The 68960-nt window shown below is 57.1% G+C and overlaps 2 protein-coding genes across 4 annotated transcripts; one reads left to right on the forward strand and one right to left on the reverse strand.

Moving 5' to 3' along the window:
* Positions 1 to 1746: 1746 nt before the first annotated feature.
* Positions 1747 to 40855, forward strand: CSPG4 (chondroitin sulfate proteoglycan 4). Of its 2 annotated transcripts, none has more exons than XM_047795429.1 (10): positions 1747 to 1918; positions 22609 to 22772; positions 24250 to 27777; positions 28932 to 29414; positions 29722 to 29898; positions 32602 to 32800; positions 32880 to 33014; positions 33114 to 33280; positions 37611 to 37794; positions 38101 to 40855. In XM_047795429.1, exons 1-10 carry the CDS (start codon positions 1831 to 1833, stop codon positions 39933 to 39935), a joined length of 6960 nt encoding a protein of 2319 aa, XP_047651385.1. In that variant the 5' UTR covers positions 1747 to 1830; the 3' UTR covers positions 39936 to 40855. The 2 variants fall into 2 exon arrangements, with proteins under 2 accessions (XP_047651385.1, XP_047651384.1); XM_047795428.1 differs by lacking the exon at positions 1747 to 1918 and adding an exon at positions 11419 to 11530.
* A 16182-nt stretch (positions 40856 to 57037) lies between these two features.
* Positions 57038 to 68129, reverse strand: SNX33 (sorting nexin 33). Of its 2 annotated transcripts, none has more exons than XM_047796185.1 (3): positions 67852 to 68129; positions 65400 to 67262; positions 57038 to 57788 (listed from the first exon to the last, which is right to left on the reverse strand). In XM_047796185.1, exons 2-3 carry the CDS (start codon positions 66868 to 66870, stop codon positions 57535 to 57537), a joined length of 1725 nt encoding a protein of 574 aa, XP_047652141.1. In that variant the 5' UTR covers positions 66871 to 67262; positions 67852 to 68129; the 3' UTR covers positions 57038 to 57534. The 2 variants fall into 2 exon arrangements, with proteins under 2 accessions (XP_047652141.1, XP_047652140.1); XM_047796184.1 differs by having other exon boundaries at positions 67837 to 68129.
* Positions 68130 to 68960: the final 831 nt, after the last annotated feature.

Consider the following 68960-nt stretch of genomic DNA (forward strand, 5'->3'; position numbering starts at 1 on the left):
GGACAAGTGTGGAGTCAATGGCTTTATTGCCACCAAGACCAGTTGAGCACAGCCCCGCCCAAGGCCTTCTAGGGTAAACCAGATGCGAGTCAGGTTTGCCAAAATCCCCACAGAGCTGCAGCGAATGGCTTCTTAATCAAACACAACATGCATTTATTGAGCACTTACTGTGTGCAGCTGCCTCTGGAAGCTATAAGCAAAATGTGAGACACAGGGAGGAGGTGCAGCAGGACTACAGGGCAAGGAGCGGAAAGGACAAGCATTTGTTGAGTACCTTCTGTATACCCAGAGCTAGGCACCTGAGGTATTTTAAAGCATTTAATCCTTACTAACCCAATTTTACAAATGAGAAAACTGAACTATAGAGAAGTGAAGTGACTTGCTCAAGGTTGGACAGCTAAGCAGGAGAGCTGAGACTGGAATCCAGAGCCTGGGTTACCACTGTGCTATGGTGGTAAGAGCTCTGAGCTTGGGTTCAAAGACCTGACTCCACCTCCTGGCAGCTACATAGACTTGTTCAAGTCCCTTAATCTCCCTCAGCCTCAGTTTCTTCATCTGCAAAATGGGGCTCGATTTCGTTGTAAACTCTGAAGAGCCGTGTACATGGTAGGACCATCACTGGACAGGGGAGGTGCTGGGGAGTGTGTGGTGGGATGGGGTTGGGGTTGGGCTGAAGCAGGCAGATGTGACAGAGATTCTGATGGAAGAAGGGAGGGGAAAACGCTCCAGGGGTCCTTTTCCACCCATTCCCTGGACAGAGAAACCAAGGCCAGGCAGCGATGATGCTGAGGCTAAGCAGAGAGCAAGCAGAGCCTCTAGGCGCCACTGGAAGCTCTGCGGTATTGCCTTTTCTCCTGTTTGGGACAAGGCTGATGTTGTTGCCTGGGAGTGAGCCAAGAGGAGCAGGGCCTCAGCCTGAAGCTGTTAGGTAGGAGCTAAATCCAGGGCCAGACTTCCAGAAGGCAGCCTCAGAAAGTTGAAACACCCAGATTCAGGAGTCAGGAGGCCTGGGGTTCTGGTCCCATATGGCCAGGGCCCTACTCTCCATCTGGGGGCCTTGCAAGAACCACTTCCAGCTCTGAGTCAGTTTTCTTCTCCGTAAAATGGGGCAGGAGGGTGGGGGAATGGTTATCACTCACCTTGCAGGATTAGTTTGAGGCAAATGATACCACAGAGTTGACAATCCCTCCTGCCTCGTGGGAGACTGGAGAACATTTCTCCTTTACCGACTAGGAAACCGAGGCCCTGTGAGGCAGAAAAGGTCAAGGGTGCACAGCCAGTGGGCACCCAGCTATGCAGAACCTCAGGCTAGTGCTTCTCTGCCCAAATGGAGTCCTGAAAAGACCTCCGAGGCAAAGCAGCCCAAAAGCAGCAGGGTGGGAGGTCAACTATCCTTCCTCCTTGGCCTGGGTAGGGACGTCCCCGACCCACACAACCCTTGCAACAGCCGAAAGCAGAGAAGCGAGGGCACGGGCTCAGCTCCCAGAGGAGCTCTCCGAGAGCCCCGGAGTCAGAGCTCAGGACGTCTGGGCTCCTCTGGGTTTTGGTCCCAAATCTCTGAGGTGGAGCCTGGGTCTGACCGAGCCATAAGGGTCCCCTTACCCCGGCACGGGGAGGAGCGGCCAGCACGGGCCCTTTAAGAAGGTGGGGGCGGGAGGGGGCGACGGGAGAGCCCCAGCCTGAAACCGGAGCGCGGGTCGGCGCCTGCCCCGCCCCCAGGGTTAAGTGGGCGGCGGGCCGCCTGGAGTCCCAGCCCGCGCCCGTTCTCTCAGCGCGAGCCTCTGGTGTCCAAGCTCCGCTCCTCCAAGTCCTGCCGCCCTGCCCGCCGCGATGCGCTCGGGCCCGCGGCTCCCGCGTCCGGCCCCCGCCCTGACCCTGGCCTTAACCTTCGCAGTGTTGGCGCGCCCGGCGGCCACAGGTGAGTGACGGGCCTGAAACCCCGACCCTGACAGGAACTGCGGCGGGTTCCTTAGGTAGAGAAGAAGGCCGGGAGGACCCAGGAGTGGCCCCCAGACCGCGAAACTAACGACTGCACTTCTGCCACCCCAGGCTAGGGTCCCTGGCCGTCGGACCTCACCCCCAGCGGATGCGGGACCTCCAGCGATGGCTCTGGATCTGGGGGGTCATGTGGGCTCCGGTTCTCAGAGGTTGGCCCCAGGGTCTCTTGCCTAGGGCGTGGCTCTGTGAGGGCTGCCCCCTGTACCCAGAGGGGTCGCCTCGGGGCTGACTGGGTTCCCTGTGCCCCAGCAGGCTTCCTGTGACTGAGTTGGTGCCTAGAGGACACTTAGTGACAGCAAGAAGCCAGTAGCCTTGCCTCAGACCCCAGGCCAGGAAGGGGGAGTGCTGTGAGGCTCGATGGGGAGGGAGTTCCCCATGCGCCCCAGCCTCCACCTCCTCTGGCCTCCTCCAGCAGCGCCCGGCTCCTGCTCCCCTTTTTCCCCTGAGTGCGTTTCCAGCCCGGCCTCTTCACCACCAGCTTCTCCTGTTCTCCTCCCCTCCTGTCTCCTCTCTCCTCACTGAGAAGGCCTGGTTGGTGACAGATGGGACCACCCACCCTTCAGCCTCCCAGAGACAGGACTGGTGCCCCTCAGATATCCTCTGCCCCTCAGACAGCCCTGGGCAACCTACTGCCACAGCTCGCTGTCCCAGGCTTTGGTGCTTTCCCCAGCACAGAGAGAATGCCATCGGAGAGGGGCTAGGACATATCCCGTCTCTAGTGCAATGCAACCCCCGCCAATGCTGCGTTCTTGCCTTAGTTAAGGCACAATCTAGTTATGCCATAAGAACTGAGGCCTCAGGGCCCATCAGTCATTACTACCCATGTATGTATGAATCAGTGCTTCAGCCTCCATCTTCGGGACCATGCCAAGAACAACGCTGAGCAGAAGGGCCTGTGCCTCCCTTCCAGGGACCCAGGCCACACCCCTCTCTCCATCAGATGGGGAAGCCAGCTCAAATAGACAGTGATCATGAAGTGCCCAAAAGGGAAATGAGTCAGCGGAGGACGCCCCCCCCCCCCAACTGCTACCACCACTGGGTTGGTCAGAGCTGGATCCCCAGGCTCCCTGTTCCTGTCCCCAGGGACCCCGTCCTCCAAGGTCTCAGGGCCTGGATGATGGGCTGGGATTCTAGAGAGATGGAAAGGGAGCATCTGAACTGACTAGAGAGATTCGCTCATTTGGCCCTCAGACTCCCTCTGAGGAAGAGACTCCAGCACCCCCTCCTCCTTGGGCTTCAACTGAGAGCCATTCTCAAATACCTTCTCGGCATCAGTAATGTGCAGACATTGTGCTGGGCAGTCAGGCGTGCACAGAAATGCATAGGCTGAACTTGGACTCATTCAGGAGGCAGAAAAGCAAATTACAACTCAAACAGCAGAGTTCCCTGATGGCCTAATGGTTAAGGATCCAGTGTTGTCACTGCCGTGGCTCAGGTCACTGCTGTGGCACAGATTTGATCCAGGGTGCAGGAAGTTCCACATGCCTTGGGTGCGACAAAAAAAAAAAAAAAAAAAACCTCACTCAGCAATTCCTATCATGTCTGCAAAGATCCAGATGAGGAATATGGTGAGGATAAATTCAGAGGCAAGCTAGGGCAGGGCAGAAGGTGATCCTTGAGCCAAGCCTCAGAGGATGGGAAGGCAGTCAGAATGCCAGGTGAGAGCTCAGTGAGCAAAGGCTCTGAGGTGGGTATGAACAGAGGGAGGGTGAGATAAGAAGGCCGGTTGCCTGACCAGAAGGCATATATATTTTGAGCACAAGCCGGGAAGTACCATTGGACTAGGGCTCAGAAATCTGAAATAGCGAACTGTAGCCTGCAGCCTATGCCCAGTTGGCAGTGGGGAGCCAGAGAAAGTTTTAGAGTGGAAAACAGCATGTTGCCAGTGGAATTTGATAGCAGCAAGGTGACCCCTGTCTTTAGGAGGGATTTGGAAATGGTGAGGGGATGGGAAGCTGGTATCCACTTCCCCCTTCCAGAGAGAGCACCCCTCCCAGCTCTGTCACCATTCCTGGCTTAGCTCCCTGTCCTGGTCTCTGTAGTGGGGCAGCCCTTCCTTGAGAAAGGCATCAGTCATTCTCACCCCTCCTGGACACCTCAAACCCCAGAGGTCCTCCACTCTCATGGACCACAGTGAGGCACACTGCTTTCCCTGCATCATCAGCATTCCAGAACATCCAGGTCATGGGGTCTGAGAGTCAAGCACCCTTGGAATCCATCTGGCCAACTATCCAACTATGCAGACAGGGAAACTGAGGCCCCAGGGAGGAAGCAAAGTGATCCAACCCAGAGAGAAGGCAGCTGCCCAGCAAGAACCCCCAGTTTCACTTTATGGCCTGTGTGGGCAGCGAGGCTTGAACTACTGTGCCAGGGTGGATGATAAGTATGGTGTCCAGCTCCTTCGGAGCCCTGTGGGAGGCCCAGCAGAGCCACAAGCCTTGGGGAGGTTGGGTTTGAGCTGATGTGGTTCCAGTCAGGGAGAACAGCCTGAGCAAAACCAAGAGGTCAGAGTACGCTCAGAGCATGCAGGGCCAGTGGCTCCCACACCTCTTCCCTGCCTGGCCCAGCTGACTTTGAGGACAAGAGGCTGAAATGGGACTCAGGGAGGAGTACCTGGCAGAGAGGGTTCCTGTGTAATCCTGGTGAGGGCTCTGAACTGATGGGGGTATCTTAGAGAGCAGGGCTGGGGTGGAGGCGGGGGAGCGTCAGGTGCAAAGAATTGAACCAGGGTAGATTCTGTTGCGTTTAAGTATGATCTAGGCGGACCGATGGTGCTGGAGACAGCCTCTGAACCGCGTGTGTGTGTGTGTCTGTGTGTGTGTCTGTGTGTGCACGCGCTGCCCCAGCCCTCTAGAGCAGGACAGGGGCCAGGGCCCTTGGTCCAGCCCACCCAAACTCTGAAGAAGCTGTTCCAGAACCAAGTATAACAGAGCCCCCCTCCCATCATTCGCCTGCCCAGCCAGGACAAGAAGAGCCTTTCAGGGCTGCCCGCCTGGGGGGCTCAAGGAGGGGTTTTGCACCAGGTGGGCCTGGAGGCTGTGGGGTGTGTGTGGAGAGCGCTCAGAGGAAGTGTGTGGGGAACTGGGCGTGCTGCCCGGGAGGGGGCGGGCAGAGGAGGGGGAATTGGAAATAGCCTGACTCCACACTCACTAGCGCATACAGATGTGGGCCCGCACACAGAGCACACACAACCCTGCACACAGCCAGCCTTGCTCACAGACCTGGGCTGGGTGGTGCCTTCAGGGAAGCGGGTGAGGACCAGGAGGGGGCAGGGGTGCTGAGCTGCGCTGTGCCTCCTGTTCAGTCCCAAGAGCAAACAAACAAGGGGGGTCTTTGGGTCTGGGACTTGAGCCTGCTCCTTTCCAGGTCCCCCTGCCCCTTTACTGCCTCTTCCCAACTCCTGGCCCCTTCCAGCTCCCCTTTTGCCTCCAACACACCCCTGACCCAGCATGTGTCCAGTTCTGGAGAGCCTTCTAGAGTTAAGACTCCTTTTCCAGGTGCAGGCTTAGGGTGTGTTTCCAAAGTACTGTGTTACCATTATTACTGAATGCGTATGAATAATTTCTTTTGGCCACACTCACAGCATGCGGAAGTTCCCTGGGCCAGGGATCGAACCCCCACCATAGCAGTAACAATGCCAGATCCTTTAACGGCTAGGCCACTGAAGAACTCCTGTATGAGTAATTTCTAAATGAACTGAATTCGTATGAACAATTTTGCCCAAGGATTCTCCCCGGGATCAGGGTTCCTGGCTCTCTCTGCCTCTCAGAGAACAGGGGAGAGGATGGAGCACTCTCATCAGAGCTCCAGGATACCCCATGGAGGCCACTAACCATGGTGTCCCGCAGCCTCACAGCAGCCCTGCAAGTCAAGAAATATTCCCATTTTACAGCTGAGGAAACTGAGTCTCTGAGAACAGCAGGGACTGGCCTCAGGTCACTCTTTGGGCCCACAGACCATGATGTTCTCACTCACCCCAATAACAGCTGCCTTTCCCAGATCAGGGCAGGTGGGCAGCCACCTGCCAGTGGACTCAGGCCCCTCAGCAGGAGGGGGAAAAGAGAGCTCCCTGAGGACCCTGTATCTGTGATCTCCTCAGACTTCTCCAGCAAGGGCCCCCCACCTTTCCAAACCCTCCCCACTTCCTCACAGCATAAGCAGATCCTCTTCAAGAAAGCCTACCATCTCTCCTTGACAGCTGGGGTGGCAGATAAAGCCACATTTGTCTCAGATGTAGGGTAGCGGCTCTGGGGGCAGCCACGAAGGTGGCTTGGTGGTATGGCTCACCCATGTTCTGGACAGTGCCTCTCCAGTTGACCATTTCTTCCGCCAGCCCAGCTCCTGCCCACACCCCTGCCGCTCCCAGCCCACAGAAGGGCCAGCTCTGCCAGCTCTGATGAGCATTAGCCAGGCCTCCCACCACTGCTCATGCTAAACTGTTTCTGTGTGTGTTTCTCTCACAGTTTAAGTGTCCTGGTGGGCCAGTGAGGCTGCCTCCCCTCCCACACCTCAATGCAGAGACTCCCCACCCCCAGGCCAGCCCCCCATGGTTCATGGCTCATGGTTCATCGCAGCTGCTTTCTCAGAGTCACATAGCAAGTCCTTAGCAGGCTGGGGGCTCTGCCTCTCTGCTCTTTGTCCTTGAACCCTGGTTTGGGTGTGGCCTTCCCCATAGGATCAGCAGCTCCCCAAGGGCAGACCTCCCCTCTGCTTTTCTCTGAGGCCCCTACTATCTTGCTGCTCCCAGGACTGGGCCCACAAGGGGCAGGCAGAGAGATCACTGAGCCAACCAGGGGTTTTCCAGCTGTGTCCGAAGTGTTCTGGGGCTTTACATTCCCATATCTGGGAATATGGCATGCTGGCCCCATCCTGACTCATACATAGCAGTCCCATGAACATGTGTTCATAGATTGAGGTTTTGTATAAGATATGGTTTTGATAAAGCATTCTGTGCTTTAAAAAAAAAAAAAAAAAAAAAGACTTGAAAACCAATGAGTTTCTTTGAGTTAAAACATACTGAGAGCAGGGGAAACTCAAGTCAGGTACAAAAAAGGACTGCATGGCTTTCAAAGAATTCAACTCAAGATTGATAACAACAGCCCCTGGAAGATGTCCCTCCGCAGGTGGACCGAAGTCTGGGGGCCTAAAGGCAGGAAGAACACAATCCCAGTTTCCTCCCAGCCAGGCCTGGGGACCTGGCCTCTTCTGCCCCAGCATCCCACTCCCGCACCTCCTGGAACCAAATGGACGTTCCTAAGTATCCAGGTAGACAGCAGCGTCATGGTACCACCTGCCTGCAGGCCCAAAGATACCATGACTGTGGCTGGGCCCTCTCTCCTCCCTGTATATCTGCCTCCACGTTAAAGGTGATGCTGTCTCCCACAGGCAGGCTGATGAACTACACCATCAGAGAATAATCCATAATCCCTGGCACCTTTGCCCAAACTTTTGCCTACAACTGGTCTTCTCTCTTTCTCCCCATCCTTCAAGGTCCAGCTCCAGCATCACCACCCCTGGGAGCCTTTTCCAACCATTGGTTATTGAGGCCTACAGCCTGGTCTGCTCCTCTTCTGAGGCCTTGCCTTCCCTCTCTGTGGGATTACAGGCCTTTCCCTCCTTGCCCTTACCTGGCTCCTACCCATGTCCCATGACCTCCATCAGTGTGACACCCAGTAGGTTGCTCAGCAGCCTGGCTCAAGGCCTAGCAAGAAGAGTGTCCAGCCTCTGAGCCAGCAGCCTGGGGGAAGCCCCCAGCTCCACCTCCAGGCCAGGGCCTCTAGCCTGGCCGGCCTGCTCTCTGGGGAGACAGAGGGGGTGAGGAGAGGAGACCAACTTCCGTTCCCACCTAAGAGCAACCCCTCCCCCACCCACATTTCAGGAGGAGCAGCTATAAATATCCGTGGGCCCAGGATGCTGATTCCCACGACACCGGCCCCTCCCTGCTCCTTCCCTTGTGCACAGCGACTGGGGCCAGCTCAGCTCTCCTACAGCTGGATGCCAGCCAGGCAGGCCTCAGGCCCAGACACACATACAACTTCTCACCAGAGGGAGGGAAGAAACGAATCACCCTTTTTGGGTGTCTTGGAGCGGCTAAGGGTGAGCTCTCCTCCCTCCCCTCAGTCCTGACTCAGGCCCCATGTCTCCCTCCTCTGAGTCCTCAGCTCCTGGAGCTTTCTACAGAGTTGGGGGAGGCAGGAGGCCATGCTCGTGGGAATAAAGAATGGCGTTAGAGAGCTTAAGATTTAATTCCAGGAGTACCTGTTGTGACTCAGTGGTAACAAACCCAACTAGTGTCCATGAGGACTAGGATTCAATCCCTGGCCCCACTCAGTGAGAGTCCAGCATTGCCATGAGCTGTGGTGTAGGTCACAGGTACGGCTTGGATCCTGCATTGCTATGGCTGTGGTGTAGGCTGGCAGCTGTAGCTCCAGTTGGACCCCTAGCCTGGGAACTTCCTTAAGCTGTGAGTATGGCCCTAAAAAGACAAAAGAAAAAAAAAAGAGATTTAATTCCAGCCCTACCTATCACTTGATACATGACCTTAAGCAAGTGATCTGGCCTTTCTGAGCCTCAGTTTTCTCCTCTTTAAAATGGGATCAATAATCCCTACCTTCTGTGTGTGCTGAGGATACTCCTTTGCCTGGAGTAAATGCTCAGTAGGTCCCTGCTCCCAAGGTTGCTGTTATTCTGTTATTACCATCTTCTTCTGAAGTTGGGCAAGCCCAGACCTGAGAGAGGGGGTGCTCCTGCCTAGGAGTCTTTGAGAAAGTTTCTAAGGCAGGGGAATGGATGGGGTGACCCAGGGAAAGGCTCTGTGTGGGTTGAAGTGATGCGAAAGAGGGGTGGTGGGCTCCCAAGGGAGCTGTCAGCCAGCCTCTGCCTGCCAGCCCAGGACCCTTCAGAAAGGGGAGGGGGGTCCTGCATCTGACAGACTCAAGTGGGCTGAGGAAAAGCAGGACACCCCCTCGCAGCCCCACTTCAAAGCCTAATGGCCCCTTGGATGGAGATCGATGAGCAGAGATGCAGCACAATCAGTCTTTTGAACGAATGACCAAATGGAACTCAGACCCTGTCCTGAGAGAAGGAGTGGGCCAGGACCTTTTTATCAGATGGGGAGACTAGATGCCTGTCTTTTCCTTGCTCTCTGCCCACCCTTCAGGGCTCCCTCTGGAGGTAGGGTCAGAAGGCCAGGGCCTGGTGATGTGAGATGGCTCCCATAGAGCTCCCATGGGGCTATTACTGCCACTCATTAAGCAGTAGTGGCTGCATCATGAGGAGCAGACTCCAGACCGAAGGAGCAAGGGCCCCTCTCTGCCCTGCTGCTTGGACCCATCACCAGGTTGGTGATGCCTGAGTCCATGTACATGTGAGACCAGAGTTGGTGGAGGTGAGGGGAAGTGAGTCTCTGGCTATGGCTACAGAGTCGGGGGAGGAGCCTAGGGGTGTGCCAACTGGAAGAACACTCTGGATAAGATGCTGGCATGAGCCTGGGCCCACAAGTCAAAATCCCAGGGTGTGGGCCTCCTCTGCCTCCACCCCCATAAAGGTAACTCTTTGGAACAGACCATTGGGTAGACACTGGCCAGGTCCCCAGATGTGTGCTAATAGAATCCAGCCTCCTGCCCCCTCCTGAGGCTCCATATCTGGGCCTTTGGTGCCCATGTGCTTCCGGATACTCATCTGGAGCCCAGCTAAGCTCCTCTGGAGCAGGTGCTCAGAGGGGGGCCTGTTTTTCCAATTGTTGACAGGCCTGGAGCAGGAGAGATGTTGTAGGGGCTTGAGCCAAATGTGTAATGGACGCCCTTGGGATACCTGGCCCTGCTGTGTGGCCTTGGGCAGAACTTTGTCCCTCTCTGGGCCTCTGGGTAGGACCTTCAGTCTCCAAGGTCAGCTCTAAAATTCTGAGCTCAGACACCTTGGGAACAGGACAGGGGTCTCTGCTTCTATCCAGAGAGAGCTGGCTGCTTATCTGGGTCTACACATAAGGCAGGCTGGGCTCAGGACGGGACTGAGAGGCAGTGCAGCCTGCCAGAGCTCCCTGGCATTGAGAAACTGCTTTCCTAAGTTGGCACAGAGCCTTGGGGCTCTCCTGGGATGAGAGCAGTGGCTCCTCTCCACCCCCGGTTCGCATCTTCCACCCCCTGGCCCCAGCCCCACCCTACCCAGAATAAACCCAGACCACCCCATCCTGTACCAGCCAGATCCACCCAGCCCCTCCAGAGCCAGTTGAGTCACTGCTCAGAGCTGCTCCTTTTTTTAACAGTCTGAGTCACCGGTTGTGGCTATGGCTCCATGACACATGCCCCAGGCTGCAGCTACCCCACGGCCCCTAACAGCACAACCAAAGGAGGGGTCTGAACGGAGGCTGGCAGCAGGTGTGAGCCTAGGCCATAGCCTCCACTTGTCACCCTTCCAGGCCTGGAGATTCAGCCCCTAGCAAGGCAGAGCTTAGACCTGCCCCCAGAGTCCTAGAACTATCCCGCCTCCTCCATCCAGGACAGTCCTTCAGGGATCTTGGCACCAAAGCCCATCTTCATCAGCTCTAACCCCACAGCTTTGCTTTGCCTCCAAAAGGACCTGGGCCTCCCAACATTAGGTTGCCAGGAACAGAGAGTCTCTAGGCCCTGGGCCATGGGGGTGGTGGGAGCAGACAAGGCCTGGCCTTCTGGGGTGTGGGCCACAGAGATGCCTGAAACCTGCCCTTCCTCACCTGGACCCAGCTCAGCCTGACCTCTGACCACTCTGCGCAGAGCGCCATGAAGACATTCTCTGGACAGAACCACCACTTCCGCCCTTCCCTCACTGCTTCTCTCTAAGAGCTCCAGCTCTCTCTCCACACCCCTGCCTCTCCCTGTCTCCTCCTCCAGCCTTTCTCTCCATCTTTCTCCTCCCGCTCCTCTCTCCATCTGCCCCATCTCTCTGGCCCTGCCCCGTTCTCGCTCCTTCACCCAGTCCTGGTGACAGCCGGCACCCTGCCCCCCACAGGTCCTCCTCTGCCTTCTCTGCTTTGTAGACATAACATACCCTCACCTCCACCCCTTCCCACAAAGGACTCTGGCCCTCAGGGACCAATTCAGAGAGAAAATTTCCATCCCCCTCACCCAAGTCCCCTCCTTCCCCTGCCCCAAAGCGCAGGCTACATCCTGTCCCAGGGAATGTCAAGATCCCACAGGCACTTCCTTGGAGGCTGAGAAGGGGGAGCAGGGGGCCTGGGAATGGCTCCACCCCCCCCATGGCTCCACCCTCCCCCCCAGCCCCTGCCTGAGTAGGAGCCTGCACAGCCTCAAACCCCATCCATCTCCTGTCTGTGGCTATGGCCTCCAGCTATAAATAAGGGCTCTGATTCTATTTTCTTTCAAAACAAGCACCAGACTGTCACCACAGGCCCAGAAAAGCACTCCCTGGCTGGGGCAGTGCCCCACTCTGCCCCCGCCCATGTGTCCACCCTCTCCCCTGCCCAGCCCAAGCCGCAGCCCCACGGGCAGGCACTGGGGCCCTGGAGGGCACAGAAGCACTGGAAAGAAGCCTGGAGGTAAGACAAGGGTGGGGCCGGAGCTGGGGACAGCTCCCAGAGAAGCCGGTGCCCCTCCTCCTGCCCTCATGGGCCCCTACCTCCTTCCTTGCCATCTCCCATCACCAGTCTTGTCCCTGAGACTCACAATATTAACAGAGAGGTGACAATAACACAACTCCCCAAGCCATGGCTGAGTTTCTTTGCACCCCAGATGTGGAGAAGGAGCTATGGGCAGGAGGAGGCCTTCGTTCCTGAGGGAGCATGAGGGCGTTTCCCAGGCGAAAAGGAAAGAAGAGTTCACTGGGCAGAAGGCCTGGCCTGAGCAAAGGCCAGAGCGGGGACCTGGTAGGGGTGGATGGAAAAGGGCCCAGGGCCTGGTGTGGCTGGCGCACAGGATGTTTGAAGGAGTGAACAGGAAAGCCTGGCAGGGCAGTGGCTTCTGTGCCAGGGGTTGGGGCGTGATGGCAGGGCAGTGGGGAGCCATTGAAGGTGTCCAAGGAAGGGAGGATGCCAAGCAACTTTCAGTTGACCGTGGCCGTTACTAGCAAAAGGAGGCAGGAAATTGATTACGCCAGGCAAGGGGTGGTGACCATCTGTCTTGTGGGACGATACAGAGGAGCAAGGGGGAAGACAAACTTGAAGGCTAATTTAGGGGCTGAATGGATGGAACATGGGTGGAGGGAGGAGAAGTTCAGCGATTTTCAGATTTCTGCCCAGCAGTGGGTGGGGGGCTTTACTGGGTGATGAGCAGGTTGGAGGAAAGATGATACTGAGTGTGGTTTGGGGGTTCCTATAGGTGTTCCTGGCATAGATATCCAGGGGGCATTGGCAGGAGGGTCCAGCGCCGTGGAGAGTTGATGCTAAAAATGGAGATGAAGGGAGTTCCCGTCGTGGCGCAGGACGAATCCGACTAGGAACCATGAGGTTGCGGGTTCGATCCCTGCCCTTGCTCAATGGGTTAACGATCCGGCGTTGCCGTGAGCTGTGGTGCAGGTTGCAGACGCGGCTCAGATCCCGCGTTGCTGTGGCTCTGGCGTAGGCCAGCAGCAACAGCTCTGATTAGACCCCTAGCCTGGGAATCTCCATATGCCACGGGAGCGGCCTAAGAAATAGCAAAAAGACAAAAATAAATAAAAAAATAAATAAAGATGGAGATGAGGGTACCAGACCAAAGAGGCAGTGCCTGAGGCCAGGGAGGAAGGGGTGGGCTGGAGAGAGTGCAACAGGAGCCAGGCACAGCTCGGTGGGTTGGAGGGCTCTGCAGAGTTAGTTAGCAGGTAGGGGCGGAAGGCAAGGAATTATTCCAAGAAGAGTCAGGCCATGGAGTTCCTGTCGTGGCTCAGTGGTTAAAAAATCCGACTAAGAACCATGAGGTTGTGGGTTCAATCCCTGGCCTCGCTCAGTGGGTTAAGGATCTGGCGTTGCCATGGGCTCGGCTGTAGGTCACAGACGTGGCTCGGATCCTGCGTTGCTGTGGCTGTGGGGTAGGCCAGCAGCTACAGCTCTGATTAGACCCCTAGCCTGGGAACCTCCATATGGCTCAGGCACAGCCCTAGAAAAGGCAAAAAGATGACAAAAAAAAAGAGTCAGTCCTGCCAAGCAGTGGGAGTGGGAATGGGGTCTGAGTCTGAGGATCTCTGGTCAAACGTGGTTAGCACGGAGGCCACCAGCGAGGACACTGAGATTTCCCGGTCTACCCTCCACACTCCTGCTGGCACATTATCAATGCCAGGAACTTGTTTCTCTTCCTGTCTGCTGTCAGACAGCTCTGCTGATAGAAAACCCCTCCTATAGGCCAATACCCCCTCTGTGTGATCCTTGCCTTCCCTCAGGTGCTCATACTTTCTCTGTTGGTATATGTGAATGGCCCTGGATGGCGGGTGTCCCATCCTCAAGAGCCTCCAGTCTAGCCAGGCCAGTGGCCTCTTAGGCCAGAGGTAGCTCTGCTGTACCCACTGTGGTGACCACACCCGTCCACCAGCCACTTCTTGCTGGGCTGGCAAGGGGCCAGGTGTGTTGTGTGGGTGTGTTGGGGGTGATCCCTGACCCAAGCCTCTGCTGCCCCCAGTCTCCTGGATACAGGACTTCTGTCTGTGGGGTCATCACACCCCTCTTTCCTATATTTCAGATGGGGGAACTGAGGCACAGAAGGCAGGGCCTTCTCCAAGACACACAGCCTACTGAGCACGATGTGGGCCAAATGGGTCCAGGCCTCTGTCCAAACCCACAGTCATCGCTTCCACTATCCCCCATCCCAGCTCACACACTCACTGTCTCCAGGCCAGGCTGCCAGGCTGGGGAAAGCCCGGAGACACCTCCCCAGCAGCCCTGCCCTTAGCGGTTTCTCATCTCAGAGTGGAGGGAAGATTTGGAGCTGAGCCACAGGCGTCCCAGCTCTGGCATGTGCCCAAGAGGGGATGGCTTCTCACCCTGGGAAAAGCCCACAGCCCCCACCTCTCCACCCTCTCCTCTGATCTCCAAGACCCCAGTGATCACGGGTGGCACTTATCACTGGTTTCTGGAACGTGCCGTCTTGAGCTGGCCAGCCTTGAAGAAGGTCCCGCCCTGATCCGGCCAGCCCCAAACCAGACCCCATCCAGCCACAATGGGCGAGGCCAGCTGCCAAACCACCACGGAAAGCAGATACTCCCCTCCCTCCCCCCCTCCCTCCCACCTCCACGCCTGACCCTGACGGAGGGAGCCCCCAGGACAGGAAAGGAAGGAAAAAGCAAGTCTTCCCCAGGCAGGGGGCCAGCTCTCACACCCTCCTCCCTCTGGGGCCAGCGGCAGAAGCTCCACTTCCGATTCACAGGCAGCAACCAACCCCCACCACCTCCACCTCAACCACCCCGCTTCTGTGTGCACACATTCCCCCCACCCCCGACACCCACAGCACCCCGCTCTGGAGCCACCCCCGCAGGGCCTTGGATCCTAGCCCTGCCACTGCTCCTCTTGAGGCCCTGACACAGAGGATTGCTATTTTTGAGCCTCGGGGTCCTCACCTGCAGAATGGGAGCTACTGACAATGACCCTGCTGGGCTGCGGGGCTACAGGCCCAATGCCAGGCGAAGGCCCTTCACTTCGTTTCTTCCCTGCAGAACCCCTGCAGATACTTGGGGAGAGGACCCGTAGCTGAAGCCAGTGACCAGGGTCAGGACTCAGCTGATAGCTGAGGAATCTGCTGTTCCGCCCTGGCTTCCTTGGCCTGGGACCCCTGAGCTGAGGATCCCACTTTGCTTCTGGGGCCAAGAAAGCCAGAGGGAAGGAGATGTGGAAAAGAGTGTAGAAATCCACCCATCTCCCCTAAAAGGAGGAAAATTATAAGGCGAGGAAAAGCCTCTCGGAACTGCTCCATGCCACAGCGGCCCCACCCCTGGGGAGCAGCGGAGCCTCCACAAAGACTCTTTTGAGGGCCCCACTTCCTCCCCGCCCCAGCCCTCCAGCCTGGGTGGACTCAGGGCTGCTTCTTCCAGCAGAACCTCATTTTCCCTCCCACTTCCTCTGAGCCCGTGTGGCCCCAAGGTTAGAACACATGGCTGGGAGCCCTGGGCCCCAGCCCTGCCCCGGTCAGTATCTAGGGGCCAAGCTCAGCACCTCCACACACACACCCTGCCCCCAGTCCCCTGCTTCCTCTCTGGGGTACTCACCTTCCAGAGGGGGCCGCCGTATTGGAAGTATTCCCCAGTTTTTTCCCCTCCTGAGTGGCCTCCGGATACTTGGGGAGGGGACCAGTAGCTGAGGCCAGTGACTAGGGTCAGGGCTCAGCTGATAGCTGAGGAATCTGTTGTCCGGCCCTGACTTCCTTGGCCTCACAGGGAACCTGAAAAGCAGCCAAAGAGGTCAAGTACCCCGAGAGTGAGTCTCATGGCTCAAGGGTTCTAGGAGCAAGGAGGGATGGGGCCGTCTTGACCCCAGCGAGGACTTCACAGTGTTGAGAAGGGGAGATAGTCAGGCAGGGCCTGACATTCCTGCACTGTATTGGATAGCTATTGTCTCTCAAGGGGGAAGCCTACTGATTTTTTTTATTCTTTTTCTTTTTTTCTTTTTTAGGGCCACACTCTTAGCATATGGAAGTTCCTGGGCTAGGGGTCAAATTGGAGCTGCAGCTGCCACAGCAACGCCAGATCTGAGCTTCATCTGTGACCTAAACCACAACGCACAGCAACACGGGATCCTTAACCCACTAAGCGAGGCCAGGGATCAAACTCACATCCTCGTGGATCCTAGTTGGGTTTGTTTCCACTGAGCCACGAAGGGAACTCCAGAACCCTGCTTTTTTAAGTCCCACGTGACTCTGAACTAACATGCTGTTTTTCCTATGGCCATGGCTTGCAGGGCATGAGAGGAGCCGGCGGTCGGCGGCCGCTGGGATGGCTGGGGGTTACTCCCCAGTCTGGAGTCGGGTAGGAGAGCCAGGGGAGTGAGCACTCTGGGTCTGCCGGTGTGTGAGCATCTCCTAGGCAGCCAGCCCTGGCAGGTGATGAGCCATCTAGCCTTGGCTGTGTGACCCCTGTGTCACCACGGCAGGTTATGTTGTCCTTTTGATCTGACCCAAAGTCATCCCTGTAACTTTCCCCCTTGTTACCTAAAGTGTAAACAGCCTTGATGGAAGGTCAGATCGCAGTTTGGGAGGGCTGAGCCTTGGGGGTCTGTGGGGCCTGCTGAAGGAGGGGTAGACACCTGAATAGACATGGTGACAGCATCTCCCTTGCCCAAGAGCTCAGGGAGGAAGGCATGGCTTGGAGTCAAGGTCCAGTACCCAGAGCCAAGACTGGCCCTACTGCGCCTGATTCTCGTCTGTCCACACTCACCTCAACCACTGTGAGGCGTGGCATTGACATGCACCCCTGCACACTCAGGCCACCTGCAGCCCACTGAGGCTGAGCAGGGGTCTGCAGGCTCTGTGGGGCTGAGTTCTATCAGCACACTTGCATCCCCAGCTCTGAAGTGGGAGGGAGCGGTGCAGGGAGCATCAGCCTGGGCCAGTCCTGGGGGCCAAAGCCCTGGTTCTGCATCAGAGAGAACTTTCCACTGACTCCAGCCTCCTTGGAACTGCCCCGGCTTGGGGCAGAGTGCTGGTAAGGACAAAGCAAGTCCTTGGAGGCACAAGGGAGGGGATCAGGCCTGAGGTCTAGAAGACTCTGACTGGGGCAGAGCACAGGGCCCATCCCCACACACACACACAGGGCCAGCATTCAGCCCCAGGTGGGCCACACACACACACACCCTTGAAGGGAGACAGAGAGGCCTTCATCCCGGCTCTCCCAGAGCTCCCCACCCTGCAGACTCTCTCAGGGGGACTCTCCCAGGGGGACTCTCCCAGCCTTACTGCTGCCTTCCCAGGATCTGTACCCCTGGTGCCAAACCCCAAGAGGCTATGGTGGAGAAGCCCAGCCTTGCCCCAGAGTGGGACCCCCTCCCTCCCCAGCTGGTTGGCGGGTGCCCCCCTCCTCCCCCTCCTTGCTCTGTCCACAGCAGCAGGCTCACTGCCAACATCCTGCCTTCTCTGTGTCTCTTGGTTTTTCCTCCTCCATCTCCTTCCTAAGGGCTCCGTTTGGATCCCTGAGTTCAGTCTTTGTGGAGGAGGGGGGTCTTTATTTCTCATTCTCAGTTTTAATACCTTTCTCAGGCTTCCTGTGTCTCCCAGGTTAGTTCTCCCTTATATTTGTGAGTGGATGGGTAGATGGACGGATGGACGGATGAATGAATATGGGTTCCCACTTCTCTCCCCATCCATCTCTCAGCTCCTGCTCCATCTCAATACCCCTGGGTGTATCCCACACACACATCTGCATGTCCAGGTCTCCCACCACCCACCCTGCTTGTAGGGCCAGGCTATCCTACCCAGCAGCTCTGAGGTCCCAAACTTTCTCCCTTATAAAGTCAGGCGGCGGCAGACACCCAGGAATGCTGCTGCTGCCCATGACGCATGCCGGCTGTGGGGCCGCCCAGCTGCCCCCAGGCAACCAGGAATGTGGTGGGAGGGGGGCACACAGAAATTGATTGCCAGGGGGTGAGGTGGGATGGGGGTGCTCAGGCAGCCCGGGGCTCAGACAGGTGGTAGGGACAGGAGCTGCAGGCTTTCTGCTTCTCTCTGTCAAATTGCTTCTCCACCAGAGCCTCAGTTTGTCTGATAAGTGGAAACCAGCAGTACCCTACTGCAGGGAAGGGCCACGGAGAACTCCCATCACCAAGGAGTGGGGGCCCCAGGGTCGAGCAGGCAGGCCTGGCTCTCTGGACTGTCCTGGGGCAAGGGCGATGCTCACAGTTACAGCTGGGACAGGACAGAGGGAGGAAAGGACCAAAGACCAAGATGGGGGAGAAGAAGAAAAGCAGAGGCAGGGACAACGGAGACGTGGGACAGAGACAGGGAGAGAGACAGTCTGGCTAACCCCAGGGGTCCTGAGGACCCAGAAGGAGCATGGTCTGCAGCAGCCCCCAGACTGGAAAAGGCACCCATTCTTGAGACCCCCCAGGCCAGCCTGAGAGAGACAGGAAGGCCAACGCCTGCTGACAGGCAGGCAGAGGGTGGAGCGTCATGGTGGAAGTAAGCCTCAAGTTTGGGGTCTCCCAGGGACAGGGACCAAGTTCCCATTCATAAACATCCTAGGAGTGCCCCAGGAGCCAGGAGATGCCAGCACTGCCCATGCTGTGCCAGAGGGTAGCTTGTTGGGGGACCTTGGCGGAGGTGTCATCTTTCTGTGTGAGAAGGGGCTTGGCGGGAAAGGACAGACTCTTTTCTGTGCCCCAAGCCCTCTCTCGGGAAGAGAGATGGAAGCACCCGCCCGGGGCCCAGACAGCAGCGCCCTGTTCATGGGCAGGAAGGGTGGGAAGCTGTGGGATTCTCCACCTTCAGCAAACCTCTCGGATGGATGGGTGCTGGGCGGGGGGGGGGGGGGGGGGGGGGCGGCAGCCCTCCAGGAACACACTGCCCCTTTCATGGAGCCGGCCGCAGCCAAGTCACGGCGGGCAGGCACCGAGGGGCAGGACAGGCCTGGGCACAATCACTGCTCTGTCCTGGCAGCTCCCAGCCCACACGCGCACACATGCATAAACACACAGCCTTACGCAAACCCAAAATACACTCCCAGCAGCCACCCACACGCCTGCACACACGTGCAAGTACACATCTATGCAGCCCTGGATGCTCACATAGGTACCTTCTTCCAGACAGAGAAGCCCATAGCTGCGGCACTCTTCCTGCCCCTCCTACTTGTCCCCCATACCCCTTAGGACACCCTGCACCCCCGTGCCAAAGGCTTGGAGCCACCCAAGCAGCCATTACCATTTCCCTCTGCAAACTCACATTTGAGAGCAGACGCCAGAACAGAAATAGGACTAATCCTCACAGAAAGGAAGAGGAAAGAATGCCCATTTTATGGAATGGCAACACTGAGTCCTGACTTGGACCCCTTTTTCTGGCCCAGAGGGCAGCCCACATCACCGCTGCTGTCCTCAACCGATGTTTTGATGAATTTTAGGTCCTCTTCACCTAGGAGAGTCAAAGACAGGTCTCAAGGCAGTAATGGTGCCACCTCCCTTCCCCCACCACCCCAGCACCCCATTAGCCTGCTGAACCTGGTGTTGCCCACGCAGCTTTTCTCTCTACTCCTCTGTCTTCAGCATCTCCAGAACCTGTCTATGCCTGCCAGTCCCTCTGAGACCACCCACTTCCCTCTCTCTACTCCTCTGAACATCCTCGGGAGTTCCCATTGTGGCGCAGTGGAAATGAATCCAACTAGTATCCATGAGGGTGCGGGTTCAATCCCTGGCCTCGCTCAGTGGGCTAAAGATCTGGCATTGCCATGAGCTGTGGTATAGGTTGCAGACACGGCTCGGATCCCAAGTTGCTGTGGCTGTGGTGTAGGCCAGCAGCTGGAGCTCCGATTAGACCCCTAACCTGGGAACTTCCATGTGCCACACATGAGGCCCAAGCAAGCAAGCAAACAAACCCCTCACCTCCCTCAGGAAGCCCTCTGGGATTGACTCCCAGCTCATTACTTCTTTATCCTGCATTCCTTCTCCATTCAAAGCCCCTCTCCAACTGCAACTCCCCCCAAGCAGCCGAGGACAGGGATTCTGGGTTCTTACAACTGCAGCCCATCAGAGACAGTAAGAGAGGCAGCAGAAGGAGACCAAGAGATGGGAGGAGCGGCGCTGTCAGAGTTTCCAAAACCGTGGCCAGCAAGGCCTCAGAGGCCTCCGTTGGGGCAAGGGGGCTGCTGGGCCTGTTCACTCCCAGCAGCACAAGGCAGCTTGTGTGAGCCCTTTCCCGCCTTACCTCACAGGAAACAGCAGGGCCCGGCCCCTCAATGGGCCCATTCAGACCCCAGCTCTCTGGAAAGTACCTCTGCTTCCTGTTGCCCCCCTCCCCCGACTCTGGCCTGGAGAACCAGGCCAGACAGGCTGCTACTCTCCCTGCTGGGAGGGCGCTGGAGGCAGGTGGTTCGGTGGTTAGATCCAGCCAGCTACTCCAGTTCCTGCCTGGTCCCGAGCTTGACCATGCCCTGGCAGGTTGACATCCACCTGTCACAAAAGAAGCAGAGGGGCCCCCAACCAGTGTGTGGTAAGCAGGTAAACGTTTAGCAACACCCTCTGTGGGAGAGAGGGACCCTGATTTGTAGTGTTTGCCACTTTCCGTGGTATAACTATTCTCATTGGGCAACATCACCGGGCTTGTAAAATTCCTGCAAATGTAACAATCAGCTTTTGCCTGTTGCTCTAAGCCATGGTGGTGGCTCCGTCCTGCAGGGGCCATCTGCCCCCACTCTTTGCACTGTGGCTTCCCTCGGTTTAGGGTGCTCCGTTTTGTTCTCAAGAATCAATGACTTTGGAGTTCCTATTGTAGCGCAGCAGAAACGAATCCAACTAATATCCATGAGGAGGTGCGTTCAATCCCTGGCCTTGCTCAGTGGGTCAGGGATCCAGTGGTGCTGTGAGCTGCAGTGTAGGTCACAGACACAGCCTGGATCCCACATTGCTGTGGCTATGGTGTAGGCTGGCAGCTGCAGCTCTATTGGGACCCCTAGCCTGGGAACTTCCATGTGCCATGGGTGTGGCCCTTAAAAGGGGAGGAAAAAAAAAAAGAAATAAAAAGAATCAATGACCTTGCAGGCAAGGCATCCCTGTAGGCGCCTGCCAGCTGCCAGTTCCCTGGTCTGCCCCTCACGGCACCAAGGTGTGCTGGGCCTGCTAGGCTGTGTCTGCCTGGATGGTTTTGCCATTCTCCTTTGATTCCTTTCACTTCCCAGGCAAGGCTCTGGTGTTGCCAGCAAGTGCCGGCAAGAGGAGCTAAGTAGAAGGGGTTCCGGCTCAGCCCGAGGGGAAGAGCATTGTCTTCCGGACATCCCTCCATCCCTCCGGGCTGCATTGTGTCCTTAGGGCGTACAAGTCTGGGACACCTCCAGTGGCTGCTGCTACTTCCTCAGATGCCGGTCAGCTGCCTCAGGCTGCCCCGAGGACCAGCATGTATATGGCTAGTGCCAGATGATCCCTTATCAAGACCATCAGCCTTTACTCATTCTCATGGGATTTAAGAGAAGCCTAAGGGAGATGAATCATCTTTTTAACCCATGCCTGCCCCCCCCCACCACCACCCTAGTCCCAGACGTCAAGGGAGTAGAGTCAAAAATTATATTTGGCACTAATCTCCACAAAAGGGATGAACTAGAAATTGTGGCAGCAGGTTGGAGGTCAAGGGAGGCTAATTTGGGGAAACTGGAGAGGGGGGACAGCTTGAAAAAGGAGATGTCCCAGTGTGAGACAAAAGGGGCCTGGAGTTCCCATAATGGCTCAGTGGTTAACAAATCTGACTAGGAACCGTGAGGTTAAGGGTTTGATCCCTGGCCTCACTCAGTGGGTTAAGGATCCAGTGTTGCCTTGAGCTGTGGTGTAGATTGCAGAGGTGGCTCAGATCTGGCATTGCTGTGGCTCTGGCATAGGCCAGTGGCTATAGCTCTGATTAGACCCCTTGCCTGAGAACCTCCATAAGCTGCAGGTGTGGCCCTGGAAAAGACAAAAAGACAAAAGGAGGGGGGCGGACCATACACGGTGACCACTAATGCTGGGAAACCCCAAATATGACCTCCTGCCTTAAGGGGCCTTCTGGCCTCCCCATCAGGCCCCCAGTCCCTCCAGGCCTTTTGTTTTTTGTTTTTTGGGGGGGTGGTTTTGGCTGCACCAGCAGCATGTGGAAATTCTCAGACCAGGGATCAAAAACCCATCACAGTGTATCTTTAATCCACTAGGCCACCAGGGAACTCCTCCCAGGCCTTGTTTTCAGCCTCAGACCCAGGCTTGGAGAACTCAGCTGCTGTCATCCCTGGGTTCCTGGCCATGGTGGAAATAATGGGGCCAGATCCAACCTCTCACCAGGGACCACTAATAGCTAAGCAGCAGGGAGCAATATGGGTGATGGAGGAAGTTTTGGCCCATTTGGGGCCCAGCACAGAACATGGTCTCCATCTGGCCTCGGAGGCTTTTCTCCTCGGTGGACTCAAGCCAAAATGTGCCACCCCCACCTCTAAGGGCAATTGGAAGCATGGCCAAGAGAGAAGCAGGGATGGGCGGGTTACCTGGCTTATTAGCACCACCACCAGAGCCCAGCCATGGCCCCAGCCAATTCACGGGGCATGATGTGGAAAGTGTTGCCCAGGAGCCAAACCTTATGGGAGAAGGAATTTGAGCAGGGATCAGTTTGGGTAGAGGCGGTACTCCTAGAACTTCACTCCTGGAGGTTGGGAGCATCAGGCCAGTGATGGTTTCCTTTTGAGCCAGGGAGGAAGCAGACCCAGGAGGGAGATTCCTCTGGGCCCCAGAGGAAGAGAGCCAGAGCTTTCTGAGGCCTCTGATCCCAGAAACCTCTGAGGAAGAGACCTGAGATGCTTGACATTGCTGGGTCTGGCCTCTTTCAGAGCCAGGGTCTGGGATGGATGCAAGGGGAGGCTGAGCCTTCTCATGCCAGGACCAAGCAGGTACTGGATGCAGCTGAGGCCACAGGACAGTGCCACATAGGCCTGCAGCCCACCTGCCTACCCTGCAGCACCTCTCCTCCAGGCAAGGAGCTGAGCTTGACCACAGCTCTCTCTGTCATACAGCCTCCTTCTTTGGAGAGAACCACCTGGAGGTGCCTCTGGCCACGGCGCTGGCTGACATTGACCTACAGCTGGAGTTTTCCACGTCTCAGCCCGAAGCCCTTCTTCTCCTGGCGGCAGGCCCGGCGGACCACCTCCTCCTGCAACTCTACTCGGGTCGCCTGCAGGTCAGTGACCTCTCCCCGCTGGACTCCTTTACTAGTTTTGAGTGGCCCACAACCAGCTGTGTGACCTTGTGCAAGTCACTTTCACCGTGAGGTCCCAAGTTGCCCACTGTGAGATGGACAGCAGCATCCCAGGAGGTGTGACTCGCCCATGAACTGGCTCGGCACCCCCTCTTCCTAGTTGCACTTCTCACCACAATCCCTAGCCAGCCCTTTGTGTTATGACCACACCAACTGCTTTCAGTTCCCTGCCGTCTCGTGGTCTCTTGCTGCCAGGTCTTTGCTCACTACACACCCTCTGCCTGGGGCATGCCTCACTCGTTCCCTGCACCAGCTTAACTCCAGCCTCTCCTTGAAGTCTCAGCATGGGTGTCCCTTCCCCACATGGGCTGGGTCCCCTCTCCTGGGTTCCAGCACCCCTGTGCACCCCTCTGGCATAGCATCAATCACCCTGTATCACCATGGTCTGTTGGTGATGAAACAACCAGTACTGCCACAGCTTCCTCATTTTTCTCTTTCATCCTTCAAATCTCCACAAGCATTATTAGCAAGGATTCTTTTGATTGTCTCTTGAGACGTTCCCCTAGCCATGAAGAGTTTGAGAACCTAATGTCTTAAGCCAAATTGGAGGGTCTGCTTCCACACCCCAGTGGGGAGAGGTCTATGGCCTGGTCATCCATCAGTCCATCTGCTGCTGTCATTGCTCCTCATTGCCACAAAGTGTCACTGTTGAACACGGCCTGGTACAGCAGAGCACTGATGCTCTTCCTCTCTACCAGGTATATTGATGCCACACCCCCAGAAATGGCTCCAAACCTGGACCCCCAAGGCCATAAGTTCTCAGTGCACTGCTCTTTCAGTTCCCATATTCTGCCACCACCCATTCTACTATCTCAGTGTGGGAGCAGCTCACCAGAGCCAGTTTTGGAGACAGAGCCATGTCCCTCTTCTCTCCCCAGGGATCTCCCCTCACTCTAGGTCAAGAGATTTTCTTTACTAACCTGAAAAATACAGAGCATCTCATTGGGCTCCCATCCCTGAGCAGTGAGCCTGGCTGCCTCAGTGGCCCCAAGGTGTTTTTGCTCTACTTCAGGGGACTCATCAGGGGATTCCCAGGTGTCCATTATTCCAGGGGTGGAATCGTCTGCACCTGGCACCTGTCATCCCAGAAAAGAGAGGAAGAATAAAAGAATTTAGGTTGACTCTCTAGGAAAGCATTTTGCTGCATGACAGTTCTTTGTGGGAAGGGACCACATCTGATTCACATTGGGATCCCCTGAGCCCATCCAGGCCTGGCACAGAGATCACTCTGGTGAGTGAGGAAACAGGTGGCAGGAAAGGGAGAGGGGTAGCATGAGGAGCCCTTGTCCTAGGCCTTCTGCTCTGGGGACCCCACATGTGGAAGACCAGCTCTGCTTTTACCACAGAAGTGATGGACTCAATGTGCTTACCCCACCCCCTATCCCCCATCTCTCCCCAGGTCAGACTTATCCTGGGCCGGGAAGAAGTAAGGCTGCAGACCCTGGCAGAGATGCTGCTGAGTGACTCTGTCCCCCACACCGTGGGGCTGACTGTGTCAGACAGCTGGGCCTCGTTGTCAGTCGATGGGTTCCTGAACGCCTCAGCCCTAGTCCAGGGGGGACCCCTGGAGGTCCCCTATGGGCTCTTCCTGGGGGGCACTGGGAGCCTCGACCTTCCCTACCTGAGGGGAGCCAGCCGACCCCTGCGGGGGTGCCTCCACACAGCCACCCTCAACGGCCGCAGCCTCCTCCGGCCACTGACCCCAGACGTGCCTGAGGGCTGTGCCGAGGAGTTTTCTGCCGGTGATGATGTGGCCCTGGGCTTCTCTGGGCCCCACTCACTGGCTGCCTTCCCTGCCTGGGGCACTCAGGATGAAGGCATCCTGGAGTTTACCCTCACCACACGGAGCCGGCAGGCACCCCTGGCCTTCCAGGCAGGGGGCCGGCATGGGGACTTCATCTACGTGGACATATTCGAGGGCCACCTGCGGGCAGTGGTGGAGAAGGGCCAGGGCACCGTACTGCTCCACAACAGCGTGCCCGTGGCCGATGGGCAGCCCCATGAGGTCAGTATCCACGTGGATGCTCACCGGCTGGAAATCTCCGTGGATCAGTACCCAACACGTACTTCCAACCGCGGGGTCCTCAGCTCCCTGGAGCCACGCGGCAGTCTCCTCCTTGGGGGGCTGGATGCAGAGGCCTCTCGCCCTCTCCAGGAACACCGCCTGGGCCTGGCTGTCAATGTCTCCCTGCTGGGCTGCTTGGAGGATCTCAGTGTCAATGGCCAGAGGTGGGGGCTCCGGGACGCCTTGCTGACTCGCAGCATGGCAGCCGGCTGCCGGCTCGAGGAGGACGAGTATGAGGAGGACGCCTATGGTCCCTACGAAGCTCTCTCCACCCTGGCACCCGAGGCTTGGCCAGCCATGGAGCTGCCTGAGCCCTGCGTGCCAGAACCGGGGCTGCCTCCTATCTTTGCCAATTTCACCCAGCTGCTGACCACCAGCCCACTGGTGGTGGCCGAGGGCGGCACAGCCTGGCTGGAGTGGCGGCACGTGCAGCCCACACTGGACCTGAGCGAGGCCGAGCTGCGCAAATCCCAGGTGCTGTTCAGCGTGAGCCGCGGGGCCCGCCACGGCGAGCTAGAGCTGGATATCCCGGGCGCCCAGGCGCGGAAAATGTTCACCCTCCTGGACGTGGTGAACCGCAAGGCCCGCTACGTCCACGACGGCTCCGAGGACACATCCGACCAGCTGGTGCTGGAGGTGTCCGTGACAACTCGGGGGCCCGTGCCCTCCTGCCTTCGGAGGGGTCAGACGTACATCCTGCCCATTCAAATAAACCCTGTCAACGACCCGCCCCGTGTCATCTTCCCGCACGGCAGCCTCATGGTGATCCTGGAAAACACTCAGAAGCCGCTGGGCCCGGAGATCTTCCAGGCCTACGATCCAGACTCCGCCTGCGAGGGCCTCACCTTCCAGCTCCTTGGGGCCCCCGCCGGCCTCCCCGTGGAGCGCCGAGACCAGCCTGGGGAGCCAGCCACCGAGTTCTCCTGCCGCGAGCTGGAGGCAGGCAGCCTAGTCTACGTCCATCGAGGCGGGCCCGCCCAGGACCTGACGTTCCGGGTGAGCGATGGGCTGCAGGCCAGCCCCCCAGCCATGCTGAAGGTGGTGGCGGTCCGGCCCGCCATTCAGGTCCGCCACAACACGGGGCTGCGCCTGGCCCAGGGCTCCGCTGCACCTGTCTCGCCTGCCAACCTGTCGGTGGAGACCAATGCCGTGGGGCAGGATGTGAGCGTGCTGTTCCGGGTCACCAGCCCCCTGCAGTTTGGGGAGCTGCAAAAGCAGGGGGCAGGCGGGGCAGAAGGCGCTGAGTGGCGGCCCACACAAGCATTCCACCAGCGGGACGTGGAGCAGGGCCGCGTGCGGTACCTGAGCACTGACCCACAGCACCGCACCGAGGACACTGTGGAGAGTGTGGCCCTGGAGGTGCAGGTGGGCCCAGAGACCCTGAGCAATCTCTCCTTCCCAGTGACGGTCCAGAGAGCCACGGTATGGCTGCTGCGACTGGAACCTCTAGACACCCAGAACACCCGGCAGAAGGCCCTCACCACAGCCCACCTGGAAGCCACCCTGGAGGAGGCAGGCCCAAACCCCACCACCTTCCACTATGAGGTGGTTCAGGCCCCCAAGAAGGGTAATCTTCGGCTACAGGGCACTCGACTGTCAGACGGTCAGGGCTTCACCCAGGATGACCTGCAGGCCGGCCGGGTGACCTATGGGGCCACAGCACGTGCCTCAGAGGCAGTCGAGGACGCCTTCCGTTTTCGGGTCACCGCCCCGCCACACTTCTCCCCACTCTACACCTTCCCCATCCACATCAGTGGGGATCCAGACGCCCCTGTCCTCACCAACGTCCTTCTCTCAGTGCCCGAGGGCGGCAAGGGCGTCCTCTCTGCTGACCACCTCTTTGTCAAGAGCCTCAACAGTGCCAGCTACCTCTATGAGGTCATGGAGCGGCCCCGTCATGGGAGGTTGGCGTGGCGGGGGGCAGAGGATAAGGTCACTACGGTGACGTCCTTCACCAACGAGGACCTGCTTCACGGCCGGCTGGTCTACCAGCATGATGGCTCTGAGACCACAGAAGATGACATCCCGTTTGTGGCTACCCGCCAGGGCGAGGGCAGTGGTGGCATGGCCTGGGAGGAGGTACGGGGTGTCTTCCGCGTGGCCATCCAGCCCGTGAACGACCACGCCCCTGTGCAGACCATCAGCCGCGTCTTCCACGTGGCCCGCGGTGGGCGGCGGCTGCTGACTACAGACGACGTGGCCTTCAGCGATGCCGACTCCGGCTTTGCTGACACTCAGCTGGTGCTGACCCGCAAGGACCTCCTCTTCGGCAGCATTGTGGCTGTGGATGAGCCCACGCGGCCCATCTACCGCTTCACCCAGGAGGACCTCAGGAAGAGGCGGGTCCTGTTTGTGCACTCGGGGGCCGACCGCGGCTGGATCCAGCTGCAGGTGTCCGACGGGCAGCACCAGGCCACCGCGCTGCTGGAAGTTCAGGCCTCAGAGCCCTACCTCCGTGTGACCAATGGCTCCAGCCTTGTGGTCCCTCAAGGAGGCCAGGGCACCATCGACACTGCCGTGCTCCACCTGGACACCAACCTAGATATCCGCAGTGGGGACGAGGTCCACTACCGTGTCACAGCCGGCCCACACTGGGGGCAGCTGCTCCGGGCCGGCCAGCCAGCCACAAGCTTCTCCCAGCAGGACCTGCTGGATGGGGCCATTCTCTACAGCCACAACGGCAGCCTCAGCCCCCGTGATACCCTGACCTTCTCTGTGGAGGCAGGGCCTGTGCACACGGATGCCACCCTTCAAGTGACCATTGCCCTAGAGGGGCCACTGGCCCCACTGCAGCTGGTGCAGCATAAGAAGATCTATGTCTTCCAGGGGGAGGCGGCTGAGATCAGAAGGGACCAGCTGGAGGTAAAAGGCTGGGGGCCGAGGGCAGGGGTATGGCCAGGTAAAGAGGGCCCTTCCCTCCAGCCTTCATGCCATGCATGCTTGGATGGTTTGGGACGTGCCTGTGGTGGCTTCTGGGCCAGGGGTGTGCACATGCCTTGGGTATGCTCCTGTACATGTTCCTGTTGTGTGCCTGAGGGTTTCTGGGGAGTTTATTGCACATAAGGCTGCCTATGGGTTGTGTGTGCTTCCACGTGTCATGTGCCCATGTGTCCATGCTGTGGCCAACCAGGCAGATTCCTGGGCCCCAGCCAAACCACAGAATCTCTGATGTGGAGCCTGAGAATCTGTATTTGAATAATGATAAGTTCTCCGGAAGGTGTTTATGAGTACAAACTTTGAGGACAGTAGGCTTTGGAGACAGTCTTGGCTGCCCTCCCAGCTCCCATGTCCTCAGCTCTCTTCCCAAACCTCACACCAGGCCTCGGGGTCTGGAGCAGGCTTCTGACCACCAAGGAACCTCAGAGAGCAACCACAGGCTGTCCAGCAGGATCATTGCCTTTCTGTGTGACCTCACACCAGCTGTTTGCCCTCTCCGGGCCTTATTCTCCTACACTGCCAACTTCTGAGCCTCTGTGGTTCCAGCTGTCTGGACTTTGGGGCAGACTCTGACTAAATATGTCCGATGTCAGGAAGTCTTCACTTGGGAGAAGGCAGCATTTGAGCCAGGCTTTGAAGTCTGGGGTTTACCAGCAGAGAACAGGGGGACGGGATTCCAGGCAGAGGGACGGAATCAGGAATGTGACTTTAGGGATGGAGAATTAGCCTTTTGTGGCTGGACTATTGGATGAGGGAGCACCTTCCTTCCTGGCCCTTGGGCTGGACTACGATCTGCAAGCTCCATAGGGCCTATAGTTAGGCATCCGTGTCACTGAGAATGATAGGGCGCCCTCGGGTGGCAGAGGGTGGCAATAGCATAGCAGGGGTAGTCTGCGTGCCTGTGTCCTGCAGCTACGTGGGACATAACGTGTGTGTCTCTGTCCACACATTTGCACTTTTGTGTGTGGTGAGACTGTAGGTCCATACCACTGAATCTGAGAATATGGGACTGTGCACATCTCTGAGAGTGTGAATCAAAGGCCTCAACAGCCTCCCTCTGTGGCCCCTCTGTTAACCAGGCAGCCCAGGAGGCAGTGCCACCAACAGACATCATGTTCTCAGTGAGGACCCCACCGAGTGCCGGCTACCTGGTGATGTTGTCCCACGGCACCACAGCCGCCGAGCCGCCCAGCCTGGACCCCGTACACAGCTTCTCTCAGGAAGCAGTGGACGCGGGTAGGGTCCTGTACCTACACTCCCACCCTGAGGCCTGGAGCGATGCCTTCTCCCTGGATGTGTCCTCAGGCCTGGGTGCGCCCCTCCAGGGCATCCGCATGGAGCTGGAGGTGCTGCCTGCTGCCATCCCACTGGAGGCGCAGAACTTCAGCGTCCCTGAGGGCGGCACCCGCACCCTGGCCCCTCCACTGCTCCGCATCAAGGGGCCCTACTTCCCCACGCTGCTGGGCCTCGACCTGCAGGTGCTGGAGCCACCCCGGCACGGGGCCCTGCGCCGAGTGGAAGGACCTCCAGATGGAGCCCTCAGCACCTTCTCCTGGAGAGAGGTACGGCTGTCATAGAGACCCAGGGTGCGGCTTGGGAGGCAGGAGCCCACATCTTTAGAGCACATCCTCTTTAGATACCTTATCTCATCACTGGCAGGGAGAGATGAATGTCCCGGTTCCCTCACTCCTTCATTCCTTCACTCTGGGAGGAATGGCCGTCCCCATTTCCACCTGCAGAAACTGAAAAGCCCTGAAGGAGTCAATCTCCTCCTGCACCCAAAGGCAGGGCATGAAGGGTGCTGGGTCTGAGACCCACCAGGAGTCAGGCCTGCTGGGGCCTGACCTCCAGCCCTGGACCTGCCCGCAGGTAGAACAGCAGCTGATCCACTATGTGCATGACGGGAGCGAGACGCTGGCAGACAGCTTCATCTTAGTGGCTAATGCTTCGGAGATAGACCGCCAGAGCCATCCCGTGGCCTTCACCATCACCATCCTGCCTGTCAACGACCAACCCCCTGTCCTCACCACAAACACAGGCCTGCAGGTGAGAGCATTCTAGAACCACCTCCCGCCTCCCCTCCCAGAGAGAGACCCAGCACATAGCTCCCCCTCTCTGAGCCTCAGGTTCCTCTTCTGTAAAATGAGGACACTGCCACATGCCTCACTAGGTTATCGGGAAGCGAGAAGAGCTATTGCACTGAAAATAGAACACAAGTTAAGGCTTTCTTATTGGACACTTCTAAGTGCAGTAGACAGCCTTGTGCATGGGCATGCTTGGCCCTGTCTTCCCTGGACTCACCTTTAGCAGGAAGCTTTTGCAGTGGCTCAAGACCAGATCTCCTCGGAGTTCCCGTCATGGTGCAGTGGTTAATGAATCCGACTAGGAACCACGAGGTTGCGGGTTTGGTCCCTGGCCTCGCTCAGCAGGTTAAGGATCCAGTGTTGCCTTGAGCTGTGGTGTAGGTCACAGATGCGGCTCAGATCCCACATTGCTGTGGCTCTGGCATAGGCTGGCAGCTACAGCTCCAATTAAGACCCCTAGCCTGGTAACCTCCATATGCCACGGGAGCAGCCCCAGAAAAGGCAAAAAGACAAAAAAAAACAAAAAACAAAAAAACTCCTGAAGAAAATTCTTTCAAACCCTTAAAGGTAAGAGTTCCCATCCTGGCTCAGTGGAAATGAACCCGTCTAGTTTCCATGAGGTTGCGGGTTCAATCTCTGGCCTCACTCAGAGGGTTAAGGTTCCAGCATTGCCGTGAGCTGTGATGCAGGTGGCAGACACAGCTCAGATCCCACATTGCTGTGGCTGTGACGTAGGCTGGCAGCTACAGCTCTGATTCTACCTCCAGCCTGGGAATCTCCATATGCCGTGGGTTCAGCCCCAAAAAGACAAAAAGATAAAAACAAAAAAAACCCTTGAGGGTGGACTCCAACTGCTCCCCACTTCCACCTGCAGCAAATCATGGCCACATCTTGGCTCCCCAGCTCGCTGCCTCTTACACTACTGCAGAGTAGTGGTGCCCCCATCCATCAGAAGTGGAGGTTGAGGCCAAGACAGGTAACATAACTTCTCCAGGGGTCACAAAGGAAGTTACTGGTGGAACTGAAAGAGTGTGGCTTGACCGAGGCCGCACAGCAGGATAGCGAATGGCAGGGCCTTGGATGCTGACTTCTATGGTATGAACTCTGGGTCAGAAGCAGCCATGGAAGGTTTCAAAAGAGGGCTAATGGGCTGTCTGTGACATGGGGCACTGGGAATCTTTGCTGGTATAGGATGTGCCTGGTGGAGAGGCCAGCAGAGGATAAGGTACAGCTAAGGGCTGCCCTGGGACCACAGTCAGATGGTGCTGTGTGGCATTTCAGCCACAAGATGGCGCTGCCCACTGTGTTTGTGCCGGGAACCCCGCACTGACGCTCAGCCTCTGTACTTGGTGGCCCTCCTTCCAGTGTTCCGGCAGAGGTCTGCCTTGGACTGGGGGAAGGAATCCCAGAGGGCTCAGTTTTCCAGGGATAGAAACCCCTCCCCAATACTGCCCATAAGTTGCTGACCCAGCAGGACATGTAACAGGGCCCTGGGAGCAGGATCCTGCCCTGCTAGCTGGTGGGAGGCCTTGGGGAGGAAGTGCTCCCCTTCCCTCTGAGCACAGGGAGAGGCTGCCTGCACCCAGCATGTCCTCACCCACCTGCCTGGGGCCTGTGATTGCACTGGAAACACTGGGCTCCATCCCTCCCAGTATTGCTCCAGTTTACCAAGCCTCCCATACCCTCCCTCGTATGGAAGGGGAGCCCACTTCTAAATATCCTGGGCAGGAGTTCCCATCGTGGTGCAGCGGAAATGAATCCGACTAGGAACCATGAGGTTTCAGGTTCAATCCCTGGCCTTGCTCAGTGGGTTAAGGATCCAGCATTGCCGTGAGCTGTGGTGTAGGTCATAGACGTGGCTCAGATCCTGCGTTGCTCTGGCTGTGGTGTACGCAGGCAGCTATAGCTCCGATTACACCCCTAGCCTGGGAACCTCCATGGGCCGTGAGTGTGGCCCTAAAAAGACAAAAAGACTATATGAATAAATAAATAAATAAATAAATATCCTGGGCAGACCAAAATCACCATGCCCAGGAATTCCTGTTGTGGCGTGGCGGTAATGAACCTGACTAGTATCCATGAGGACACAAGTTCGATCCCTGGCCTCACTCAGTGGGTTAAGGATCTGGCTTTGCTGTGAGCTGTGGTGCAGGTGCTACTCGGATCTGGTGTTACTGTGGCTGTGGCGTGGGCCAGCAACTGCCACTCTTATTAGACCCTTAGCCTAGGAACTTCCATATGCCAAGGATGCAGCCCTAAAAAGCCAAAAAACAAACAAACAAATAAACCACCATTCCCATAGTGTGGCAGACTCACCATGGAGGGTCTGAAGAGAGACCCCTGCCCTGCCAGTGAGCCACATTAAGCAGCACTCCGGGTCATGGTAAAGGGCTCTCTAGAGGTAAATTTCCATGAGTTCACCTTAGAGACAAGCAGGACTCGGGTAGGTGGGGAGCAGGGAGCTTTCTCATGGAGGCCCTTGGGCTAACAGGGCAAGGTGAAGAGGCTGAGGCTTTGTGCAGGGAAGCCCAGGACAGCGTGCACCTCCATGCCAGCTAAGAGCCTGAGCCCAGTGCTTGGAGCCCTGCTCGCCACCCCAGGGCCTAGGAGGAAGGAAGTGGGTGAGCTTGGCCAGGGCAGAACCTTCACAGGCTTGTGTCCCCAGATGTGGGAAGGGGCCACTGTGCCTATCCCTACGGAGGCCCTTAGGGGTGCAGACAACGACTCAGGACCCGAGGACCTGGTCTACACCCTTGAGCAGCCCATCAACGGACGGGTATTGCTGCGGACAGAGCTGGGCACCGAGGTCCACAGCTTCACCCAGGCCCAGCTGGACGGCGGGCTTGTGCTGTTCTCACACAAAGGTAAGTGCTGAGAGGTGGGGATGCCCTGAGCGTGGGCGCCGGCATGGGCCAGCGAGACCCAACTCCACCCCTGTCCTAGGAGCCCTGGATGGAGGCTTCCGCTTCAGCCTGTCTGATGGCGAGCACACTTCCCCTGGACACTTCTTCCGGGTGGTGGCCCAGAAGCAGCCGCTCCTCTCGCTGGAGGGCAGCCGGACGCTGACCGTCTGCCCAGGTGGGTGCACCACGTCAGGGTCATACTGCCTCTCCAGCCATTGCAGGCCTTGCCCTGGCTCCCGAGCCAAGGCTGACAGTCCCCTTTTGCCTCTCGCAGGCTCTGTCCAGCCACTCAGCAGCCAGAGCCTGCGAGCCAGTTCCAGCGCAGGCACTGACCCCCACCACCTGCTCTACCAGGTGGTGCAGGGTCCCCAGCTTGGCCGGCTCTTCCACACCCAGCGGGGCCCCGCTGGGGAGGCCCTGGTGAACTTCACTCAGGCAGAGGTAAGGACCCCTCTCTACAGCCACCACTTAGACTCCGGCCTGGAATAGCCCACTCTGCCTCTGGACACACATGTGGACATGGGTACGAGCTCCAGCAGCGTTGGCAGCCACTCCCAGGGCTCACCATGGTCCGGCCCCTGCATGCCCCCCTCCAAGGGCCACCAACCAGTCAGGACCACCGGGGCTTAGTGTTCCAGGGCAGAAAGAAGGATGCAGGAAGTCAGAGCTATAGGGGCTCAGAACAGGGATGATGTTCTGGGGCTTGGCTTCCAGAAGAAACTACAGTTGGACCCTAGGAGCTGGAAATAATATGCTGCGTGGGGGACACTAGATACCCCAATGGCTGATGGGGGCAGTGCTTGGTTCAAGGGGATAGAGTTTGGGATGAAGGCAGCTGCTGGGCTGGTGAACAGAGGTGTAAGCCTGGGGCTCAGGTCAAGAGCAGCAAGAAGCAGAATGGGTCCTGAAAGCAGATGAGTGGGCAGAAGGCAGCTGAGTAGGTGAGTTAGGAGCAAAGCTGCCATCCATCCATCCATCCATCACAGCAGCTTCAGGACACAGCTGTCCCACTGCACGCCAGAGGCCATCAGTGAAAACCAGAATTGAGTCACAGGAAGGGTCAGACTGATACGCTGCTGGCATCACAGAGCCCTCTATGCTGTACCAGTGGAGCCAACAGCCATCACTTAAATTAAGGTCCCTTCTAAGTGCAAAAGGTGCAAGCATTCTAGGGCAGCCCTGGTTCTCCCTAGGGCAGGGCAGTATGGAACTTTCAGGCATCGGGGAAGGAAGTCACCTTAACAAGGGCAGGAAGAGTCTCTCAGTCCTCCCGCATCAACATCCCCCAGGCCTGGGTTCTCTGTTCTCCCAGCTTCTGCTATGGCCCCCTTTCTGCTCCTCCCCACAATGAAATATTCAGCAGGCTGGAGGCTGTAGCAGCTGTGCACCCTGAATCCCTGGGAGCCTTTGTCATTGGATGCCCAGGAAGGAGGAGGAAGTCCCCTCCCGGACCTGCTCTGCTTCCCTCACACCCCAGCAATCCAAGTTCTAGAATGAATGGCCCCTAGGGGGTCTGGCTGGCAGGGCCACCCAGGGAAGCTGGGAGGAGGGCAGGACTGGGTGAAGGGGGCAGGCAGGACTGACAGCGCCACTGTCCCTCCATCCTCCGAGTTGGGTGGGGCAGGGATCAGCTTTTCCCACTTTACAGATGAGGAAACTGAGGCTCACAGAGAGAGGTCAGGTGACTTCATTCCAAGTCCATGGCTAGTAAGAAGCAAAACCAGGACTGTGCCTTCAGACTGCTGGCCCAAGATTTCTTTCACCAAAGAACACTGCTGGTTCCCAGAGCTCAGGAAGCCCTCCCACCTCACCTGTGACTTGCCTCATCCCCAGCCAGTCACCCCCACCCACAAGGAGCTCCTGTACCCAGACATCCAACTTCCCACCCCCACCCCTAAGGGTCTCCATTTCCTCCCCACCCACCCATTGGCCTGGGCCAGAGGTTACAGCTGGTAGTCCTTGCAGGCCACAGCTGGCCCACAGATGTGTTTTACTTGGCCTGCACATGCCTTTAATATTTTTAAATTAGTGGTCAAGATATAACCTTTGGGGGATTACACACACACACACACACACACACACAGAAGCCCTGATTTCCAGTTTCTTATAAGACCTGTGTTCCCTCTTCCGGCCATCAACTGAAGAGCAGCTGTCCCTTTGACTGGCTCTGCTCCCGTCTCGACCAGGCAAGCCTCCCCAGTTCACAACCCCCCTGCTCCTAGAATCTCCCGCACGCTGTGATCCCAGTCAGTTTCCCTCTCTCTATTGCACAAGTCCTGTTTTTCTGAAAGAAGGAAAATAGTTCCCTGTGTCTCCCGAAAGGGGAAAACAAAAGATAAGCCAAGAAGACATGTTGGGATTAGAAGGGGGAGGGAACGGATTGCTTGAGGGAAGTGGAGACTATGCCTTAGTGTTTAACAGGCAGATGGCCCTGGAGCACAGCGGGTGTGGCTGGAGTGGAGTTGCCGTGGGAGGCGTGGGAGGAGGGGAGGTCACGGGTAACAGGGTCACACGGGGTCTTTGAGGCCAAATGAGCCCTTGTACTGTCTGAGCGAGAGTGACATAGCCTTATTTACATGGTTAAAGCTTCACTCTGGGAGTTCCCTTCATGGCTCAGTGGAAACAAATCTGACTAGCATCCGTGAGGAGGCAGGTTCGATTCCTGGCTTCTCTCAGTGGGTTAAGGATCCAGCACTGCCATGAGCTGTGATGTAGGTGGCAGACATGGCTCAGATCCAGCATTGCTGTGGCTGTGGTGTAGGCCAGCAGCTATAGTTCTGATTCGACCCCTAGCCTGGGAGCCTCCATATGCTGCGTGTGCGGCCCTAAAAAATAATAATAAAATGAAAGTTCACTCTGACTTCTGTGTCAAGAACAAACTGTAGAGGGGGTGGAGCAGGGGCCAAAGCCAGGATGCAGGAGGTTTGGGCAATAATCCAGGTCAGAAATGATGGTATGTGAGAGGAGGAGAGGAATCAGTGGTGACTCAAGGGCTTGGGGCTTGAACCACTGGAAGAACAGAGCTGTGCCCTCTGCAGTGGGAACCTGGGAGCGATGGGGCAGGTCAGGGGTCATCTGGGACATACTGAGTTTGAGACGTCCCTCAGACATCCCCACGGAGCTGCCCGAGAAGCAGGTGGTCATGAGCCTGGAGTTTGGGAGAGCACAGCCGGGCTGCAGATACAAATAAAGGGGTCATCTCGTGGCTGGCATTGGAGGATGTGAGGCCCACTGAGAGCCCGTGAGCAGTGCCTGTAGCTAGAGTCTCAAGGCCAAGCCACAGACATTGAGGAGAAGGGGCAGGACCAGCAAGAGTCTGTGAAAAGGCAACTAGTGAGGTCGGAGGGAGACTAAGAGAGCAGAACCTCTTGGAAGTCACCAGGTGCGCTCAAGGAAGGAACGCTCGATTGGGTAGAATGCTGCTGAGCGGATGAGTGAAAGGAGGCCTGGGAACAGACCACTGGGTCCAGCAACCCAGAGGCCATTGTGCCCTTGGCAGCCATAGGAGCGGAAGCCTGGGTGGAGTGCACTCAGAATGGCATGCGAAAGAGTGTAGACTATTCTTTTTGGACTCTGCTGCAAAGAAGAGCAAAAAAAAAAAGGAGTTCCCTGGTGGCTTAGTAGGTTAAGGATCCAGCATTGTCACTACTGGGGCTCTGGTCCCTGCAATGGTGGGAACTTGACCTCTGGCCCAGGAACTTTTGCATGCCTCAAATTCAGCCAAAAAAGAAGAAGGGAGTTCCCGTCCTGGCTCAGTGGTTAACGAGGAACCATGAGGTTGAGGGTTTGATCACTGGCCTCGCTCAGTGGGTTAAGGATCTGGTGTTGCCGTGAGCTGTGGGGTAGGTCGCAGATGTGGCTTGGGTCCCACATTGCTGTGGCTGTGGTGTAGGACAGCGGCTGTAGCTCTGATTCAACTCCTAGCCTGGGAACCTCCATATGCTGCAGGTGCGGCCCTAGAAAGACAGAAAGACAAAAAAAAAAAAGAAGAGGAAAAGAGGGGAAGGAGCAAATGTTGGTGGAAAAAGTGAAGTCAAGAAGTTTTTTCCTTTTTTGTGTGTGTGCTTTTTTTTTTTTTTTTTTTGTCTTTTTAGGGCCACCCTCACTGCTTGTGGAAGTTCCCAGGCTAGGGGTCGAATCAGAGCTGTAGCTGCTGGGCCTACACCACAGTCACAGCAACTGGGGATCTGAGCCACGTCTGCAACCTACACCACAGCTCACGGCAATGCCAGATCCTTAACCCATTGAGTGAGGCCAGGGGTCAAACCTGCGTTCTCATGGATACTAGTCCACTGAGCCACAATGAGAACTCCAAGAGAAGTTTTTTTCTTTAAGGTGGAGGGTTAGCTTAGTTGTGTAATGATGAGAATGACTCACCTGGGGGAAGAAAGACAGGAGATGGTAAGAGCGGTGTCTTCAGAGAGAAAAGAGGCAGGGATTTCATTGCAAAAGAGGAAAGATATGCTGTTGAGAGAAACACGGAGAGGAAGACTTGCCCCAGGGGCAGAGCTGGGGCTTGACAAAGGCATCCGGCTGCAGCTCCGGGCTCTTCACTGTCATGGGACTGTTTTATGGTGACCCACTGAGTTGATGAGGGAGAGTGCAGGTTCCAGACAACGTGATGCACAGCAGGGAGCACCTCAAGGGAGGCTGGACGCTGAGGGGCTGGCAGGGAGATCCAAATGCCCCACCTGGGACCAGCCTGTGACGAGGCTCCTGGGCACCACGGGCTAGACCTGCCTCCCATCCCAACAATGGGTTATCCCCACAGGTATATGCTGGGAATGTTCTCTATGAGCACGAGATGCCCCCCGAGCCCTTCTGGGAGGCCCGCGACACTCTGGAGCTCCAGCTCTCCTCACCTCCTGCCCCCGATGTGGCCGCCACCCTTGCTGTGTCCGTGTCTTTCGAGGCTGCCTGTCCCCAGCGCCCCAGCCGCCTCTGGAGGAACAAAGGTGAATTGCATGATTGAGCTGGCAAAGTTGGGGGGACACTGGGAGAGGCCCAGAGAGGAGGGGACATAGGCCAAGGTCAGTAGTTCATGGAAATTCCCAGGACATGGTAAATTATAGAGAGGGTGGGTGAGTGGGGAGGCTTTGAGGTCAGATTCTGGTCCTCCTGGGCCCCTGGGCCCCTGAGCCCCAACCTGGGGCACCTGGCCTGAGGCGGGAGGCACAACCTTGCCTTGAGGACCTGGGTCCAAGGGGCCACAGCTCTGCCCTCAGCGGATGGTAGCATCATCGCCTGTGTTCCGCCCCCAGGTCTCTGGGTCTCCGAAGGCCAGCGGGCCGAGATCACCACGGCCGCCCTCGATGCTTCCAACCTCCTGGCCAGTGTCCCATCACCGCAGCGCCTGGAGCATGACGTGCTCTTCCAGATCACACAGTTTCCCACAAGGGGCCAGCTGTTGGTGTCCGAAGAGCCCCTCCACGCTGGGCGGCCCCACTTCCTGCAGTCTGAGCTGGCCGCAGGGCAGCTGGTGTACGCCCACGGCGGTGGGGGCACCCAGCAGGATGGCTTCCGCTTCCGCGCCCACCTCCAGGGGCCAGCTGGGACCTTGGTGGCGGGACCCCACACCTCAGAGGCCTTCGCCATCACAGTGCGGGACGTGAATGAGCGGCCCCCTCAGCCACAGGCCTCCATCCCACTCCGGCTCACCCGGGGCTCCCGCAGTCCCCTCTCCCGGGCCCAGCTGAGCGTGGTGGACCCAGACTCTGCTCCTGGGGAGATAGAGTACGAGGTTCAGCGGGCCCCCCACAATGGCTACCTGAGCCTGCCGGGGGCCAGCCCAGGGCCGGTGACCCGCTTCACCCAGGCTGATGTGGATGCAGGGCGGCTGGCCTTCGTGGCCAATGGGAGCAGCGTGGCGGGCATCTTCCAGCTGAGCGTGTCTGATGGGGCCAGCCCGCCCCTGCCCATGTCCCTGGTTGTGGACGTCTTGCCCTCAGCCATTGAAGTGCAGCTGCGGGCACCCCTAGAGGTGCCCCAGGCTGTAGGGCGCTCCTCCCTGAGCCGGCAGCAGCTCCAGGTGGTTTCCGATCGGGAGGAGCTGGACGCAGCCTACCGCCTCACCCAGGGGCCCCGCTACGGGCACCTTCTGGTGGGCGGGCAGCCCGCCACGGCCTTCAACCAGCTCCAGGTAGACCAGGGTGAAGTGGTCTTTGCTTTCACCAACTTCTCCTCCCCTCACGACCAGTTCAGCATCCTGGCACTGGCCAGGGGTGCCAACGCGTCGGCCACAGTGAATGTCACCGTAAGGGCTCTGCTGCATGTGTGGACAGGTGGACCATGGCCGCAAGGTGCCACCCTCCGCCTAGACCCCACCGTCTTAGATGCGGGCGAGCTGGCCAACCACACGGGCAGTGTGCCGCGCTTCCGGCTCCTGGCGGGACCCCGGCACGGCCGTGTTGTCCGTGTGCCCCGGGCCAGGACAGAGCCCAGGGGCGGCCAGCTTGTGGAGCAGTTCACCCAGCAGGACCTTGAGGATGGAAGGCTGGGGCTGGAGGTGGGCAGGCCAGAGGGTAGCCCTCCTGGTCCTGCCGGCGACAGTCTCACTCTGGAGCTGTGGGCAAGGGGTGTCCCTCCTGCCGTGGCCTCACTGGACTTTGCCACTGAGCCTTATAATGCGGCCCGGCCCTATAGTGTGGCCCTGCTCAGTCTGCCTGAGGCTGCTCGGACAGAGGCAGGGAAGCCAGAGAGCAGTACCCCCACAGGAAAGCCAGGCCCAGCGGCCTCCAGCCCCGTGCCCGCCGTGGCCAGGGGAGGCTTCCTGGGCTTCCTCGAGGCCAACATGTTCAGCATCATCATCCCCGTGTGCCTGGTCCTCCTGCTCCTGGCCCTCATCTTGCCTCTGCTCTTCTACCTCCGCAAACGCAACAAGACGGGCAAGCACAACGTCCAGGTGCTGACTGCCAAGCCCCGCAATGGCCTGGCGGGCGACAATGAGACCTTCCGCAAGGTAGATCCCGGCCAGGCCATCCCACTCACAGCGGTACATGGCCAGGTTCCCCCACAAGGGGGCCAGCCTGACCCAGAGCTGCTGCAGTTCTGCCGGACATCCAACCCTGCCCTCAAGAACGGCCAGTACTGGGTGTGAGGCCTGGCCTGGGCCCAGATGCCGATCAGGCCAGGGACAGGCTTGCTCAGGCCCCGGCCCCCATGGCTCCCCTGTCCTGGTGCTGTCTGAATGTTCCCAGAGCCAGAAGCCCTGGGGACACCAGGGGTGGAGGGTGTTGGGAAGAAGTCCCAGGGGTCCAGGACCACGTGGAGTCAAGAGCTGGAACCTCCCCAGCTCACTCTGAGCCAGGAGAACTTCATGGGGCCGAGGGCAGAGGCAGGCTCAGAGTCAGTCCCCTGCCCTGGAGCTGGTGTGGGCTGTCACAACCAGACCCACTTCCTAGATGGTCAGGACTCTGGGTCGTGGGTCTGTGACCTTGGGTAAGTCACACCTGACCCAGGCTGCTAAGAGGACAAGGGAAAGAAAGAGAAGGGAGGGACAGATGGGGACTCCTAGCTTTTCCACGCCAAGCCAGGCCTCCGCACAGGTCTGCCCCACAGTTGAGAGGAAAACTTTTTTCCCCTGGTTTTTTAGGGAGATGATGTTCCCTGGAGCAGAGGGCAGGAGGAGAAAGCTCCTCCACTCCCCGGAAGGCATAAACCAGTAGAATAATATGTCCAGGGTGCAAGCCGGGTGGGTCGCTCTGGGATGGGTTTAATTAAGGGAGATTGCAAGGAAGCTATTTAATACGGTGCTGAGCTAGCCGAGACTGATGGAGCCTCTGGGGTGAGGGGTAGAGAAGGGTCTGAGGCCAGCTCATTCTCAGGGCCCCACCTTGATGGGCTGATGGCTAGGCCAGCATGGGTCTGTGGCCTCGGAGTGGGTTGGGCTGGGGGGCATGTAGGGTCTCAGGCCAAGGACCATTGCAGTGCCTGTGTTCCCCTGCAGATGGAGGAGTGGGTACTTGGGGGCACTCAGTTCCACAGTGCCTGGATAAACGGTGCTTCAGAGGTTCTGGACAGCTGCGTGTTTTTTGTCTGACTATGCACTGGGCCCTTTTCCCCACCAGCCTACACTCCCCTGATGCGGGCCATCCTGCTGGACGTCAGCCACCAGGATGGATGGGGCCTGAATGTCCACCTCCTAGAGCCTTCCAGATATCCTCTGACAATCTTTTGTGGGATGGAACCAAAGCCTGTCAGTTTAGTAGAGATAGGCTAGATCCTCTCCAAGGAGAAGAAAGAAGGAAAGGAAGGAAGGAAGGAAGGAAGGAGAGAAGGAAAAAGAGAGAAAGAAGAAAGAAAGAAGAAAAGAAGAAAAGAAAGAAAGAAGAAAAGAAAGAAAGAAAGAAAGAAAGAAAGAAAGAAAGAAAGAAAAAAAAGAAAGAAAAAAAGAAAGAGGGAAGGAGGAAGGAAGGAAGGGGAAAGAGAGAGAGAGAGGAGAAGGGAAAGAGAGAGAGAAAGAAAGAAAGAAAGAGAAAGAAGGAAAGAAGAAAGAGGGAAAGAAAGAAAGAGGGAAAGAAAGAAAGAAAAAGAAAGAAAGAAAGAAAGAAAGAAAGAAAGAAAGAAGAAAAGAAAGAAAGAAAGAAAGAAGAAAAGAAGAGGGAGGGAGCGAAGGAAGGAAGGGGAAAGGAGAGAGAGAGAGGAAGGGAAAGAGAGAGAGAAAGAAAGAAGAAAGAGAAAGAGAAGCAAGAGGGAAAGAAGAAAGAGGGTAAAAAAAAGAAAGGAAATAAAGAGAGGAAAAAAGAAAAGGAGAGGAGAATTTTTTTTTTTTTGTTTGAAGAAAGGAGGGTAAGAGAAAGAAAGAAAGAAAGAAAGAAAGAAAGAAAGAAAAAGAAAGAAAGAAAGAAAGAAAGAGAGAGATGAAACCAAGAGATGTTCAAAGTCCTAGCCGTAGATTTCTTAGCCCAAGTTTGGCCTCCAGCCCTGCTCCTTTCCACCCACCTTCGGAGCAGCAAAGGTGAGGAGAGAAAGGGACTTGGGGATCCCAAGGCTGGGCCATGGTGCTAGGGGCAGCAAAGGCAGAGGGGGACTACCACTGGTGCTCCCCTCAGCTTCCTGAAGATTTTCACGAGGAAGATTTCTGCTGGTCTTTACCCTTCCAGCAAGAAGACCAAGGTAGCCCTTTCTCAAAGGCAGAACGAGCAGCAAGGGTTCCACAAAGTCAGCTGTCCCTGTACGTGGCCTGAGAGCCCATCTCTTGATGACAGATGGGTCTGAGACACAGCATCCTCAGAAGACCCTTTGTGAGTTGCCAAGGAGCCACCACCCTCTGGCCCCTTCCCTTTGTAGGGTCTCCCAAGGTCAAGGGAAGTGGAAGCAGATTCTGAGTCCCAGGTTATACTCCAGGCCCTTGGGAGCAGGTTGAAATCCTCAGAAGAAAAGCAGCATGAGGGCCATCTGCGCTCTGCAGTGGGGGGGGGGGAGGCCGCAGGGGATGATGGGGCCCAAGCACAGCTGGACTGGGTTTGGAGAACCCCAGCCAGCCTTTGGCAGCCTTTGATCTGCGTCACCTCATCCCTGTGCCTCAACATCTGTAACATCTGAACCAGGAGTTAGGGCGAGAGAGGAGATTCCCTCCTCCCCCCCGGTGCTATCCCGGACCACCCCTTCCCAGGATGCCCTTTGCATCTCAGCATCCAGCCTCCTAGAGCCTCCCCTGTTCTCAGAAGTTCTAGAGAAGAAACCTGGAATCCTGGTAGATCACTGCTGAAAAGGCCCCCAGAGGACCAAGGAGGCTGGGGTCGAAAGGGAGGGGAAGAGCGTTGCCCAGAGTCACGCACATCCAGTCAGCTGGAGAGTGGACCAGGCCCCTGAGGCACAGCCAGCTCCTGTTGTCACACTGCAAGCCTCCCCCTCACAGAAGGTGGCCAGGACCCATAAGAGAGGGCCCTGCAGAGATCCCTCCATACCCAGAGCTCTTGATCCTGGCCCCAGCTTCCTTTCACAAGCCTGGTCTCTCCAGCAACCCCCAGGCCAGCCTCATCCAGGGGCTCTGCCAAGGGCATCTCCATGCCACACCCCACTGTCTGCCCTACCTCTCCCCGGGGATCGCAAGGCTGCATCCTCAGGGTCCTGATATCCAGGGCCAGTCTCCACCCAGGACAACCAGTTTCCCTGGGAGTGTAAGCCGAGGAGGGTGACAGACCTGCCAGGCAGGATCTGGCCTCGGCTCAGGTTTCCCCCAGAGGTCTGCTGACACCCTCTCTGTTCCCGCAGCCTGGCCTGCCCTACCCCCAGTGAGCTGGCATGGGCTGACACTACTCCAGCTCATCTCAGCCTGGGCTGGACAGTGGGCTGGCATCCAGGCTCTGTGCCAGCAGCTCTGCCAAGACCTGGGAGAGGATCATTCACTGGCATACCAACCTCAAAACCCGTTCTAAATATGGGGGCTCGATTTAAGTAAACCCTTGCAGGTTTCAGACATGCATCAGAGGCTTAAGAGGGTTGTCAGCCACCTTAAAAACTAACTCACCGTTCCTTCCTTTAGGGAGCCAATTCCTCCTAGGCACTGAGGATAGGAGCCAAGCTGTGTACAAGTGCCCAGGAATGTCCAGAAATCTCCAACCATCTTACACACTCACGTGCACACGTGTGCATGCACACACAATGCTCTTGTGCTCAAAGCTGTTCACTTTCAGACCTTCAGAAACAAAACACAGAGATAAATACTTGCTTATGTAATACATATGCGCGCGCGCACACACACATGCACACACAAGTGCACACACAAACTTTAAAGTTAGGTGAACCTCATCTATGGCCCTCCCACTGTCCCAGGAGCCAAGGACCAGGATGTCCTGTCCCCAGACCCAAGCTGACATCAGCAGAGCTGGAAGTGACCCCACAGCAAGAAGGGTGGATGATGGGGGTGTCGGGAACAGAGTAAGTGTTGCCAGAGGGGCCCGGGTCCCCAGCTTGGAAGCTTGGAAGCCACCCTCAATGGTTTAGCCTCTTAGGTGCTGAGGAAGGAGCTCCCTTTGAGTCCCTCTCCTCATTCTAGGAACTGGCCCTTTAAGGAAGTTTCTATGGCAGCTGTAGAAGCTACAGAGCTGGAACCATCATCCTCCAATAGGAAGCAAGAGAAGTGGTCCTCCTCCTCCTCCTCCTCCCAACTAACCCCTCCTGACCAATGAGAACAGTCAGGGGTGCTGGCATCTTCCTCTGAGTCCTGAAGATTCCAGATCTTAAAGGGATGGAGGTACCAGGGCAGCCCCCCAGAGTTCTCCGGTTGGGTCTTCTGTTCCTGGCTGTCACATGTGAGGGAGCCCTGGCAAGTAAATGGAGCTGAGATGGGGACCAGACCTGTTGGACCCCTCTCTCCACAGCCCCTGTCCCATCCTAAAGCCTCTTATAGTTAACACCATCCCTGGGTAGTTATTACTAGGATTAGTCAGGCATTGACAAGGGCATTTGGTGCCAAAAATGCTGTGGGACATACAGATAGAAATTTACCCAACACTTCCTGAAGAGCTCCAGACATGCCAGTGAGTCTCTACCACACCACGTGTGCCCTAACCCAGCAACGTGAGCTGGCTGCTGAGGGAAAGCCCAGAGTGGGAGGGAAGCTGGCTCTGACTGCTTCCTCCTCTCCTTACAGACTGTCCGGCCTTTCCATGGAAGGAGCAGCCACGCAGTGGCTAATGCCGAGCATTCCCAACTGAGCTCCTGGTCACATTTCCATTCTCAGTGCAATGAGGTATAGTGTTTAACTGATAGCTGCTATCCTCATAAAAGGTGCCAGCTCCTCAGAGAGTCCCCTGTGTCCACGGGCATAACTGGTGGGTTGTGGTGTGTTCCTTCACGTGTCAGATGCCCTAGGAGTCCCTAAAGACAGAAGCAGCCCTTGGTTAAATCAACCAGTTACCAAGATGGAACTTTTCTACCCAAACGCAGCCTCAGCTGAGGGCTGGAGGATCTTCCCAGGCCCCCAACCTGGGAACTGCCAGCTCTGTTAGCCCAGAGCCCAGAGCTAAACCCAAGACTTCCTTCTGATGCCTGGTGAGTGAGCTTACAGAGGCTGCAAGTGTCGGCCGTGAACCCCCAATTAGATGTATTGTCTAAGTCCTCGAAGCAGAGGAGAGTGAGGTTGACAGCGGCCAGGTCTGATCCAGTGGAGAGTGAGGTTGACAGCGGCCAGGTCTGATCCAGTGGGGAGCGAGCTTACAGAGGCTGCAAGTGTCGGCCGTGAACCCCCAATTAGATGTATTGTCTAAGTCCTCGAAGCAGAGGAGAGTGAGGTTGACAGCGGCCAGGTCTGATCCAGGGGGAGGAAGCTGCCTATCCAACTACCAGCCAGGCCTGATCTGTAAGCTGGATCCCTCCCCACTCCCACACTTACCTCCCAAAAACAGGTCCCTGGAAGTTCAGCAGCCCCTGCAGTCTGCCTTCTGTGATCCAGCAGGTCCTTCCTTCCCTGTCTTCTCCCCGCCTGCAGAGGGAGGGACTAAGGGAGGTGTCCAGCCAAGGTCACCAGTCGGGTGCATCGGGTCTCCCCCAGGGCAGAGCAGCAGCCAGCAGAGGGGGAGGAAGCTGCCTATCCAACTACCAGCCAGGCCTGATCTGTAAGCTGGGGGGTAGCCTGCAAAGGGTGTGGAGCAAGAGAGACCTGACACAGTCCCTTCCACCCCCAGAACAATTGGCTGTGGCCCCCAGCCTGGGCAAAGGCCCCAGCCCGCTGCACCTTGTAGTAAACATAGTTCAGTGCTGTGTGCCCCCTCGGGGCAGCGTCCAGCCGGCCCAGTGCGAGGCCCGTAGAGATGATCAGTAAACATGTATGGCCGGGATGCAGCCCCTCCCTTCCCATAGGCCAAGAGGTTTCTAACCACCAACCCCACCCAGACCTCCTTCCTGGCTTCCCTCATCCCCACGGGGCTGGTGAGGCTTCTCGTGGTTACTCTGCCCCCCACATCCCATCCAGAGTCCAGGCAGACCTTAAGTTTCTAGGGTTTTAATCTGCCCATCCCAGACTCTTCAGAGTTCGCTTCCTGTCTCTCCACCACCTGTGGCTCCCTCCCACCCAGACATCTGGGCTCTATCTGCCCAGAACATCAAGGGAAGAACCCTTTGACCAAATTAAATGTGGGAACCCACCACAGACAGAGTCAATGTTGATTAAATAGGGCAGGAAGTGGGGGACAACCCAGAACCTCTCATACTTAGCCTCCCCTGCTGCTCCAGCCCCTCCTAAGACATCTCTGTGCCAGCAGGTCTGACCACTGCAGGGGTCCCCTGATCTCAATCTTACCCGGCAAGGAGTAGAACAGAGCCAAGGGTGACTCCCCTCTACCCTACCCAAGGGACCCCCTGCATTCAACTCAGGGGCTCAGAGTCCCAACCTTAGAAGAAGGACTGGCCGCAGTCACACTGCAATTCACTAGCAGAGCTGGGCCTCCTGGAGGCTCAGATCCTCTCCAGATGCCAAGGCCAAGGATGCAGCTCTCAGCAGTGGGATTCCTGGCACCTGAAGAGGCATCAGGGCACATGCAGGTAGGCCAGTGCTGCCAGACATGCTGGCCAGGGCAGAGACCTCCAAGAACCAGAGAGGAGCAGGGGGAACCCTGTTGGGTCTTGTTGGGGAAGGTGGAGCCTATTGTAAAGGGCTAGTGAGCAAGAAGGCAGGTGGGTGAGGCTGGCAGAGCCTGGGCACTCCTGGAAGGTAGTGACTCAGGCCGGAAGGGCCCCTTCTGAGTCAGCCCTGCTAAAAGGTTGCCTTGTGGGGGTGGCACCTGGACAGGTGGCTGGGGCAGGGCCTGGGGCGCCAAGGAGGTTCTAAGCCTCAAGACCTCAGCTCCTAGGCCCAGTGAGCTGCCCTGAGAACCTTAGAGTCTGGGGACTGAACCCACAAACTGAAGGAGAGAAGGTAGAGATGGTGAGTGTGTCTTTCCCATGAACTTGTACGAATCCTCCCACCTGTTCTAACTCCTAAGGGGGTCATGACCCAAGAGAGTATGGAGCCAGGCCTGGGGAAGCAGGCTGCCTGCTTTCTATCTAGAGCCCCACTTCTTCCTTCCTGCCCCATTTCCTGTCCCTACCGGCATCCGTGCGATGTGGCTAGCCAGAGGCTCAGGCCAGCTCCCACTCCTCTGCCTGAGTTAGGACCTATAAAAATTTTTCAAAGGGTCATTGCTGTGGCAAAGCTCTCAGACTAGCAAGAGGCACCTAGGAAACCCTCAGTAAGTGTTGACCGCAGTGATTAGTGGCTTTTATAATAACAGATATTATTGAATTACCAAGCACATCATCTAGCATGTTGTAGGTGCTTCACAAATGTCCGAAGTTGGTGTTGCTGTGATTTTTTATAATTTGTTATAGCCATCACAGCGCCTAGCGCAGAGTAGCTGCTACGCAATGTTTGGTCTTCCTGGAAGGCCACGTGCATGCATCTCCACCTGGAGGAGAGGACATGGAGGCACTCTGCTTCGCTGGGCTTTGGCAGGGAGAGTTGCAGTGTGCAGCAAGGCGTCAAGTTCTGGGTAGGAGAAGCCGGTGGCCCCACTCTGACCTCCCCTCCTCTGTGCGCCCCACCCCACCCCCTGTTGATTTGGAGGGTCTCCCTGAGGTTGTGGGGGGGGGTGACCATCTGGCTACCTTGGAAGAGGCTTGGCCCCAGGGACCCAAGAAGCAGGAAGCTCACTGGAACCTGCTGCCCTGGGGGAGGAGGACAGGGTCGGGGGGTGGGAGGAGGATCCCGGGCTGTCCCTGAAGAACGGGGAGCAGAGCGCTGAGGTTAAGGCAGAGCAGGAGCAGGGAGGAAGATGACGCAGAGCCTGAGTGAGGAGGAGATGGCCTGGAGCAGGCAGGGCTCAGAAGTGGGGCTGAGCGATGCTCCTGTGGAAGCTGGGTCTGAATGGAAGCAGTCCCCGGGAGTCAACCTGAGGCTGGGCTGAAAGCACTTCCTACTTTCCACCTTCCAGGGCCTGCCCCTCACGATGCAGAACTGGGGTGGGGAGTAAAGGGCTCTGAGCCCTGGACCAGCACCCAGTTGCCCCCAGTTTGAATGGCTTCAGTTGCCCAACTACCCAGGGGTCACCCTAGAAGCCTTAGAAACTGGCCAGGGTGGGGTACCACCACCTCTCTTCCCCACATCCCACCCCCCCTGATGCCAGCCCAACCCAGCAGGGCTGGAGTGCCAAGGAGGAAGGAGACCACCCACTCTGTGGGCTGGAAGGGCAGACTCCTGCTACCCAGAGAGGAACAGGGAGGGGCTCTCTGGGCCACCCTGGCCTTGAACCCAGCCCTCGAGAGGATGGGGGCAAGGTCTGGTGCATCCCTCCCTCCTGCCCTTTCACACGCGCACACACACACACACGCACACCCCACATACTTTGCTGAGAAAGAAGGAAATACTCCCCAGAGCAAGTCAGGGTCCCAGGGGTGTGGGAGATGACATCAGGGAGGAAGCATGCCTTCAGCCACCAGCTGCTGCGGCAACGCACACGTGCGCACACACACATTCAAGGGACTGTCACATGTGGCTGTACACGCAGGCATGTGCAGATGCACTCACTGACAGTGGCCAACCTGTGCAAACCAGAACCCAAACACACACACACACACACACACCCTCCCCAGAGACCTGAGACAGCCGTGGACACATTCCGAGTCACTGGCCATGAGCCAGGCACCGTGCCGGGCTCTGGGGATACAGCACCAGGCAAGACAGACTAACACAGATCCCCTAGAAGGCTGCCTTCTCACAGACACATTTAAAAATCTAACTTTTGCACTGAAGGATTTGCAGAGGAAGTTGTGAGATGTCTGGGTTTTCCTGGAAGCAAAGGCGGTCAGGGAGTAAAATATTGCCCCAGAGTTGATCCTTGTTGAAGCCGAGGTATGAACACACAGTGGTCCATGATATTACCTCTCTATTTTTGTATATGTTTGAAACTTTCCATTATAAAAAGTTAAATATAGGAATTCCTGCTGTGGGGCAGAGGGTTAAGGATCCAGCGTTCCCACAGCTGCAGCAAAGGTCGCAGCTGTGGTTTGGATTTGATCCCCGGCCCAGGAACTTCCATACACCATGGGTACGGCCCAAAAAAAAAAAAAAAAAGAGTTAAGTATATACAGATACATGATCGGCAGTTGATAATAAGTTAAATGAAGAAAAATAAGGCAGGGTAAAAGGACAAAAGACTAGAACTAGGAAATCAGGGAAGGCTTCTCCAAGGAGGTGACATTTTAAGCAAATACTTGAATTAACTGAGGTTCAACCCACACAGACATCTGGGAGGAAGGACATCCCAGACAGAGGAGGAACGGCAAATACCAAGCCCCAAGGTGCAAGCAAGCTTGGCATGTGGAAGAAATAGCAGTCCAGTAGGTCTGGGATTCTGTGACCAAAGAGGACAGAGTTCCAAGGTGAGATCAGAGGGGGGCCTTGTGGGCTGTGGTAGGGGTTTGGGATCTGGCCTAAGAATGGCAGGACGTCCTGGAGGTTGGAAGCACGGGGCAGACATGCTTTGGTTTAGAATATGGTCTTAAAAAGTCACTCTGGTAGTTCCCGTTGTGGTTCAGCAGAAACAAATCCGACTAGGAACCATGAGGTTGCGGGTTCAATCCTTGGCCTCGCTCAGTGGGTTGAGGATCCAGCATTGCCATGAACTGTGGTGCAGGTCGCAGACTCAGCTCAGATCCCCCGTTGCCATGGCTGTGGTGTAGGCTGGTGGCTACAGCACTGATTTGACCCCTAGCCTGGGAACTTCCATATGCTGTGAGCGTGGCCCTAAAAATCAAAGAAAAAAAAAAGTCTCTCTGGCTCCTGTTAAGCAGCAGGCGAGAGCAGAAGAGAGCTTAGAGACTACTGCACAAGTCCAGGCAGGAGTGGCGGTGGCTTGGGCCTTGGGGTGAGATGGTGAGACAGGTTAGATGTGGGGTCTCTTTTGAAACGCTAACAAGGCTTTGCTCACATGGGTAGATGTGGAGCAAGAGAGCTAAGCATGATTCCCAGTTGGCGCCTGAGCTTCAATGTGAGGGGTGTCCTTGTCCAAGCTGGGGGACACAAGGAAAAGCATGTGCATCCAGATGACTGCAGGCAGAGTGCCACAGTAGGGACCTACACACAGCGCACATGGGCAGACACCCAGCGGGCACACAGATGGATGTACTCACTCCAGGACCCAGGCACAGGCACAGCCCATCACCCCACCCCCCCTGCCCCCCACAGAACCCCAGTATCAGGGCCCCCACCCTCTCCAGCTCAGCCTCAGACACTCACTGGGATCCCCAGTCCTAACATTTCCCTACCAACTCTCACTCCCTCCCCCTCCCCCATCAGCCCCTTGAGCAAGGAGGCTCCTGACCCTCTTCCTGGACACCAGAATCCTGCCTCTGACCCCAACTCCCTGCCCTTGTCCTCATCTGTCCAGCACCTCCCTGCCCCCATAGCCAGAGCCAGCTCCCACGCCCCAGCCTGAGGCCCTGCATTCAATAAATATTTGCTCGGCTCTGGCTCCAGCGTTCTCTGTGGGCCAAGTCCTCTGCCCTCTCAACTGCTGCTCCTCCCACCACCAGCCCTCACCTCCCCACGCCCCTCGATGCCCAGCACTCCTGCAGTCACTCTACAGCAGGACAGTTGCCCCCACACTGCCCAGCCTGCCAGCCTTGGAAGGACAGCCTGGCGCGGTGGGAAGGGCATAGCTCTGCATCCAGGCAGAACTCAGCCCTGCCTGCTGTTGAGCAGCTATACAGCCCCACACAGGTGACTTGGTGCCTGTGAGCCTCTGTCTGCTGGAAAATATTGACAATGGTTCTCCCCTTCCAGACCACTGTGGGCAATGAGATAACTCACAGGAGGTGCTGAGCCCGATAACCAGCTCAAAGCAGCACAGAGCAGCCATTCAGTGGTCGCTGTTGTGTACTCAGGCCCAGCCCTGACATCTGCCCACTGCGTGGCCTGAAAGGGCTCATCTAACCAGTTCTCTCCCTAACGAAGTGAGGTGACAGCCTTCTTGACCCATCTCTCTGGGGCTGCTCCAAGGCTGGTGATCCCACCTACTCCTTCCTGGGCACTCACTGTGTGCAGACAGTGTCCAGCTGATGGGTTTTGCTCACATAACTCTCCTAATAGCCATCTGGAACTCCTGGTATAAATGGAGAAATGGAAGCATGGAAAAGCTAAGAAACATCCCTAAAAACAAGTATGTGTAGGAGTTTCCTGGTGATGCAGCAGGAACCGTTGTTGTCACTGCAGCAGCTGGGGTCACTGCTGTGGCATGATTTTGTTTTGTCTTTTTGCCATTTCTTAGGCCGCTCCCGCGGCATATGGAGGTTCCCAGGCTAGGGGTCTTATCAGAGCTGTTGCTGCCAGTCTATGCCACAGCGACAGCAATGCAGGAACCAAGCTGCATCTGCGACCCACACTACAGCTCACGGCAATGCCGGATCCTTAACCCACTGAGCAAGGCCAGGGATCGAACCCACAACCTCATGGTTCCTAGTCAGATGCGTTAACCACTGAGCTACGACGGGAACTCCTGTGGCGTGGGTTTGATCCTGGGCCTGGGAGCTTTCACATGCCATAGGCATGGGTTCTACCCACCCCACACACACCCCGAAAAAAAAGAAAAGAAAAATCAAATATGTGTAGAGTAGGGTTTGTACTCAGCTCAGCACTCAGGTCCTGCCTGAGTGATGGAGGGAAACGAGCCCAGGGGCTTTGCTGTCTGGGGGGCAGCAGGCCTGTCTCGTAGAGCCCCATTCGACCCCGACCCAAAGCACTCCTTCCAGAATGGCAGCAAGGGGACTCAGGTCAGCCCAGAAGAGGCTCCGGGTGCCTCCAGCCTCCTGCCAACCTCCAACTCCTACCAACCTCCAACTCCTACCTCAGGCATCAGCCTTTTACCTCCCAGCACAGGTGGCCCAGGCCTAGGTACCACCTCAGCTACTCTGCACTTCCCTCACTGGGCCCCCTTTCCTGGTCTGTAAGATGATGTTGATAATCTCGTACACACAGGGTGACTGTGAAATACGAGCCATCCAGTGTGCACCATTGTGCTGCTCGCCCTGGGGAGGGAAAAGCCCAGAGACTGGGAGACCCAGGAGCAATGGGGACCCCTTCCCAGGTAGAACCAGACCTCAGAAGACAAAGTGGTGCATGGGGTCTCTAGACAACACCCAGAGCAACTTGCACTTGACACTGTGGAATGATTTTGCCAGCCCCTTGAGGTTCCCTGAGGCCCGCAAGGTGCCAGAGCAATTGCGAGAACCCTGAGTGGGAAGGGCCAGGCCCGCAGAGGCTTTGGGGGGGGGGGTCAAAGGGCAGGTGGTGGGAAGGCAGGAGGTGGGGGAAGATGACCAAAGGGGCCGATGCTAACCTAGGACCAATGGTGGGCACTACAGACCCAGCGCCAGGGCCCAGGAGCTCTGCAAGAACCCACCACAATGCTTGCAGCTAGGGGGGAAAAGGAGCAGCATTACAGGGAGTTCTCCTGTGGTGCAGCAGCTTAAGGATCTGACATTGTCACTGCAATGCCTTGGGTCACTACTGTGGTGGGGGTTGGATCCCTGGCCTGAGAACTTCAGCATGCCATGGTTATGCCCCCCTACCCAAAAAAGTAGCAAAACACCAAAAGGCAAAAGAAAGAAAAGACAGACTCAAAATGAATAAAATTTAATTAAATATCTACAAGACATGACACTGTCAAGTAATTAACTGAACCCAACTGAAATAGGTATACATGGATGACACTGAGTGTGGAAGGCAGGCAGATTTTCCTATGAGTGATAGGATGGAAGATTCAGTATCTAAAATGCAAAGTGCCAAAGGCCTGCCTAAGGTTTTCCAATGTGCCATCCCCCAAATTGATATGCCTCCCTGGGGAAAGGAGGGGTCCCCATTCGATTTCAGATTACTTTTCTCTTGGGTGGGTTAATAAGAAAGCAAAAGGGAAATTCGGGTCAGTTGTGTAAAAATGAAGCGATGTTCCTCGCACGTGTTCGTTTGTAAATGGAGATCCTGAGTCACTGCAGACGCAACTGTGCAACGCTGGCGCCAGCCTCCTCATCCCTGGGGGTTTGGCGACACTCACCCTCCTCCCAAAGCCCCCGCGCATTTCAGCCGTTGCCTTGCCAGCCTCCCATTCTTCCACACCTCTGGAGTGAGATCTGCCACACGCTCCTGCTCTGGACCTACATGAGTTACTCAAGGTGGCTTTAGGGAATGAAGCCAGAGAGTTGGCTCCAAGTCCAGCCCTGCCTGGGTCCCACTGTGTGATCCTAGGCAAGTCCCATCCTCCCTCTGGTCAAGTCTGGGTGTCTTCAACTGTGAAATGGAATAATGATGCCTACCACGGCTTCCACGAGGACCCAGGAGGCTGCAGCTGTGTGAGACACTGCTTTTTAAACAGACTGGACTGCATTGGGGTTTGACCAACAAAACAAAACTGAAGGAAAAAAGCTTTGTTGAACCTCAGAGCGGGGTTTCACAATCAGCCCTTCTGAGCTGTGCCTGGGGGAGGTGAATTTTTATGTGTCCCCATAGTCTTTTGACCAGGGCTCACCATCTCCTCTTGCCCCAACCAGCGGGAGGGAGGTGCCAGAGCCAAAATGGTGGGGAAGCAGGTTGGAGTGGGTTGGGGTGAGAGAGGGCGCCAAGCCGGCTTGGCTCCTGGAGGCCTGAGTCAGCAGGCAGGCAGGCAGGGCGGGCCCAGTGCTCGCAGGCTTGGGGAGGAGATGGTGCAGGAATGTTCCTCCCGCCCAGGCCTGGGCCCTGCCCACCTCATCCTGGCTCCTGCTCTTATGGATGCTGCAGCCTCAGCTCTGGCTCCAGAGATGGGAGATGGCAGGAGCTTGGTTGAGTGGGTTCAGCCAGGGGCCTTCAGAGGCAGCCTGGCCCTGGAGACTGGCCCAGGGGTGGGTAAGTTCAGGCCACAGAGCCTACCGGGAGCTGGGCTCTGCCCTGAGAACATCCCCCAGACCCACTGGGTTATGCAGCCAACTGCCACCCCCTCACTAGACCTCAAGTTCTCCATCTACGTGATGAGGAATTGAATGTGGTGGTGTCAGATGAAGGATGACCCCAGCTGGCTCCCCAAGGAGGTGAGGCAGGTGGAGTCCAAGAGCATCTATGTGTGTGACACCTTGGCTATGTGCATGTGTGACTTTGTGGCCACATGTGTCTGAGTGTGTGTGTGTCACTGTGTGAGGGTACGGCAGTGTGCACAGAACCATGGTATGGCTCTGATTAACAACATGGCTGAGACTGACACTGTGAACGGATATCAACACGCATGTGGGTATGGACGAGTGTGGACAGAGCTCTGAACATGTGACAGCGTGTGGCACAGTGGCTGGGAGTGCAATTGTGCAAGCACATGATCATGCATAGGTGTGTGGAGCCAGGTGTGACCTGTGTGCCCATGGGCAGGTTGTGTCTGTGTCTGCTTTGAGTCAGGCCACTGTGTCTGTGACCATGTGGCTGTGTCCCAGGAGGCAGAGGCAGTGCTGAGCTGGGCCCAGGGCCACATGTCTCCCCCAGGCCTGGCTCTACTACAACCAAGGCACGGCCATGGCACCATGATTCATGGCCCTCCTGAGTCCAGGAGGCAACAGGATGTAGGATCTGAGAGCTACCTCCACCCCCATCCCCCACATGTAGCCACAAAGCATACTTCTTTCCTGGCCTGGGCCAAGACTGGGGATCAGGGGTCCCCGACTCCCCACCTCCAGGTCCTGGTAGCTGCTCAGGGCAGAAAGAGAAGCCTTGTTTTCCACCCGGCTCAGGGAGGAAACTGGAGGCAGCTGGGCCCAGCTTAGTCTGGAACATCTGCCTGGCATGTGAACATCTGCCAGCAGGCCCAGCCACCACCAGGATACCCCCCTACACACACTGGTTCCCAGTCCCCCATTGAAAGAGGCTCTGTCCAGTCCAGACCCATCTCAAATTCCCCCAACACCCCAACCAACACAGAGATAGAAAGAAACCAGAGAGAAGAGCCCTGACATCCTCACTTCCCACCACATACAGGTCTGTCTCAGCCTAGAGACCTCAGGATGCCCAGAGGAGGCTCGGCTCATCCCAAGACTTCACGTTCTGATGTCTTTCCTAGGTCTAAGCCCCTCCCCCTGAGGATGGAAGGTGTAGGACGTGGCCTGCCTCAAGGAAGAATCACAGAGAGCAACTCTATTCCCAAGACAAAGCATAAGCAGAGGACTTTCTGGGCACTGTGAGTTAAGGAGAGCATTCCCACCAGGGACTAGCCCAGGGAAGAAGACCCCCTAGACCACCCGGGGAAGGAGACTAGCCCAGGGAAGGAGACCCTCCAGACCACCCGGTGGTCAGAGTGCCCACTGCAGAAGGCCACCTGGAGGTCAAAGCTGGGAAGAGGTTAAGGGTGGGAAGGTCCTCGGACGGGTTGGAAAATGAAAGCAGAGCAGGGAGGAGAGAGGGGAAAATTCCACAGAAAGTCCCAAAGCTGACCTAATTCTGACCCAAGGCCAGGGGCCCATTCCAGAAGTTCCTCTGAGGACATTCTGCCCTGAACAGGGAAGCTCAGCCTCCCCTTAACCTTTGCACCTGCTGCCTCTTACTCCATCTCACTGCCACGAGCTTCCCGGGCCCCTGGCTAGGCCAAAGCCTCCCCTGATGGCTGGACCCTGGCAGCCCTCCTCCACCAAGTCCCCATTGCCCCGAGAGAAGTGTGGGTCCACGGCACTCCTCTCCCCTGTGTGCAAACAGATTCCCTGTTTGAATAGATTCAAGGGGTCCGCCTCGGTTTGCAACCTGGCAGCCATTGCAGGGCTGGGCACCCTGGACTGCCCGGGGAAGGAAGACACAGTTTCTGAGTCCCATCCCCTCTCCAGACTGGGGCTTTCTGGGGGTCAGACTGAGACATGCCCTCCTGGGGAGAGGAACCTTCTATCAATTAGACTTGTTCCCTCTTTATGTGACCCTCAGTCCTGGACCGCAGAGCAGCACAGCCAAAGCCCTGGCAGGATGCCACCCATTTGAGAGATGAGAAGAGTGAGGTCTGAGAAAGGCATGCATCCCACCAGCCGGGGTCTGCGGCCACCTCTAGCTCCCCAGCCAGCCCCTCCCATCAGCACGGCCCTCCCCTCAACATTTGAGGTTCTGGGGCAAATGTTGTGTCCATCATGACCTCAGAATCTGGTCCAGTGGCTCCCAGGTACAATTAGGGTTCCATCCTTCCCTCACCCTCATCCCCTCGACCCCCAGGATCCAAATAAGGAGCCATGCCTGTGTTATCTTAATTGTAAAAGGTTTATCAAGAAAACAAGAAAGAAAGATTGAAGCCAAAGCAACCTGGAACAGCCATGACCTCTGGGGAAGGCCAGCAGTGGCACCTGTCAGTTCCCCCCAACTCGCTGCTGGACCACGCCCTGGCCTGAGGGGCTAGGAGTAGCCCCCTTGAGGATGTAAACATGGCTGGGAGACAGCACAGTCCCACCAGGACCCGGCCTGGCATCACAGTGAGAGTGGCAGTGGGCAGGTGGGCCCAAGCCTGCTTGGAGTGTGGGAGCTATTGCTGTGAACTCAGATACCCAGTCACTTTTGGGTGTTCCCTCCAGGAAGGTGCCACTGGGGTCCTCGGGGGCCGAGGCCTGTCTCAGCACCTTGGTCCCCTAACCAAGGAGTGGGGGCTCAGCTAGTGAAGGAGAGTAAGGAGGGAGCTGGCCTGCAGCCCCTCCTGCAGGGGATGGGGGTGGGTATGGGACAGGGACATGGGAGCAAAGCATATACCTTCCCTCTATCGTCCCCACCAAGGGGGCACCGCACTTGCTTGGGGAAGATTAAGGAGAGAAGAGGGGGTGTTTTCATGCCTTCGAAGCTTTGGCCATGCTGTTCCTCTCCTCTGAATGCCCTACCCTCGGACTGTCCCCACTTACTGTCTGGCAGATCCTTGTCATTCTTCAAGACAGTGCTCCAATGTCACCTACTCCGTGGAGTCATCCCTGACCAGCAGAATGAGTGAGTGGGCCCTTCTGCGAGCTTCCTGGAACCCCTCATTCACCACAGGTCATTCTGATTTTGTTTTTTTGTTTGTTTGTTTGTTTGTTTGTGTCTTTTTTTGCCATTGCTAGGGCCGCTCCTGCGGCATATGGAGGTTCCCAGGCTAGGGGTCGAATCGGAGCTGTAGCCACCGGCCTACACCAGAGCCACAGCAATGCGGGATCTGAGCCGAGTCTGCAACCTACACCACAGCTCACGGCAACGCTGGATCCTTAACCCACTGAGCAAGGCCAGGGATTGAACCCGCAACCTCATGGTTCCTAGTCGGATTTGTTAACCACTGAGCCACGACGGGAACTCCAACCACAGGTCATTCTGCACTGCCCCTGCCTGTTTCTGTGTCTGACCGCCTCCTCGACCAGGGCCCTCCCTAAGGGCAGGCATGTTGCAGCCCTGGATGCTCAGCCAAGGCCTGGGAGTTTGCTGAATGGATGAGGGGTGGTGGCAGGGGATTGAGCGCTAGAGGCTCAAGGGGAGGCTAAGACCCTGGCCCAGCCTCAAATGACTGACCAGCAGCCCAGGCCTTGGGCGGAAGGGCTCCTGGCCCTGTTCTCACCCCTGCTGTGCCCCCACTTCTAAGGGGTGGGGGACTTCCCCTGGGATAGCTATGACTCTTCCAAAGCCCCCCCCAACCTCCCCCAGGCACTACTGGCTCGGGAAGGTCTGGAGGGCAGAGTGCACTGCAGTGACCAGGCCCCGGGGCGGGGAGAGGGCCAGGCACACGTGGTCAGAGGTTGTCATACATGCGCAGCGTCTTCTCCAGCTGCTGGCCCACCCGCTGGTAGAAGAGGATCTGCTGGCGCAGGTAGTTCTGCATCATGTGTTTGAAGTCGAGCTCGCGGCGCTGGTGGAAGTGGTTCATCTCAGCCTGAAGGGCGAAGCCTACCACGCGGCAGCGCCTGCGAATGCCATCTGCCTCGTCCTGCGCCATTCGGCCCTCGTCACTCATGCGTTGGCTCTCCTTCACTTTGGCAAAGGCACCTGGTGTGGGCAGAGTGGAGGATAAGGCAGGTTAGGGCTCCGGTCTCCCCCATTCGCTCCCTAATCCCTCTGGGAGACACCTCGAGAGCAGACAATACACTCATCAGTCCAACTCAGGGCTCGCTCCTGGACTCCAGACCCATGGTCCAGCCACATGGGTGTCTCCATCAGGATGTCCCCCAAACCCTCACCTTCAGCACATCCTAAACCAGATGTACCATCTTGCCACCGTCAACAGCCCACACCTGACTAGTCACAGTCCTGCCAGTTATATTATTTTCTAGGGCCAGGCTGTTCCTACCCACCGCAGACCTCATCACCTCTCATGCCAGCTCCCCTTCCAGCTCAGGTATCACCTCCTCCAGGAAGCCTTCCCTGCAGTCCCACTGCATCAGGTGCCTCTCAGTGCTCCCAGATGCCCTGGGCTTCTCCCTATCACAGCTCCCAGGCTCCCTGTGGTTTCTCTGACTGCCTCCCTCTGGGCTGTGAGTTCAAATTCTCCCATGCCCAGAACAAAGCCTAGCCCACAGAACATCCTGACATGAGTCTGCTAAGCTGACTCAACCTCAGTGGACCACCACAACAGGACCCCCATGGGTCTCCCCACCTCAGTTCCAGCCTCTGAGAGGTTCTCCACAGCACCCGAAGAACAGCCAAGCTGGGCACCTACAGCTCCAAGCCTCCCCTGGCTTCCCTCTGCCTGCAGATCAAGGACCCCTGTTCTCCCAGCCTGTGAGGCCCTCTGGGAATTACGTCCTGCACCCATTCAACACTAACCCCACATTCATCGAACTCACTCTTGCCTACCCTCCTATGGCTGCCTCCTGGACCCCTCGGCATAATTCAAAGGTCTGATCAGGTGCCACTTCTGCCCAGAGGATCCTCCACTGCCCCCAGGCAGACTGCCGCCCACCTCACTGCCCCGGGTTCCCCCCGCCCCCATCACACTGCCTCAAAGGCTACCTGGAGGTTTCCTCCTCAGCCCCCACCTCTAGGGAACTAGAGGAAGCCATTCTAATAACCAGGTGACAGACGGCGGTCAGGGGATGAACCTGGAGAAGGGACACAATTTGGAAGAATCCGAATGAATCAACAAGCAATTGAGGAAAGAATTTGGGTTCTGGAGTTCCCGTCATGGCTCAGTGGTTAACGAATCCGACTAGGAACCATGAGGTTGCGGGTTCGATCCCTGGCCTCGCTCAGTGGGTTAAGGATCTGGCGTTGCCGTGAGCTGTGGTGTAGGTTGCAGACACAGCTCAGATCCTGAGTTGCTGTGGCTGTGGTGTAGGCCAGCAGCTACATCTCCAATTAGACCCCTAGCCTGGGAACCTCCATGTGCCACGAGTGTGGCCCTAGAAAAGGCAAAAAGACAGGGGAAAAAAAAAAAGAATTTGGGTTCTGATTTAACAGGCACTTGATGGATTGCGCACTGAGGCCGGTGGGGGGAGCTGCTGAGAAGGGGGCGGTTTGGCGTGCACTCCTTGCAGGGCTGTAGTGAATCCACTGTGCCAAGAAGAGTAAGGAGGTGGCGAGGGTTAGCACGGAGGACAGCACGTTCCCCAAGCACTTCAAAAGCATCCACTGCACACAAATAACATGCTCATGCTCCGTGCTCCCCACTTCTCCCTTGCGGGGGCCTCCTAGGGACCTTCGAAACATGTTCCTTTTACTCTCAAGTTGTTCACTGAATTCAAGATTATTTTTTTTGTGTGTGTGTGTCTTTTTGCCTTTTCTAGGGCCGCTCCCATGGCATAGGGAGGTTCCTCAGCTAGGGGTCCAATCGGAGCTGTAGCCACCAGCCTACGCCAGAGCCACAGCATAGCCAGATCTGAGCCATGTCTGCGACCTACACCATAGCTCACGGCAACACTGGATCCTTAACCCACTGAGCGAGGCCAGGGGTCGAACCTGCGTCCTCATGGATGCTAGCGAGATTCGTTTCCACTGAGCCATGACAGGAACTCCTCCTAAGATATACATGGTGAACATGTACTAAGTGCTGGAAATCACTCTGAATGCCCTTAGGAACAGCACCCATATTCAAGGGCAAGTGTGTGGCTAATTGGCTAATAGGGGGCCACTGCAGAAAGGGCCACTTTGCCTTCGGCTCAAATTCGGAACATTTCCAGGGCTGCTCACACAGCACCCAAAAGAACTCTGCAGCCCCCAGCTCCTGGCCTACTCGGTTGTTTCACCACCTTCCTTGAAGCACCCATTGCCTTCTATTCCATCCCGCCTGTCCGGGCCCACGCAGAAGAAGAGGGATCGCCCCAAAGCCCAGGACGAGGACTCCATATGGGACTTCAGATCCGGAGTGGCCCTAGAGGCCAGCTGTCCACTCCCCCCTACGCCCACGCCACTACTGTACAGAGGAAACTCAGGCCCTGACGAGAAGGGGCTTGCCAAGGGGGTCGCAGCCTCCTTCCTGCCCCATAAGTCAAGGAGGCCTACCCCTCCACAGCTGGGAGTGGATACCACTTCTACTGCAGGGAGCCCATCAGGTCCCCCAGGCACATGTGTGGGTGCCCAGACCATGGACCCAGGAATTTGAGACACTCCTAAGGGGTAGGGACAACCCCAGGAAGAAAGACAGAAAACAGCAGGACAAAGAAACCAGAGTTAGGCTTCAGACAAGGGAAACTAGGACCTGAATTTCACCTTCCTAAGAAAGTCTGGGTAGGAGTTCCCGTCATGTTTCAGTGGTTAACGAATCTGACTAGAAACCATGAGGCTGTAGGTTCGATCCCTGGACTCTCTCAGTGGGTAAGGATCCGGCGTTGCTGTGAGCTGTGGTGTAGGTGGCAGACACGGCTCGGATCCCGAGTTGCTGTGGCTCTGGCGTAGGCCGATGGCTACAGCTCCAACTGGACCCCTAGCCTGGGAACCTCCATATGCCACAGGTGAGGCCCTAGAAAAGGCAAAAAGACAAAAAGAAAAAAGAAAGAAAGAAAGAAAGTCTGGGTACAGCAGGGTAGACCTGCTTTCGAGGGGGCTTTTCTTGGAGTTCCAGCTGCAGTGCAATGGGATCGGCAGCATCTTGGGAGCGCTGGGATGCAGGTTTGATCCCCAGCCCGGCACAGTGGTTAAGGATCTGGCGTTGCCACATCTACGGCTTAGGTCACAACCACAGCTCGGATCCCATCCTTGACCTGGGAACTCCATATGCCACAAAAGGGTGGCCAAAAAAAAGAGGGCTTTTCTTGCCCATGGCCTTTTTCTTGCCCATGACTTTTCTTGCCCAGGAAGGAAACTGAAGCCCAGATAACAGGAATGAATCTATTGCAACTTCAAGGTATCCACAGACAGGCAGGGAGCCAGGGATGGGGGGCAAAGGCTGCAGGGGGGAAGCAGGGCCCCACCCTGTGCTCTGTCACCCCTCCACCCTGTGACTCAGATGTGGGGCTGGGACCAGCTAACACTAAATCGCCCCAGAGACAGACTGGGAGTCAGGGCTCGGGCCTGCACCCCTGCATTCCACCTAAGACTCAACCCAAGAGCTGAGGCCCCAGGGGCGCCTCCTGCCCTGCAGTTGTCCTGTAGGCTGGGTCCCAGGAACAGGGAAAGGAGAGTTGAAGCTTCAAAGCCCCAAGGTCCCCAGCATATTTCCTAAACTCCCCACTTGATCCATCCTGTTGCTGCCTCTTGCAGGTAGTTACCACCCACCCTCACCAGGAGGGCTGAGTCCTAGTCCTAACTGGGTCACCTCCAGCAAGGGCTACAAGTCTCCCCACTGTCAATGGGATAGGCTGGACTAGACATGATGCTGCTGACAGCTGCTCACAGCAGTATAGTGCTTTCAAGTTTCCACATCGGTAAAATGGGATAATAATAACAGTACCCACCCTATTGTCACAGCCGAGGTTTAAATGAACTAATGTTTAAAGGACTCAGGATGGCGCCTGACAGAATAAAAGCACCAGATGCCACAGACAACTATGTGAAAACTGCTTTTCAGTCACAGCCAAGACCTAGCTGGTGGTGGCTTGTGGAGCTAGGATATGTAGTTCATGGAAGCCTAGGAAGGGAGACAATGGCCCAGAACACAGGGGCTGGACCCACCTGTTCCCCAGGCAAACACTTGGTCCTGTAAGGTCCACTTTGCTGTGGCCAACCTGTGAGCTCCATAGCCCCTCCGTTGCTTGCTCTGTGGTCCCAGGCTTGCCTCCGGCCCCAGGATGCCAGCTGACTTGGTGCTGGAGTACCCAAGCCCCCACCCTCCTCCTTCCCCTCTGGCTCATCTACCCCAGGTGCCCATCCCTTAGGGAACTCCCATGCCTGAGAGACACAGTAAGAAACAGCCTGGCTGTGGAGTCAGGGACCCCTGGGCTCCAATTCCTGCTCTGATTATATCCCACCTCGCCGTGCCTCAGCTGAAAATGGAAGGGACACCGACCCCCAGCTTGTCATGAATCTTAGGACAGAGCCCTGGCCTGGCCGGCTCTCAGCCAGGGGCCCTGGACAGTCCCTGTTTCCCTGTGTTGTCCCTGGTAACTATGACTGAGGCTCCCTTTCACCCCCAAGAGTGCCCTGAGGCTCCCTCTCACCCCCAAGATTGGATGGTAAATTATATGGTTGCCCATCTCTTAGAAGACCCCTAAACTGAGCTCCACAGGCCGGGTCAGTGGAGAGACAGGCCGTTGGGCTTCAGCAGCACCAACCAGGTTTCGTGTCCCATTTTGCTAAGTTCTTTCAGGGGAGAAATCTCACCCAGGGTCGCCTCAAAGGCACCATTTGTTCAAATCCTGGTCTCCTTCCTTCCAAGGCCTCCCCACACTCTCACTATCTTTCAGATCCATAACCAGGCTGGACAGAATCCGGGGGGCCCGGGCCCAACTTTCCTGCTCCTTCCTCTGTGAAAGGCTTCTATCCACAGGGCCAACAGAACACCTAATCCCCTCATCAGGCTGTGTTTGCCCCCACAGCCTGCCCAATTCTGTCTCAGCCAGATTTCAAGCTCTCCTCCCTCCCTCACCCCGCCACAGGCCTAGGAGTGGCAGTGCAGAACCCAGAAAGAGAAAGAGTAAGCCCAGAAGAACTTGGCCTAATGGGGAGGGGTCCCCCAGGTAAGGGAGAGTGAGCCAGCCTCTGTCTGAGGTTGAAGACATCGCCATGAGGGCTATTGGCCCCTCACCTTAGAAACACTTCCAGTGGAAACTCAGAGGGGCCTCACTCAGCTCTGTCTCCCTGCCCCGGGGCCCGGCTTTACTCTCTCCTGCTTCAACGGGAGCCTGGAAGCCCTGAGGAGGCGGCTGCCTTCCTGCTTCGAGCTCTGCCCTGGGCGAGGGTCCCCAGACACTGCGCAGGGGCAGCTGTTGCATCACCTCTCCTGTTTCCCTCCCCAGCTGCCCACACAGAAACACGCCATCCAAGGAGCTGGTCGAACCAGCTTTCCCAGACCCTAGCACGGCAGTGAGCGGGGCTCCACTTCCGCACAGGGAGACACCTGCCCCAGTGGGCCCCAGCTGGTCCCAGCCACCACCCCGCCCTATCCCTGCCCCAGGGCCCAGAGTCGGAACTAAGGCATCACTCTGTCCTCAACCAGACCCTCCCCCAGAGTCTCTCCCCCACCTCCAAAGCTAAGAGCTCACCGTGTCCATCCTCCTTTGTTTAATTTTTTTCCTCTCTCTCTCTCTCTCTCTCTCTCTCTTTTTTTTTTTTTTTTTTAGTTTTTTTAGGTCTGTACCTGTGACATATGGAAGCTCCCAGGTTTAGGGTCAAATCAGAGTTGCAGCTGCCAGCTTACACCACAGCCACAGCAACACTGAATCCAAGCCACATCTGTGCCCTATGCCACAGCTTATGCAACACCAGATCCTTAACCCCCTGAGTGAGGCCAGGGATCGAACCTGCATCTTCATGGATCCTAGTCGGGATCTTAACCCACTGAACCACAATGGGAACACTACATTGTCCCTTGTTTTTTTCTGTTTTGTTTTTTGTTTTTTTTGTGTGTTTTTTTGTCTTTTTGCCTTTTCTAGGGCTGCTCCTGCAGCACATGGAAGTTCCCAGGCTAGGAGTCTAATCAGAGCTGTAGCCGCTGGCCTACACCACAGCCACAGCAATGCGGGATCCGAGCTGCATCAGCGACCTACACAGCTCACGGCAATGCCAGATCCTCAACCCACTGAGCAAGGCCAGGGATCAAACCTGCAACCTCATGGCTCCTAGTCACATTCGTTAACCACTGCGCCACGACGGGAACTCCCGTCCCTTGTTTTATAGACCAGGAAACTAAAGCCCAGAGAGGGGGAGGCGCACGGCAAACTGGGGGCAAAGAAAGGGCCAGAACTCAAGCCTCAATGTCTCCTGAAGCTGAAAGAAGGGCAAGAGGAAGAGAGGTATGTGGAGGAGAGAAAAAAAGAAAGAGAGGAGAAGAAGGAAGAGAAAGTGAGGGGAGAAAGGAGGCTAGGAGCTGGAAGAGTTCTAGAAGTTAACCTGCTGGTGAAGCAGAACAAGGCTGGTTTACTCTAGACTCTGCCGGGGACCAGGGTAGGGTGGTGGTGCTTTGGTGGTGCTTGCTGTCCCCCAGCTTAGCCTGGAGCTCTGCCTCCTGGCCCCACCCAGAGGAAAACTCCCCACCAAGCCAGGCCTGACCTCAGGGCCTAGGGGCCTGGGAGCCAGCCCCACGCCCTGCAGACGTTCTTCCTGAGTTACCAAGCAGCCCTGGGGAGGACCACGCCTCTCTCCTGTCCTGCCTGTAGTCCCTGGGACCCAGGCACCTGCCGGGTCAGTCCCTGACTCACTGCTCAGGCCAGAAGAGAGGCCAGGCTCAGGAAGAGGGAATTGAATGGACAAAGTGGGTAGTGCCCTGGACCCCTGCTTCCTCCCCCAGCCCAGCCCGGGTGCCCCTAGGTGACCCAGCTATGAGTCACTTCCCTGGCAGTTCCTTGACAGCCCCACAGTAACAGGGACCCTTCCTGTTCCTCCCCTAGGGAGGGGGCCGTGAGAACTCAACACATAGCTGGGCTTGGGAGGTAGCCAATATGGATATGTCTTTGGGGACGCGCAGGAGGAAGGGACAGTCCCAGCTGGGCCATGGACTCCCTGTACAACCACCCTTCTGTGAACACAGCTTCTTCACCTGCAAAATGGGGGAAGCCACCCTCCTGAACACAGATAGGCAGCTCACAGATAGGATGTGCAGCACTGAGAACAGGTTCTGAAGAGGCAAAGGCAGGAAGGCAAGCTTGTGAGGAGCGGGAAGACCAGCTACATTCTGTACTCTCGTTATCTGGGTCTGTGTCCATGTCCCCCATGAGCCTGTGGGCTCTTCAAGGGCACAGAGCTCCGTACTCCCAGAACCCAGCCTGAACCTGAAAGGCTCAGTTTATCAGGAAACAGAGAAAACAAATGAATGAATGAATGAATGAATGAAGAAGGTGAACCATGAGCTCCATGAGGACAGGGACCAGACCTGTCCATAATAACACCCCTGAACCTAGAATAGCACCTGCCTCCTGGTAGGCACTCAACACACCTGTTGAATAAATGAATGAAACAAAGACAGAAAGACCGACTGCACTGCTGTGCCCCACCTAGGCCATCCTCACACCACTAGTGCCCGGCAGAGTGGAGATGCTGTCAGGGGCTCCAGCCTGCACCAGCTCTTACCTTTCTGCAGGTGGATGATGTCGGGGAAGTTGGAGAGCAGGCCCTGGTAGAGAGAAAGCGTGTCGAGCATCTGGAAGAGGTCGTTCTTGGGCTGCTCAGCGAACATCTCACCAACAGCTTCGTAGGTACGGCCCGTGTGAGAAATGGCGCTGTTGAGGGCCTCAGAGCTGAAGGGGGGATCCATCTGGAAGGCATGGCTGATGGCCTGAAAGGCATTGCCCAGCTTCTGGAATTCCTTGCGGAAGCCCCCCACATGCTTGCGCACCAGCTCCGATGCTATGGTGCTGAGCTGCAGGACGCTGTCGTCCATCTTCTTGCTGAAGGCTTTGAAGGTGTCCACCCGGTCCTCCACATCCTGCAGGTCCTGGTGCTCCGTGGGGATCTGGAAGGTGAGCAGGAAGCTGGCGCCCACCATCTCGTCCTTCTCAGCCCGGCGTTTGCCCATCTTCCACTGCTTGTCATCCAGGCAGCTGAGGAAATGCTGGAAGCCCTCGTACTGGGATAGCACAGGGTGGCTGGTCATGTGGTCCATCCAGAGGATGAGCCGCCGTTTCCGTTTCTCAATGAAGTCCTCCTCAAAGCGGCCTGTGGCCTGCTTCTCTGGCAAGTGGGGCACCGAGATGACAGTGAACTTGTGCAACAGGCGGTTATAGAGCCAGTCAAAGTGTTTGTAACGCCTGTAGACAGGTGAGCCGGCGTGGGTGGGTGTGAGCTTGTAGGAGATGTAGCTTTTGATGCCCTTGAATTTGGTCTGTTTGGTGGGGTCCTCTACCGAGCAGGCAAATGGGTGGGGGTTGGCCTTCCACTGGGGGCCTCGAGGGCCCATTTCAATGGAGTATGTCTCTGCGATCTTGGCCATCATGGGCACATCACCCAGGATGAAGGCCTCCACGCCAGAGCGCACAAAGCACGAGAAGCGATTGAGGTTGCGCCCCACCACGCTGCCTCGCTTGGCAGATGCCAGGCTGTCCTGCCGCTCGAGGGGTGGCTTTGGCCGAAAGGCCATATGTTGGCTGGGGTATGCACCAGGGTAGGAGAGGTTGAGTGGGGGGTGCCCATTGGTGCCCAGCCCACCAGCCCGTGGCTCCTCTACCACTGTGCAGCCATCATCCCAGTCATCCCAGTCATCATCATCGTCCTCCTCAAAGCTGCCCTGGTTTGAGAGGAAGCCACTGCCCCCAGCACTCCTGGAAGGGTTGGCCACACTGGAGCTGTCATACAAGCTCACCTCAGTGCCCAGAGAGCCTGCAGGGCTGCTAGAGTAGTCAGCATGGTTGGCACTCGTGCCAGAACGGATGATCTCCACGTAAGAGGCAGGGAAGAGCCCTGTCTCACCGCGGCTGTTCTGGCCCTGCAGCCAGCCATCCAGGGAGGTCTCGCTGAAGATGACCAGGTCCTCATCCTGCTGGATGCTGATCTCCTCTTTGTTCTCACTGCGGAAGTCATAGAGGGCTCGGCCTTTTAGTGCCATGGCTGGGTCAGTGGGACAGAAAGACGAGGAGAGGGTCCTGCCCAAAACTGGAGAGAGACACTTGCTAGGGTGTACAAGAATGCACCAGCAACCAGAGGCCTGCCACAGCCCTTGGACTCTCCGCCCCTGGGGGGGGGGGTGTCCTCGGTATCCACAGATGGTGTCAGCCTCACTCTCTTCAAAGCAATATCCACAGGTCAGAAACCGACCTACCAGGTCTCCCCGCACATGCCTGTGAGCAGGGAGGGTTCATGTCCACAGTCTTCCTCCCTTCCTTCCGCAGCCCCTGAGGGGGAGTCTCTCCTCCTCCCACAGTCAGAAGAAAAGTCAAGTGACTCCGAGAAATCGGCTCTGAAAGGGCAAGAATTCGACACTTTCCACTGGAACGTGTTCTAAAATAGAAGAGAATCACTTGGAAACCACCGTCCCAGAAACCCGGCGGCAGCGCTGGCTCCCAGCTCCTTCTGGCTCTTCAGGCCCCCGGAGGCTCTCAAATTCCTCCGCAGATCTGCCCCTTCCTCCTTCCTCCTCCTCTGGGCCACTGGGTTTTCAAAAATCCAGAAAATCCAAGAGGGGCAAGGAGAAAAGCAGCAGCCTCCTGAATCGAATCCAAGGGTGGATGTGTCCGGCTTCACAACGAGCCAGGCCGGGAAAACAAGGACCAAGGCTTACACAACAGGCCGCCAACTCCTCGACCCCGGCGGCCCGCCGCGCCCCCAGCCCCCAGCCCGCTCGGTTGTCCTCTCCCCGCCCCCAAGTGGCCAGCCCCCTCCCCGGGGAAGAAGGGGACGCGACGAGGCGCTCAGGCGACTTCTGGCCACTAGCTGAGTGGCCTCTTTTGTTTGTTTAATTCCTCAGCAGTTTCTGAGCCTGAATCTGACCCTGATCTGAGTCCAAGGACCCCCGTCCAAAGGTAACCCCAGCGGTAACCAGCCCCGGCGCGTAGACCCCCCGCCCCTCGCGTACACACAAACACTCAACAGGGAGTTTGGCGAGTCAGCTCCGAAGTGCAGATGGCCCGCCCGGGCGTCTGACCGTCGGTCCTCTGCTCTACCCCGCGGGGTTCCGCCGGTGGGCGGGTGGCCGGTGGCGGGTGGGCGCCGGTGGGTGGCGGGCTGCGCCCCCAGCCCTCCTTCTTCTCCAGCGTTCGCAGCCACTCTGCGCCGCCAGAGAGAAGCCAGCTCCAAAACAACAAAAAAAGGCAATTCCGGGAGGTGGCGTCCCAAGGAAGGAGGGAACAGCCGAGTGGGGGGGGGGGGAGGTGAGGGGTGGGGACAGGGAGAGAGAAGGAAAAGCAGGCTGGGGAATTGGGCAAACTCCACTGCACTTCCGTGCGTCCTGGCTGGCCAAGGACGGCCCGGCTCCGCCCTCCCGCGGGCCTGGGGCGCAAGAGCTCGGCTCCCGCCTACTTTTAGCTTTTCCTTTTGGCCGTCGCCCTCATTCCCTCGCGCCGAGATCGGGATACGCGAGCGAGGAAACCACTGGAACTAGGGGGCCCGCAAGCCTCCAGGGCCAGCCCCTAGGGCAGCCGCACCCCTCTGCCCATCTGGCCCTGCTGGGAGACACCTCTCGCCCGGAGAGGCTTAAGCGCCGCGCGGGGGAGCTCTCCAGCCGCCGCCTCGCCTCCCGGGCTCCGTCACCCTCCAGCCTTTTCCATGACGCAAGTGAGGGAAAACTCCTAAAGTTTTTAGAGTGCGGTGCTCCAAGGTGTGCGCCAGAGTTGGAACCTGGGAGAGAGGATGTGCGGAAAGCCGCAGACGCCACCTCCCACTCCTCTGTCCCCCAACCCCCGCTCCGGCGGGACGCGGCACAGCAGTTGCGCCGCCTGGGGATTGTTCTCTGGAGGGGGTCCCATCGCCAGAGGCGCCCTCATGGAAGAAGCCGAAGCCCAAGCCTGAGCCGGCTGAGATACTGGTCTCTGCAGGTCCTAGGTACCCTAGCTAGACAGAGCCAGGGGCACCCCTATCCTGGGCGAATTCCTTCAGCAGGGGAGACAAAATCCCTTGTATGTAGCGATGGGGAACAAGCCCAGGCACAGCCCGGTTCTTGTTGCTTTGTACGGCTGCGGCTGCGGAGTCACGATGTTCTGT

This window comes from Phacochoerus africanus, chromosome 9, assembly GCF_016906955.1.
Source record: "Phacochoerus africanus isolate WHEZ1 chromosome 9, ROS_Pafr_v1, whole genome shotgun sequence".
NCBI classification, from domain to species: domain Eukaryota; kingdom Metazoa; phylum Chordata; class Mammalia; order Artiodactyla; family Suidae; genus Phacochoerus; species Phacochoerus africanus.

Excerpts from the sequence above, each read along its gene's own strand:
- CSPG4 (XM_047795428.1), top strand. The coding sequence starts at position 11,434 with ATGTGTCCACCCTCTCCCCTGCCCAGCCCAAGCCGCAGCCCCACGGGC. Across the intron at positions 29,415-29,721 it reads GCACCTTCTCCTGGAGAGAG|GTAGAACAGCAGCTGATCCA; the intron begins GTACGGCTGTCA and ends ACCTGCCCGCAG. Across the intron at positions 32,801-32,879 it reads TGTGCTGTTCTCACACAAAG|GAGCCCTGGATGGAGGCTTC; the intron begins GTAAGTGCTGAG and ends CCCCTGTCCTAG.
- SNX33 (XM_047796185.1), bottom strand. The coding sequence starts at position 66,870 with ATGGCACTAAAAGGCCGAGCCCTCTATGACTTCCGCAGTGAGAACAAA. Across the intron at positions 57,789-65,399 it reads CATCATCCACCTGCAGAAAG|GTGCCTTTGCCAAAGTGAAG; the intron begins GTAAGAGCTGGT and ends TGCCCACACCAG.